The sequence below is a fragment of the Vitis vinifera genome, chromosome 13 (genome assembly GCF_030704535.1).
Source record: "Vitis vinifera cultivar Pinot Noir 40024 chromosome 13, ASM3070453v1".
Classification (NCBI taxonomy): domain Eukaryota; kingdom Viridiplantae; phylum Streptophyta; class Magnoliopsida; order Vitales; family Vitaceae; genus Vitis; species Vitis vinifera.
In genome coordinates, this window is record NC_081817.1 from 24,527,734 (window position 1) to 24,599,822 (window position 72,089).

The 72,089-nt window shown below is 32.6% G+C and overlaps 5 protein-coding genes across 6 annotated transcripts; 3 read left to right on the forward strand and 2 right to left on the reverse strand.

Moving 5' to 3' along the window:
* The first annotated feature begins 3,968 nt into the window (after nucleotides 1-3,968).
* On the forward strand, nucleotides 3,969-4,634 carry LOC104881288 (blue copper protein 1a-like). The gene is made up of 2 exons (XM_019224100.2): nucleotides 3,969-4,131; nucleotides 4,225-4,634. Exons 1-2 carry the CDS (start codon nucleotides 3,969-3,971, stop codon nucleotides 4,632-4,634), a joined length of 573 nt encoding a protein of 190 aa, XP_019079645.2.
* A 4,888-nt stretch (nucleotides 4,635-9,522) lies between these two features.
* LOC100266968 (annexin D4-like) lies at nucleotides 9,523-17,210 on the reverse strand. Its single transcript, XM_019224101.2, has 5 exons — nucleotides 17,087-17,210; nucleotides 13,810-13,988; nucleotides 11,305-11,532; nucleotides 9,823-9,891; nucleotides 9,523-9,732 (listed from the first exon to the last, which is right to left on the reverse strand). The coding sequence occupies exons 1-5, from the start codon at nucleotides 17,208-17,210 to the stop codon at nucleotides 9,523-9,525; spliced, it is 810 nt and encodes a 269-aa protein (XP_019079646.2).
* Nucleotides 17,211-22,971: 5,761 nt separating this feature from the next.
* On the reverse strand, nucleotides 22,972-27,258 carry LOC100256686 (annexin D4). Of its 2 annotated transcripts, XM_002270107.5 has the most exons (6): nucleotides 27,152-27,258; nucleotides 26,536-26,714; nucleotides 26,115-26,333; nucleotides 24,597-24,821; nucleotides 23,438-23,509; nucleotides 22,972-23,343 (listed from the first exon to the last, which is right to left on the reverse strand). In XM_002270107.5, exons 1-6 carry the CDS (start codon nucleotides 27,198-27,200, stop codon nucleotides 23,119-23,121), a joined length of 969 nt encoding a protein of 322 aa, XP_002270143.3. In that variant the 5' UTR covers nucleotides 27,201-27,258; the 3' UTR covers nucleotides 22,972-23,118. The 2 variants fall into 2 exon arrangements, with proteins under 2 accessions (XP_002270143.3, XP_010659178.1); XM_010660876.3 differs by lacking the exon at nucleotides 24,597-24,821.
* Nucleotides 27,259-42,374: 15,116 nt separating this feature from the next.
* Nucleotides 42,375-42,939, forward strand: LOC100853455 (blue copper protein 1a-like). The gene is made up of 2 exons (XM_019224102.2): nucleotides 42,375-42,534; nucleotides 42,640-42,939. The coding sequence occupies exons 1-2, from the start codon at nucleotides 42,375-42,377 to the stop codon at nucleotides 42,927-42,929; spliced, it is 450 nt and encodes a 149-aa protein (XP_019079647.2). The 3' UTR covers nucleotides 42,930-42,939.
* Nucleotides 42,940-52,172: 9,233 nt separating this feature from the next.
* On the forward strand, nucleotides 52,173-52,838 carry LOC132254928 (blue copper protein 1a-like). The gene is made up of 2 exons (XM_059741998.1): nucleotides 52,173-52,335; nucleotides 52,429-52,838. The coding sequence occupies exons 1-2, from the start codon at nucleotides 52,173-52,175 to the stop codon at nucleotides 52,836-52,838; spliced, it is 573 nt and encodes a 190-aa protein (XP_059597981.1).
* Nucleotides 52,839-72,089: the final 19,251 nt, after the last annotated feature.

Below are 72,089 nucleotides of genomic sequence, written 5' to 3' on the forward strand. Positions count from 1 at the left end.
AAACCATCATCACTGCTTGCGTGGTGCATCACCAAACTTGAGATATTTCAATGTTAAATCACTGCAAATATGCATGCCTGTATTAACTCTCCTACACCTTTTGCTTCCAACCCCTTTTCCTATCAAATAGAGTGAATATAGTATGCTATAAACACAACTTCCAAAGCTTAAGATTAATTCGGACAAGCGTTGATGGAACCATAATAATGTTGGTACCTTCAGACATAAGGGGAAGGCTTTGCATAATAAGTGGTTATGTACCATCACTTGGCATAAATGCATTAGATACTTGTGGGGATCACTAGTACTGCTAAACATGTTGAACTTCGAGAGAACAAACTCATTGTCGTGGCCTCCTAATGGAGAATGTCATGAGTAAATGGTGTTAAGACAATCTCTCACAAGACATGAAGACGATGAGCTCTACATTACCTTCATGTACCAATAGTGGAGTCTTATTTGGTCCACCCCAGTTGTCTATTAAGGCCTTCCTCTAAGACAACAAGGTCATGCACCTCAGAAAATGTTTTGATCACTTAGAATCAACAAACCATTTTCTTGATCATTTTCTCTGTAATGTTACTTTTTTTTCTTTATTTATTTATTTATTTTGCATGCAACCCTTTGAATTTCACATTTTCTTGAGCTAACACCCTTGTTTCTTTTCACTAGCTCATCTATTATTGGCAAGGTTTCCTTGTTTTCTTTCCTCATCCTCTTTTCCATTGTGGTTATCTACTCTTAGAGTTGTAGGAAAGCTGAAAGGTCCTCATGCAGTCACTTGCCACTTGAGTAAGTTTGCATTATGACTATCATTTAGGTTTTTCTACCATTTACCATAGACAACATCAATGTGTTTCACCCTCTTTAAAATGTAGCAACTCTATCCTTGAATATGACCTATCTTTGTGATATATAAGAAGATAGAGTGGGGATTTGATTGACCCTCTTTGATGGTCAGGTCAGTCCTCGATCATTAATAAAAGGACAAACAAATAGGAATAGAGTATATGAGGGAATAAAGACTAGGACAGTTTATGTGTACCCTGTCTTGGTCTAGCCTTAGGGTTTTATACTACCTTAGTTTAGCCATTAATTTTAGAAAGTGTTATGATAAAACCCTTAAAAACATGACATGATGTAATAATAATAATAATGGATTTATTATTCATTAATGAGATTCCAATTTCCTCAATTTATATGTCCTATCAATGCATTATCCTATTAAAGCATTTAAGTTTGATATCTTTTGCATTGCACATGATTTAGGTGTACTAGGAGTTGTACAGAAGATCGAAGTCATAAGTTTTTTGTAAGTATTTAATTTGTCATAGCTAATTCATGAATTTAGACAATTTATTTGAGGTTGTAATGCACTACCTCCTCATTAAAAGGATAACTTGTCTTGGTTATCGAGATACATTTCCTATGGTGAGTGTACTAGTGTGTATGGTAAGTTATGACATTAACTATCAAGTAGTTATGAGCTCTTAGCCTTGAGAGGACACTAAGCTTGTGCTAAAGTCATTAATGACTTTGCCTTATAGGTGAGACCTTAAGGTGGTCAAATATTTCTCATAAATTAGGTCATTGTTAATGAAGATTAGTGGCAAAAGGTATAGTCAAGATAGGCACCATGACATCTCATGGGTTTGAAAAAACATGTCCCTTTGGGTGATCCTAAGGACATGTGATCAAGAAATATATAGTTGTAGTAATTCCTTAATTAGAATTTGATATATGTTCTTTGTGAGTTAGAGTATGCTAGTTGATAACATAATAGGAAGATTTAAGAGTACTTAAAGATTGTAAAGACAATTTTGAGAGATTGATAGCATATACCTAATTAGATTATACACACCAATTCATGGGGAACCTACATATGGTGAATAGTAAATCACATACCTGAGTTATTGTATCTTATTGTAATATCATAAGATACTAGAGTGTAGTTGACTCTCTGTAATGAGATTTTGAGTTAACTTCAAATTTGGATTCTAAGGAAGCCAATAATTTTTCTATGGGTCCTAGTAGTCTTTGCTCAAACTCGTATTTCTTGATAACATGTTTACTGAGGGTTATTTGGATTCTTTATTCATATGTGTATATAAGAGCCTTTTAGTTAATGTGCAAGGTTGCACAAGAGCTTGTGAATGGTCTCTATGGATTGGGTTAATTGATTAATTGAAACTTAATAAGATTAATTAATCAATTAGTTACTTAATAGATTAAGTACCTAAGCCCAAGATGGGCTCAAGTCGTTTAAGCTCACTAGAAGCTCTCTTAGGGGTTTAGGGTTTTACTCTTGCTATTACTGTCTTCCCATTCACTTTAGAGAGGAGAGCCTTAGGCTTTGCTTGATAACTATTTTTAAAAATAATGTTCTATTCTTTAGGCAAAAAGAAGGAAAATATGTTTGAAAGCCAAAAAACAGAAAATATGATATTTTTAGAGATCATCTTTTAGTTATTTTCAATTTTTTCGAAGGGTTATTTTAAAAAGTAATTATACAAATATGAAGAATGATTAAAAATAAAATACTATGAATAAAATTTAATTTCAAGATATAGAAAATAGATTAATAACATTTCAAGATCCAAAACAAATTTTTGTACTACAAAACATCAATGAATAATTTTTAAAAATTATTTTTTAGAACTGTTTTGAAAACATTTCCCTAGTAGAGCCTTAGCCACCACCCCTCTGTGAGGCTACTACCACCTCAAGTGCTAGGAACCAAGGAAAAGCTAGCAATCAAGTGGAAGCTCTCTCAGTTTATGAGACTCTTCATTGATTGGAAATGATTTGGCAACATCCATATCTCAGTTAATGCACTATGAAGTTGTTGATCTAAGGTTTTAATATGCATATGCTTCCGCTTGTTAGATTTAGGGTCTTACAATGTTTTTGCATACACCCTATCGCCCAGGGAAGGGAATGGAGATATCTAGGTAACCCAAACAAAAAGTTTGATTATATCGGTTGTTGAATAGCTTTGTTACTTTGTATCACATACCTCATTAATGCATCATCAGGTAATGATAGTGAGATCCTTGATTTAGGGATAAGGCTGCATGCACTGTGTATTATGTGTGAAGTTAATTGCTTTTAAAGCCTATCTTATCATAACCTTGGGAAAATCCGATCCCATTTTGATACATGCTTTTTAGTATATAGCTAGGCTTCTACTAAAGATGGTATAGTTGCTAATACATCAGGCTGACATGCAAACGTGATAGGAAAATCCTTAAAAGCTTTTGCATTACATGCCTCCTTAAATTTATTTTAAATTTTTTAGGACGTTGAAACTAATTAAAGTAGTATTGCTTCCAATTTTGCATTTGACATGCCGTTACATAATTAATTTCCATTCAAATTTTCTGTAACATGCGTGATCTAACCATGACATGTGTTTTTAAGAATAAAACGCATATCTGAGTCATGGATCATAAAGTGGTAGAGATTGCTTCATGAACAACTTAGATTAATTAAAAGGTCGTCCAAATTTTTGTGGTCCCATTTTTTCTATTTGCCTTTTTCCAGCCTAGTCTCCAAGCCGGCAAGAGTCACCCTCTTAAGGGAGTTCCATTTGTACTTCTAAAGTTAACAATTAGCCATTGTTTAATAATTTATGCCAAAATCATGACTCCGGTTCAAAAAAATTATCGTTCTTTATTTGATAGTATGTTTGGACAAAGGAAATCGCTTAAAGAAGAAAATTCTTTGTTTTGTAACTATTGTCCAACATTAGCCATGGCATAACTTCGTTCGAACCAGAGTTTGACCTGGCAACACGCTGTGGCCTGCGGACCCAGCCTGTTTCTCATGGTTGTTGAGGCTTTCGATGAAACTCCGAGCTAAAAAAGTTGCTATAAATAGACCCTTAAATGGACATCAGTGCAAGTCGGAGAAACACATTGAAGCTGGTATAAAGAAACTTTACCACTAATCAACTTCAATCAGCTCTAATGGCTTCTAAACATTTAGCTGCCCTTGCAATCTTCACAATTCTTCTTCCTGCTGTGGCCATGGCAACTGAGTTTACTGTTGGAGATGATCAAGGTTGGACCATTAATTTCGACTATGTAGCCTGGGCCAAGGACAAAGTCTTTCATGTTGGCGATAAACTAGGTAATGTAGCTCAAACTATCACTTTCTTTTCCCTTTATGACTTCTTTTAATTCAACAAGCTAAAGATATTGTCGTCAATTCTCATACATGCAGTCTTCAAATACACGGCGGGAAGGCACAATGTCTTCAAAGTTAACGGTACTGCCTTCACGAACTGCACTATACCACCAGCAAATGAGGCTCTTACCACTGGAAATGATGTGATTATACTGGCCACCCCTGGAAGGAAGTGGTATATTTGTGGTGTGAACGACCATTGTGCCAACTATGGACAGAAGCTTGCCATCACAGTGCTGGAAGCGTGGGTGTCTCCTGCATCAGCCCCCTCCACCCCCGCAGCATCAGCTCCCTCCACCCCCACAGCGCCAGCTCCCTCCACCCCCACAGCGCCAGCCCCCTCCACCCCCGCAGCAACAGCACCCAGTTCTGCTTATGGGATCTCGGTGTCTGGGTATCAGCTGCTGATGGCAGCCATGGTTGCTGTTGCTTTCCTAGTCGTTTGATCTGCTTTTTCTCCGGGAGTACCTTTGATCATCTAGTTTTCAAGAGATTTCTTTGTTTCATTGTTCTTTTATTCAATTATTTTTTGGACTGAAAAATGCGATGTGAGATGAAGTTTGAGTGGAAATGAAACATCCAATTTTTTTTGTTTCTATCGTTCTAATTTATTTCTTTGATTTTTCTTTTCATTCTTTTTATCTAATTTAATTCTTTGACTTTTCACACTATCTTTCTAATAATTTATAAGGCATACTTATTTGTTTGCGATTTTTTTCCTTCATATTTACTGCAAAGAGCATCAGAATTGGACATGTGTCTGCACTTCTTTACTGAACTTTTCGAAAATAATGAAGCTTAACATGGACTGAGTTCGGATCAGTACATACTTTCCTTATGTTCCCTTTGAAATATTAAATGGTACAAACTTTTGCATGTTGGTCACAAAACATAGTGCAGGTTGCTGTGTATGCCCATTTGAGTTTCAACACTCTGCACATCTCTCTATCTTCTTTTAATGCTAGAACCACTCCACGAATTCTGTCAAACATCCATCAATTGGGTAACAGAATCATCTTTTTGCATTGTCATTTTAGAGTGTGATCTGCTACCTTCTTTCTGTTACTTGTTTCCAGATTGATGCCACTTGTATGTGATTGAAGGAGACTTGAACGAGCATGACAGAATTGTTGGTGAACTGTGTGCGTGAGACAATGAGGGACTATCTGAATTTGATTGATTTAGGTCTCAAAAATAAGCATGCAAGAAGGTAGGACATGGTAGTGGCAGTTAGAATTTTTTGCTAGTTCTTGGTTTTACATTACCAAGTTGTAATTGAAATGATGAGCATTTCATTCTTATTTTACCGTCTGGTTTGTATGGAAGAGATTGATGCTCATCACTTAGAGAAAGGATTTGGTGAAAATGACAACACTCCCTTAAGTCTGTTATTGATTTTGATATATATATATATATATATATATATTTATAACTATTACTTATTGATTTTGATATATATAGCTATTACAAGAAGGATTAGTTAGTTACTTATAGTCTAAGTTGGCATAACAAACTCTTAACAAACTTCCTAATAGGTATAAGCTTAATTTAACTGTATCACTAATATACCCCTCGCATGCTAAACGATGGTACTAAGTGAAAGCTTGTTACACAGGAAAAGAAAACGAGAAATAGACAAAGGCTTAGAAAAGACATTAATTGTTTGCTCTTTATATGGAATATAACAAACATCCACTTCATTGTTGAGCACTTTCTCAAGCATGAATTGAATATCAATCTCGATATGTTTAGTTTTGGCATGAAAAATAGGATTTGAAGTAACACAATAACACTAATGTTATCACACCACCACATGAGGGTTTTTCAAGAGAAAGACCCAACTCATGAAATAGAGATTGAATCCAAATCAATTTTGTAGTGGTAGAAGTTGAAGCACAATATAGGAACCAAGACTTTTTTTATTGAAGAATTGACTGACACACTTTGACAACTAGATTGAGAAACACTAGGCTCTTGTAGCAGAGAAAGCAAGGCCTTGAACATAGAAGATGACTTGGACTATGAAGATTGTGATTGTGTGAGATCAAGTTGATAGAGACCATTCCTAAGAGCTCGTTCCACCATAATTTTCTTTGAAGCTTTGTCCTTGCTTAGACAGTAGTCATGACAGAATTCAATTAAAACATTATTATATTTTTTAAATTGAGAAATACTGAAAAGATTTTTGGTTATGTGTGGAACATGTAAGATGTTATTAAGGAGAAGAGGTTAGAAGAATTTTTGTAGGGTAAAAAGGAATTTCCAAATTGAGAAATAGCAAGTTTAAAACCATTACCAATGTAATCTACATTGATAGTCAGATTGTTCATATCGACAGTGGTGTGGTTTGTCGCGCTACTATTGACATACCACTCGTGATCTGCAAAGTTAGAGGTGAAAGCAATATTTGCCTGATAACTAGTCAAATCAACACTTGAAAAGCTAATATCAAACCTTTTGTAGCATTTAACAACCACATGACCAATCTTGCCACAAAGTTGACAGATTGGCTTGTTGCCATGACTAGAACCACCATTGTCAAGGCCATGATGACCACGGAAATGAGAGTTACCACCATGATTGGCATTACTCAATACAACAAGAAAAGATTTGCGATAAGCAACATTAGTAGAGGGAGAATTTTGCAAATCAGTTGGCAAAAAGACCAATTGATGTTGAATCATCATTTCATGAGTCTATATGACAAATTGAACCTCTTGAAGAGTGAGAGCATCGTTTCTTGAAGTAAGATTAACAATGATTTACTCATATTCAGGATAAAATCCAATAAGAATATAAAGAATAAGATCTTTATCAATAATGACCTAACCAATAGAGTTAAGATTGTCAGTCAAACCTCACATCTTAAGAATATACTCCTCTACACTAAGAGCTCATTTCTTCAATGTCTATAACATCATACAAAGTTGCATCACTTTGGCCTTCGATTGAGACCAAAAAAGTTATTCACGTATGGACCAAAGTTCAATAGTAGTAGCACAATGATTGACATGATTGAGCCTTGATTCACTCATCAATAAAAGAATCTAGCTTAAGTTTGATCTTGACCTCTTCTTGAAGTTCAATCAAGAAGAAAATGAGTTTTCACCCAAAACCTAAATAGATAAGAAATTGAAAGATGAATGGAATAGAAGAATCAACCCATTTTTTTTTAAGGAAATCTATTGGAATATAGTTTGGAAATCAAGATGAAAAGGGAATTTTCTTAACAACCAAACACCCTTAATTAGATAAGGACAGAGAGACCTCACGAGAGAAGGAGAATGGCTATAGGTATCTCTTCCCCAAAATAGGAAGCAATTTTAGGTTGTAAATGGAAAGAAGCCCTTGATCTCGTGGTTAAGAAAAAAATAAAAAATAAAACCAACTTGAATTGATTTGATCAAAACCTGGATCGATCTTGGAACATGACATTTAAACACTTAGACAAAAATAGTTGTCCCGGTTTCCTCAACTCTTTTTAGAAACAAATAGTTCTAGAAGAAACATTTTGAAAAAATTTGGTTGATTCCATCTCATCCATCTACAACCTCAACTATATACCTTGGTCTCTTAGTAAATTCAATATCTTTATCTTCATTAGGCTAGTAGTTCGAGGAAGGATTTGGAAAAATTGAGTTAGGAAATACTTAGGAAATTTTTCTGGAATTGCTGATCTAGCTAAACACTCATAAAAACATAAATACTTGTATTACTTTATCATAAAGTTTCCCTTATTGTTTTTGAGTCTTTACAAAATCATCAAAAAATATCCAGCTGGGTGTGGACAATGTGTAGCTGGATGTTGTCAATGCCAATGCAGTTGTGCTTGTAGAGACAAGTCTCAAGTAGAGAAGAAGCATTGCTAAAGAACAAGTGAGAATAATGTGCTCTCTATATGTCTTTTAAGTGTGTGTGTGTGCGTGTGTGTGTTTTTTTTTTTTTTTTTTTTATCTTTAAATATTTTCTCTGAAAACATAGTTTTGAGAAGACATAAAACAACCATGTGTTTTAAGTCACCATTTGTCAAACACGTTTTTTTAAGTGTTTTTTTTATTCTAACGAACAGAAACCACAATTCCCTACAAAGCCTTTATATTCCTCACAATGCTCTCCATGGATAGTTTATGCTATCATGAAGAAATAATTCGGATATTGATGAGTACAAGAAGCAACACATAGCTTATCACAACTTTTAATCTCTACAAAGATGAACATGATGCTTCCATCACTAAGGTACAGATGATAGTAATCACTTCATCTTCTTTAACTGAATCACAATTTTTTTGGTAGTTGAGTGTGAATTTCTAGTAGGGTTTTTGCATTGAAGCAACTTCAAGGAAGCATTAGTAGATCTTTAATTAGATTTACAAAAGTAGTACTTGTATGCAACATTCCAACTAGTCCTTTCTACACATTGTTAATGAGTAAAAAAATGCATGCAATTCATATTTGAGTCTTTATCTATTTTTAGGGAAACTTGATGAACTTCCAATCTATAGGCACTTGATGCTTGCATTGCATGAAACCTTTTGTTGCATCAAAAACCCTAAAAAATGCTTTGCAAATGTGAAATTTCCATAGCTAGTACTAGTAGAAACTAATGATTTCAAGAACCCGATTGAATTATGTTATTTACATATTTCACAACAAAAAGAGCAAATTCGATTAAGATATACTTACTTTGTGTGATTGCTATGAGACTTGAGAAGGACTAGAAGGTGATTAAAGAGCTATTCTACAAGAGGAACAATGTCTCTCTTGATGATGTGGTAGTCAAGACACTTCAAGCATTACAAGGATGGTATAAATATGTTTTTTTTTTCACATGCTTGTTAATGTATGGATTGAAGCAATTTAGGCTAGATTAGTTGGATTGACATCAACTTTAGAGCTTGAGCTGATTTGAGATATCACTCAATTAGATTAATTAATGTACAACCTAAACTTAAAGTAGGGTTAAAAGTTTATGATTTGGTTCCCAAAAGAAGTCGGCCAATTAACCTAATGCCCTAAAGGCCATTATGCTATGAAGATAGGTTTTTTGAAATTAAATGATACTGTCACACTCTCTCCTGAATCCAAATAGAATATTATTGTATAACCATGCTTTATAATATAATGATATTGTCCCACACTATCCTTAATCAATTAAAAGACATGCTTTGGAACTCAGTCATACTAGAATTAATGATTTATTAAAGTTTTACTTCATAGTAACACCACACTTATTATTACACTTTGCTCTTACAAACATGGGAAAATAAAGCATAAGTAGAGTTTGATTCAAAGAAAAAGAACAAGTTCATCAAGAGGCATTTTTAATCACTTCCATTAACTAGCTCTTTCGACCAACGTGACTAAGAAATCTTTATAATTTCCCAGAGCTACATCTTTGATCTTCTTGGTTAGAGGAGTTCCATATCGGTTGTTATATTCCTCAGCAATGACCTTTATATCAACATTGGCTCGGGTTACAATAACTCGAGTTAGGGCTTCTTTTTCATTCTTGTTTGCACTAGCTTTCATTGCCGAATCTAAAATCTAAGATTAAAAAAAAAATAGTCCAAGAAATGCTTCAACAAAAAAGTAAAAAGATCATTTTTGTAATGTGTTATAGTGAATTTATCTCACCTTACTGAAATACATCGGAGGAGCATACAAGCAATAAATCGTGTCCTTCAAACTTGGCTCATCAAGATCCTAAACAATGAGGAATTATATTAAAATTAATATTTTTGAAACCTAATTCGTCGAAAAATGAGTTCTAATAAATATTAAAAAGAAAAGAATTGTTCAAAGTAACACAAGAATGAGAATAGTTTTTTTTTTTATAAGAATTTATAAAAAAAAAGACTAGAGTTTATAAACAATATAATGAATAAGAATAAAAATAGAGTAAAAAAAGGCACATGAGTGGATCGCACAAATAATGTTCCATGATTCAAAACAATATGTTTTTCCTTATAATTGTTATGTTCATAATTTTACATGTTAAACTATTAGCAAAATATATATTTCAATTTAATTACTTCTTAGAATGTATTTAGTATGTGAAAATAGAATAAAAATAAAGATAAATCATAACATCATGTAAAAGAGAAAAATCAAAATCCAAAAAAAAAGAAAGAAAGAATTTTGCATCCACAAGATTGAAATTTTAATTTCATTTCTATATTTAATAAGTAATTTGGACTTAGAAATGAATAGGAAATGGAATAGGTTCCTTTTATTCCCATTCCCATGTTCTATTCTAGTGTTTCAAATATTACATAATTCTTTTTTAACTCTTTTGAAGTGAAAAAGTGATAAAAGTAGAGGAAAATGGAAGAGAAGGAAATACAAGAAAGAGGGAAAAGGAACAAAGAAAGAGAAAAGAAGAACACAAGATAACAAATACTAACTTTTAAGTCTAATACTAATTAACTTTCATTTTTTTTTTCTTTTTTCACTTTATTCATTTATTAATGTATAAGTAAAGAATAAAGAGTGCCTTTGATATGCATGAATTGAAATATGATAGGAATATTGGATGACATGTATTATGTAAAAAAAAAAAATCAGTTTTTTTTTGTAATAATTTTTTTTATTATTGTTATTTTTTATTTTTAAGAAAAAGTGTGTTTTTTATGCATTCACTCATGTAAAAATAAGGAAAAAGTGTGTTTTCATATACTTGTGTAAAAATAATTACAAAATAGGAATTTTGTAAAAATAATTCAAGTTTTATGCACTCATCCAGTCAAAGGTAGTACCTATAATGGTCAAAGGTAGCATTTATATAATTAAAATGTAGTATTTGAATTATCAAAGATGTAATTTGACCAAAAAGTGCATGAAATACTAATTTATTTTAGATAACTACTTGAAATTTGTATTTTATAAACTAGAGTTCCTATTTTGTGGTTTTTTTCATATAAATGTATGGAAACATGCTTTTTTTTTTTTACTTCTTATTTCCATTTTTGAAATAATTCAAATGTAATAATGATTGGAAAATAGAATGGATTTCCTATTCCTATTTCATATTCTAATGTTTCAAATAGGCCCTTCATATTCTAATGTTTCAAACAGGCCCTAAGAATCAACAAATATAATATCATGATTATGTTATACCTCTTCAATGTTCTTGTTAAAAGTCTCCTTGTAACATTTGAAGATGGCCTTGAGATGAGGCTTGCTTCTTGTTGCTAGAATCCTTACAGTCTCTTCATCTTTGAATAGCTTCTTCTTTTCACCATGTCTATTAATGGCTATACCAAGTTTTATAGCCTCTGATCTAACTGCCACATCATTAATTCGTGATCCTTCATATTTGTACGTACTTACAAGTGCTACCAAAAGCTGTTGATACAAGAAGAAATTTTTCATTACATTATTTCATGTTGATAATAATATTTGTTGCATGGTTTCTTTATGTGGTCATGAGTTTTTTAGTTATCATTAGAGAGAATGTGTTTGATTAAAGATCTCCAAAATCAAAGATGTGGGAGGGAAAGAACTATGTTTGGTTGGTGGGCAAAATGGGCTTTCAAGTTTTAAATTGCGATATGTAATGGGCTAGGTTCAGCAAGAAGAAGACTTAGAGGGTGTTTGTTTTTTTAGTTTTTGGCTGAAAATAATTTGCTTTCAGACTTTAAGTTGTTTGTTTTTCTACTTTTCGTCACTTATTATAAATTTTTGGCTGAATAGAAAAAACTAAAATTTGGCTGAATAGAAAAAGCCAAAATATTTGGCTTTTCTAAATGGAAAAAGTATTATGTTGTTTTTCATTATTTTTTAATGCTTAATAGAAATAAAATATTACAAAAACAAACAACCTAATACTTAATAATATTAAGCACTATTTAGTTTTAATCTATATTTAAAATTAAGCTAAAAAAACAAAAAACACCTTATGCCTTTTGGTCCATAAATGAACTTCAAATTGGATCCAACATATGATAAAGCTTGAAGTCCAATTTATTATGGTTGGGCTCAAGGGTTGTGGTACAGGTTCTTGGATGGAGTTTTTGAAGTGTTGGACCAAACTAAAATGAAATCTCAACTATTGAGTTGATATTTGATGATACTGATAGATAATTAAACTAAAGAGCCTATTTGACAGTGATTTTAGGAAGTGTTTCTAACATTTTTAACTCTTAAAAATTTATATCATTCAAGTGTTAGAAATACTAGAAATGTTTTCTAAAATCACTATCAAACGCACTCTTGATTATGTTTGACAATAGTTGTAGGAAGTGTTTTTAGCCTAAAAAGTGTTTTTGAAAAAAAAATTAGATGATTGGTAAAATTTAGGAAACACTTCTAAAAATATGAAAAATCACTTGTAGTATTGAAAAGTCACTTATAATATTTTTTAGAGAAACACTTGATAAATGATTTTTGTAAAAATACTTCCAAAGAAAACACTTCCACTAAAAATACTGAGTAAAAACACTGTCAAACACACTTTAAGAGCGTATTTAACAGTGTTTCTTCTTGAAGTGTTTTTAGTAAAAGTGTTTTATTTACAAGTGGTTTTAGATGATTTTTTAATTTTTTTGAAGTGTTTTCTAAATTTTTTCAAACAATTGATTTTTCTTCAAAAAAAAGTTTTATTTTTTCTTTTTATACTAAAAGTGCTTTATAGAAACATTATCAAACGAACTCTTAAGTCACCTTTCAAATATGACCAAGTTGCTTTGTAAATACAATCATCTTGCATAATTATGATCATGTAATTCTTGATAGGTTCATTAACATGACTATATATATTACCTCTCACAGTATACTAACCAACACTGCACCATATAAAACTCCATTATTGAGAAAAAGACACAATTATAGGACTTTCTAAGAGTCCAACTAATGGGGACAAAAAAAAAGTTCGACACTCCAATTGTAGAAGAGTAGGCTCAAAAGATCATTTGCAATTGCATATGCTTAGGCCCAACCATCATTTATGGAGAAAATATATGTTAGAAAGAAAGACAAACGCCATCTTTTTAAGAAATAATTAGTCAAAATGCTTCAATAAATTAATAAGATAGAAATGCTCTTTACTTGATAAAAAGTGCATAATATCTCACTAATCTAAGTCAAATTTTATTTTCAAATAAAACAACTAAAAATAATGCTCATGTACTACAAATATAGTTTGATGCAAAAAAGAAAAAAAAAAGAAGAAAAAAAACGTTACTAAAAGTAGTACTAAACTAGCGTTCGATGCCTTCAACTCGGGAAGCAACATCTTCCTCAATGGATTCACCGTAGAGGGACTGGTATGCTTTCCTAGCTCCTAAGAGCTCGTCTGATGATCTGGTGCATGCAAGTTAAATGAGTAAGCCATATGCTTGAGGGCGTCCGTCCAAAGCCTTCCTTGCCATGCGAGCATTTCTTTCCCAAGGATGCATGGTCCATTGCACCACAACATCCCGACCACAAAAATGTTAAAAAATTAATCATATTATTGCAAAAACCAATATTTAAGTCATCATTTGTCTCCCTATCTTTTGTAATTCGCTTGTAATTTTTGTTTTCTCATAAGAACTAATTTTTTTTTATGATAAAATAATATATAAATATCTTTAATTTTATGTTTTGCATAAATACCTAATTTTAGATTGGACATATAGATACCTGAAAACGCAGAAATTCCTCTACTAGAAATGCAATATGATAATCTTGCCATCTCTCAAACAAGAAGTATTTATCCTTAACAAAGATGGAAGACTTTTCATTCTTAAAAGCTGTCAAGTCTTCTGGATGCCATTTTACTAAGATCTCTAGCATTGATTTCTCGTCAACTCCAAGTATTCCTGGAAATATAAATCAAGATTATTTCAACCTTCTAATCAATATTAATAATGAAAGAACAAAGAAACAATTTGAAATCATATGGGACATGAGATCATATGAAATCATTCATATTGTCACAAAATTTCACTAGAATTATTAAGAAAATAACACGCCACAATAAGTACAACTAGAGTAAAAAATTTGAATGTAAAAGAATGCAATTGTTTGTGATTTAGAAAAAAATAAAGTCAAGGGAGAAGGAGAAAGAACCAGAGAAAGCCTTTGCGAGAGTGCTACTCTCATTTGGCAAAGACATAATTTTTTTCCCCTTTCTTCGTTTGTTTTCTTTTTCCTTCTTTTAATGGAGGCAACAAGAATGGTGGCCTTCTTTACCTCCATCATGGTATTAATTTTATAAGTAAGTTAAGGGGTATTTAGGGTAAGTAAGAAGACTAAAAAATGGAATGACTTGTGGGAGGGGGGAAAATGTCTTAATTGCATGTCAACATCATAGTGTACTTGCATTCATGTATGGGATTCTTAAGTTATTTTTGAAGTTTTATCCATTTTTTAGACTTGAATATTTTCAATTTGATTTTGGGCCAGACTTGAGAGTGGTTTTAGCTACTACAACTATTTTTATAGAGAATTATTTAGTGTCTATGTAAATAAAAAAGCAGTAATTTTGATAATATTCCTGGTAATATCAATTTTTTAGAAGAAGCATTTACCGATAGGACTAGTTTAAGAATCATTTCAAGAGATTCTTAAAAAATTTTAAAGTAATTTTTAAAATTTTATCAAATAACTAATTTTAATAAAATTTCCAAAATCATTCCACTTTTTTTTTTTTTTTTTGTACAAGTGTCCATTAAATAAAGTGATTTTAACTTAAACATCCTCTCATAATCAATTTTTTAAAACCTTTTCTTCTACACATTATTGTAAAAAATTAACTTAAAATATTATTATGTCCCCATAAAATTATTTAATGAGATATTATCAAGAGAAAGGTCATTAATGACATTAATAAATCATAGAAAAAAAAAGGATGAAACATGTGTTTGATTTTCTACTTTCTTTTATTGGATGGAAAAAATACTCAAAATATTTTATAGAAAAGGAGTTGGAAGAAGGAGAACATGGAATGCACAAAGAAAAATATTATTTTATTTTATCAACCTTAGTCCATTTTGTCTATTCCACAACGTCTTTGTTGAATTAAAAATCGAAGGTGAATCTTAATGATGAACTACACCTAGAGAGAGAACGGGGGGTGGGTGAATAGGTGATTTTATAAATACCTTTTGAATCTGTATAAAATCACTTATTCGCCCTTTCCAAGTCCCCCGATCCCCTAACATATATTATCATTCCCTTTGAATCGTCACAATTTATATTCCTTTCTTTTAACAACTATTTATTTATATTCCTTTCTTTTAACAGCTATTCAACAAAGGATAAAGAATGTCACAAGCAAGAATGAATGCAATAATACCCTCCCACAGTTTATAAATGCAAGTCACATGCAAATGTTTTAACACTCCCTAATTACATTAATTCATAAGAACAATTATCTTCCTAATACATTTCCAATTACCTCTTGATATTATTAACAATATGAATAAAAAATTATTCAAGAATATCCAAAAGGTAATTACACCCATTTCAGCTCATATTTCATCTTTTCAACATACATGCTTAAGTAACAAATGATATCTAACATTGGAAAGGAATTAAATAGTAGAATGAGAGCAAAATAGACAATGACACAAGATTTTACGTGGAAAATCTCCTTAGAGATTAAAAAAACTATGAATCTACCAATGATAAAAAATTCCACTATCAAGAGTAACCAATGCGTAGAAGGTTTTACTTAACTCAAGTTTGCTAATCTTTCATGGACTGTTTAATCAACACCTTCTCACTTCAGCTGCATGCCTTCATCTTTTGGAACATTCTTGGAGTCCTCACCAAGCTTGACCTCGACTTCTTCTTGAAGTTCAATAAAAAAGAAAATGAGTTTTCAGCCAAAACCTAAATAAATATGAAATTGAAAGATGGATGGAATAGAAGAATCAACCCATTCTTTAAGAAAATCTGATGGAAAACAATTTGGAAATCAAGATCAAAAAGATAATTTTCTTAACAATTAAACACCCTTAATTAGATAAGGATAGAGAGAGCTCAAGAGGGAAGGAGAACGGCTGCAGGTATCTCCTCCCAAAATAGGAATCAATTTTAGGTTTTAAATGGAATGAAGCCCTTGATCCAAAGGTTAAGGAAACATAAAGAAAAAAGCAATCTGAATCGATCTTACCAAAATCTAAATCGATATTGAAACAAGGCATTTAAACACTTAGACAAGAAAAGTTGTCCTGACCTCCTCAACTCTTTTAAGAAATAAATAGTTCTAGAATAACTAATTTGAAAAACTTGGTTGATTCATTTCATCCATCTACAACCTCAACTACATCCTTTAGTCACTTAGCAAATTCAGCATTTTGATCTTCATTAGGCAAGTAGTCCAAAGAAGGATTTGGAAAAATTGAGTTAAGAGGCACTTGGGAAATTTGTCCAAAATTATCAACCTAACTAAACACTTACAAAAACATAAATACTTGTATTACTTTATCATAAAGTTTTCCTTATTGTTTTTGGGTCTAGAAAAATCATCAAACAATTTTTGGACAAGGTGTAACTAGATGTTGCCAATGCCAATAGAGTTGTGCTTGTGGAGATGAGTCTCAAGTAGAGAAGAAGCATTGCTAAAGAACAAGTGAGAATGATGTGCTCTCCATATGTCTTTTAAGTGTTTTTGAAAGATATTAAGAGGAGTAATTGCTGAATTATTGATATATTTCAATTAAATACATTGAATGGGGTTTATATATCATAAACATCCCAAACGGTTACAAAAAAATATCCCACAAAATGTGGTCAAGTCAGTTACAATGAAAACAAACATTTGAATACATTTGAATACATCAGAAATAATCTGTTACAATAGAAAACTAACAACTAAAGAATAGCTCCTATGATTGGGCTTCAATATGCCCTTGTAAGATGGCAATTCCATCTAAAATGCCAATCTTGGAGCGAAGAAAAAAGAACCGACCTTTGGAGAGAGGTTTAGTAAGGACATCAGCCAATTGGGAGTGAGTGTTAATATGAGAAACTTTAAGAGAACCATCAACAACTTTTTCCTGAACAAAGTGGTAATCCAACGCGATGTGCTTCATTGGACTATGGAATAGCGAATTTACACAAAAATATGTGGCACTTAAATTATCACAATAAATAGTAGGAGATTGTTGATGAGTGATACTAAGCTCAGAAAGGAGATGAGAAACCTAAGTGACTTCAGCAGCGGTAGAAGCGACAGCCCGATACTCGGCCTCTGTTGAAGAACAAGCTACCGTCTTCTGTTTCTTTGAACACCAAGAGATTGGATTACCACCAAGGAAAAGAACAAAAGTAGTGGTAGACTTGTAAGAATCTTGGTTGCCAGCCCAATCGACTTCGGAATAAGCTCGAAGATCAGGAGGTGGAGTGACATCTGAATAATCTTGAAGATGGAGAGGTTGTGGTCATCGAAAAGTGAGACTAAGATGTATTGTATGTTTGAGGTAACATAACAACCTTTTAGCTGCAGTCCAATGAGTTTGAGTGGGGGCATGCATGAATTGGTCAAGTTTGTTGACGACGAAAGCAATATCAGGACAAGTGAGCTGGAGATATTGAAGTCCACCAACCAAGCTCCGAAATTGAGTAGCATTAGCTGGAGGAGAACCATCATTGAGAGTTAGATGACCAATTGAAGACATTGGGGTGGAAGAATCCTTTATGCCTTCCAAATGAAACTTTGCTAACAAGTCACGAACATATTTATGTTGAGATAAAAACATGCCATCAGAAGTGGAAATGACCTAAACTCCCAAGAAGTAGCTCAAATGACCAAGATCCTTTAGGGAAAAATGATGAGCAAGAGCATCAACAAACTTCCAAATGGACTGAGAACAATTTCTTGTTACAAGTAAATCATCCACATATACCAGAAAATAAATTGTGACTGACCGACATTGATAGATGAATAATGAAGTATCAAATTTAGAATTGATAAACCCAAAGTTGAGGATAAATGTCTTTAACTCCGTGTACCAAGCTCGAGGGGCTTGTTTCAAACCATAAAGAGCCTTTTGCAAGCGACAAACATTATTAGGATTATTCTGATCAACATACCTAGGTGGTTGAGCCATGTAAACATCCTCAGTTAAATTTCCATGAAGAAAAGCATTATTAACATCAAGTTGTGAAATAGGCCAACTGTTACTCAAGGCAATGGATAGAACAACTCGAATGGTGGTTGGCTTAACAATTGGGCTAAAAGTGTCATTATAATCGACCCTAGGGCGTTGATGGAATCCTTTTGCAACAAAACGGGCTTTGTATCGAGAAATAGAACCATCCAGATTTCGTTTGATATGAAACACCCATTTACACCCCACAATGTTATGGTTGGAAGGAGGAGGTACAAGAACCCATGTACGATTGCAAGCAAGAGTAGCAAGCTCATCATCCATGGCAGCACACCATTTGGGATCTTGAAGAGCTTGAGAGGCATTAGTAGGCTCAAGGGACGCAGGAAACGGATGTTTGGTGACATGAAAACTTGTCGTAAAGCCAAGAAACTGTTTGGGACAATGGAATTTTGAGAACGGGTTACAATTCGATGAGATGGCTCGGGTGAAGGATTGGACCCTTGGGTTTGGGTAAGTGGTGACAAGGACAAAGATGGAGAGGAAGTATTAGAGGAGTTAGAAGACAAAGAGAGAGAGAGAGGAAGATGAGAGATCATACCTTGGAGTAGCATCACACACCGAGAGAGGAGCTGAAGTCATAGTAGATGGACTGGAACTAGCAGGAGAACATGATGAGAGCAACTCCTGATTAGGCGGTGTGGTAGTGGAAGAAGATCCTTGGTACGGGAAAGATTCGGAGAGAGTGGGAACCACAAAAAAGAAGGTTGGATAGCAGCAAGAGCTGGGGAACACGAAGACCAAGTGGAAACAACTTGGTCAAGATCTGTAGGCGAAGTATTTGAGGCAAGAGGAAATTGATGTTCGATGAATTGGACATGACGAGAGATGTACACACGATTGGAAGACAAGTCTAAACACTTATAAGCATTGTGAGTGTTGGAATATCCTATAAAGACACAGGGCTTGGAGCGTTTATCAAGTTTATGATCAGAATAAGGACACAACCAAGGAAAACATAAGCACCCAAAAGCTCGTAACTTATCATAGTTTGGCAGCTGTTGAAAGAGAGACTCAAAAGATGTTTGATGTTTAAGAACTGGAGTGGGCAAACGATTGATTAAGTATGCAGCAGCAAGGAAAGCATGAGACCAATATTTTAAAGGTAGAGAAGCTTTGTGGAGCATGGCCAAACATGTTTCAACAATGTGACGATGTTTCCTTTCAACAGAGCCTACATGTTCGGGTGTGTAAGGGGGAGACACTTGATGTTGAATACCTTGTGATACAAAGTAGGACTTAAGACTTTTATATTCAGTGCCACCATCTGTGTAAAGAGTTACCAATGATGCTTTAAAGTATTTTTCGACCATAGACTTGAATTTGGGAAAAACTGTGTAAACATTAGACTTGTAAGCCATAGGAAATAACTAGACATATTTTTTAAAATAATTGATGAAAATAAGATAGTACCGAAAGCCATCAATTGATTCAATTGGGGAAGGCCCCCATACATCCGAATAAACTAAATCAAGAGGACCACAACTTTGAAGTGAAGAAACTCCAAAAGGCAACTTGTGGCTCTTATTACATAAACATCACTCACAAAAGAAACTGTGGAATGACTCAGTGGGATAAATTGGAAGATTATGTTTACAAATTAAAAACTGAAAAATACGAGATGATGGATGTCCTAAATAATGATGCCAATTGGCAAGTGATGTCTTAACACTAACACATGCTTGTTTAGGAGAGGTACCCACTGCGTTTCCCTCGTTAGGCCAAGGCCACTCATACACATCATCCTTTCTCTGCCCTTAAGTGAGACGTGCCCCCGTTTTGAGATCCTTGACAACAAAAGAAGAAAAAAAAAACTCAATAGAAGCATTGTTGGTTTTACACAACTTAGAGACAGAAATTAAGTTTTTCCTTATGGAGAGAACACATAACACATTAGACAAAAAAAAAAGACTTAGAAGGAGCAGGGAGTTTAGAAGAACCAGTGTGAGTAATTTCGAGGCCTGAACCATCACCCAAGAGAATGTCATCAAGACCTTCATAAGGCTGGTGGTGGGAAAGATTAGTTAAATCGCCAGTAACGTGATGGGAGGCATCAGAGTCCACAATCCAATTTGAAGACGATGAGTTCCCAAAAGAGGTGTGATGAACCTCTAGCTGTTGTTGTAGGAGCCTCTTGGCTGAATTGCATTGTCTGGCAGTATGCCCATTTTTCTGACAAAATTGACATACAACATTGGAGTGAAACTAATTGTTATGGTTACCATTGTTGTTGAACTTTCTTCCTTGGTGATTGCGGTTATTAAAGAACCTCTTCCCATTATAACTTTGTCCATTGCCATATCGAGGTTGGTGTTGCCAAGACTTGTGCGAGTATTATTGATAGTGACATATGAACCACCACGTGACTCTTCTCTTTTCAAGAAAGCTTCATGTTCTACCAGCTTGTCATGAAGTTCTTCAAATGAAACAGGAGTGTCTCGGGCTCTTATTGCAGTATAAATCTCCTTAAAGCCATTACCAAGGCCATTGAGAGCAAAAATAGTCAGATCATCATCACTTAAATGAGTGTCAATGAGAGCTAGATCATCAACAGTTCCTTTGATGGTTTGAAGATACTCTGCAATAGAACGAGTATTGCAAGTGATGTTGGTAAGCTTCTCCTTGAGATTCATTACTCGTGATTTGGATTTGTTAGCATAAAGCTTGTGAAAGAGATGCAAGGATTGCGTGAAGGAGCAACTTGTCTTGCCTAGTCCAAATAGCGAAATTTGAAGTTGAAATAGTTGTTCCATCTTCGACAATAATTTCCTTGGATGGGCATGTCTTAGTCCCATCAAGAAATCCCATGAGGTCATAACCATATAGTAGGGCGTCAAATTGTGCTTTCCAATAGGGAAAGTTGTTGTTGTTCAATTTGATGGGTAGTTGGGTAGTTGCATTAATGGAGATAATTCGATCAAAGCAAGAAGTAGAAGAGATGAGTGATACATTGGTTCTGCTGGTTGTGTTTTCGGCCATGGTGCAAGATATTTGCAAAGAGAGGTTTTGGATAAATAAAAAAAAAAAAAACTCGTTAGAGTCTTTACTGCTCTGATACCATGAAAGATATTAAGAGGAGTAATTGCTGAATTATTGATATATTTTAATTAAACACACTGAATGGGGTTTATATATCATAAACATCCCAAACGGTTACAAAAAAATATCCCACAAAACGTGGTCAAGTCAGTTACAATGAAAACAAACATTTGAATACATCAGAAATAATATGTTACAACAGAAAACTAACAGCCAAAGAATAGCTCCTATGATTGGCTTCAATAGTTTTTTTATCTTTAAATATGTTCTTTGAAAACATAGTTTTGAGAAGACATAAAACAACATTGTTTTTTAAGTCACCATTTGTCAAACATGTTTTTAAGTGGTTTTTATTCAAAAGAATGGAAACCACACTTCCCAACATAGCCTTTATATTCCTCATAATGCTTTCCATGGATAGTTTATGCTATCATGAAGAAATAATTTGGATATTGATGAGTACAAGAAGCAACACATCGCTTATCACAACTTCCAACCTCTACAAAGATGAACATAGTGCTGCCATCACTAAGGTGCGGATGATGGAAATTACTCCATCTTCTTTAATTGGGCCACAATTTTTTTTTTTTTTTGGTAGTTGAGTTAGAATTTCTGGTAGGGTTTTTGCATTGAAGCAACTTCAAGGAAGTAATAGATCTTTAATTAGATTTATGGAAGTAGTACTTGTGCGCAACATTCCAACTAGTCCTTTATACACATTGTTAATGAGTAAAAAGTGCATGCAATTCATACATGACTCTTTACCTATTTTCAAGAACTTGATCAGGGACTTCCAATCTATTTTTTAGGAACTTGACCAGGGACTTCCAATCTATAGGCACTTGATACCTACATTGCATGCAGCCATTTGGTGCATCAAAAACCCTAAAAAATAATTTGCAAAGGTGAAGTTTCCGTAGCCAGTACTTGTTGAAACTAGATTGTCTTGATTACTAGTAAAATTCTAATGATTTCAAGAGCACCCAATCCAATTGTGTTATTTGAGTATTGCATAACAAAAAGAGAAAATTTGATTTAGTTATACTTACTTTGTGTGATTGTTATGAGACTTGAAGGTGATCAAAAAGCCATTTTCTGATTAATTAAATTTTATGGCTAAAAATAATTGCTCATAGACTTAGAGCAACAAACTCGCCAAAAAAAAAAAAAAAACAATTATGGAAAAAAAAATCTTCTATCACAAGATACTAATTTTTAATCACAAATTAGTTTATGACAAAACCTCATATTTGTTGTAGTGGCATTACAACGATGGAATAAGTAAGTTTCTTTTTTTTGCATGCTTGTGAATGCATCGATCGACATGATTAAGGTTGACTTAGTTGGATCGACATCAACCTTAGAGCTTGAGTTGATTTAAAATATCACTTAATTCAATTGATTAACGTACAATTCAAACTTAAAGTAGGGTTCAGAGTTTATGATTTGGTTTGGAGAATAAGTTGGCCAATTAACCTAATGCCCAAAAGGCCATTTTTAAAAAAAAAAAAAGAAAAAGAAAATGCTATGAAGATAGGTTTTTTGAAATTAAATGATATTGTCACACACTATCCTTAATCCAAATAGAATATTATTATATAACCATGCTTCAATCAATTAAAAGACATGCTTTGGAACTCAATCATACTAGAATTAATGATTTATTAAAGTTTCACTTCATAGGAACACCACACTTTTTATTATTACACATTGCTCTTGCAAACATAGGAAAATAAAGCATTAGTAGAGTTTGATTCAAAGAAAAAGAACAAGTTCATCAAGAGAGGCATTTTTAATCACTTCCTTTAGGCAGAGCTCTTTGGACCAACGTGACCAAGAAATCTTTATAATTTCCAAGAGCTACATCTTCAATCTTCTGGGTTAGAGGAGTTTTATATTGTCTATCATATTCCTCAGCAATGTCCTTCATATCAACATTGGCTCGGGTTACAATAACTCGAGTTAGGGCTTCTTTTTCATTCTTGTTTGCATTAGCTTTCATTGCTGAATCTAAAATCTAAGATTAAAAAGAAAAAAAAAGTTTAAGAAATGCTTTAACAAACAAAAATAAAAAGATCATTTTTGTAATGTGTATAGTGAATTTATCTCACCTTACTGAAATACTGTGGAGGAGCACACAAGCAATAAATTGTGTCCTTCAAACTTGATTCCTCATCAAGATCCTAAATAAATTAAATACGGAGGAATTACATTAAAATGAATATTTATGAAAGCTAATTCGAGGAAAAATGACTTCTAATAAATATTGGAATGAAAAGAATTGTTCCAAGTAACATGAGAATGAGAATTGTTGTCCTAATTATTTATTTATTTTTTAAAAAAGAGAATTTATAAAACAAAAAATAATAAAAATAGAGGAAAAAAATTGCACAAATAATGTTCCATGATTTGAAATAATATGTTTTTCCATATAATTTGTATGTTCATGATTGTACATGTTAAACTATTGGCAAAGTATATATTTCAATCTAATTACTTCTTAGAATGTATTTGGTATCTGAAAATAAGAATAAAATAAAGATAAATCATAACATCATGTAAAAGAGGAAAACCAAAATTTGAACAAGATAGAATTTTGCATTTGCAAGATTGAAATTTTACTTTCATTCCAAGTAATTCGGACTTAGAAATGAATAGGAAATGGAATGGTTTTTTATTTTATTTTTTATTTTTTATTTATTTTTCATTCCCATTTTCTATTCTAGTGTTTCAATTATTACACAATTTTTCTTTAATTTTTTCTAAGTAAAAAAGTGATAATAGCAGAGGAAATGAGACAATAGCAGAGGAAATGAGACAATAGGGACATATTCTCTCAGAGAAAAAAGTGATAATAGTAGAGAAAATGGGACAATAGGGACATATAAGAAAGAGGAAAAAAGAACATAGGATAACAAAGAAGGTAACAAATACTAACTTTAAGTCTAATGCTAATTAACTTTCACTTTTTTTTTCTTTATTTCACTTTATTCATTTATTAATATATAAGTAAAGAATAAAAAGTGCCTTTGATATGCAGGAATTAAAATATGATAGGAATGTTGGATCACATGTATTATCTTAAAAAAAAAGGGAATTCAAAATTTTTTTGGTAATAATTTATTTTTTTACTTCTTATTTCTATTTTTGAAATTATCCAAATGTAATAGCGAATGAAAAATGGAATAGATTTCTCATCCCCATTTCATAGTCTAATATTTCAAACAGGCTCTAAGAAGTAACAAATATAATATCATAATTATGTTATACCTCTATAATGTTCTTGTTAAAAGTCTCTTGGTAACATTTGATGACAGCCATGAGATGAATCTTGCTTCTTGTTGTTAGAATCCTTACGATCTCTTCATCTTTGATTAGCTGCTTCTTGTCACCAATACTAATGGCTTTTTCAAGTTTTTGAGCGTCCAATTTAATTGCCCGATCATTAGTTTTTGATCCATCATATCTGTATGAACTTACAAGTGCTACCAAAAGCTGTTGATACAAGAAGCAATTTTTCATTACATTATTTCATGTTGATAATAATATTTGTTGCATGGTTTCTTTATGTGGCTATAAGGTTTTAGTTATCATTAGAGAGAATGTGTTTGATTAAAGCTCTCCAAAATCAAAGATGCAGGATGGAAAAAACTATGGAAAGGGTTGGACCAAACTAAAATGAAATATCGACTATTGATTTGATATTTGATGATACTAACAAATAATTAGACTAAGAGTGCGTTTGATAGTGATTTAGAAAACGTTTATAGTATTTCTAACACTTAAATGATACAAATTTTAAAGTATTAAAAAGTTTGGAAACACTTCCTAAAATCACTGTAAAATGGGCTTTAATCTATTTAACAGTAATTTTAGGAAGTGTTTTTAACGTAAAAAGTGTTTTTGGAAAAAAATTTTGACGTTTGAAAAAATTTAGGAAATATTTTTAAAGATTTGAAAAATCACATATATATATATATATATATATATATATATTTTTGAAGAAACACTTGATAGACGATTCGTCTAAAAACACTTTAATTAAAAATACTTTGAGTAAAAACGCTACTAAATGCACTTGAAAATGTATTTGGCAATGTTTCTATTTGAAATACTTTTAATAGAAGTGTTTTGTTTACAAGTATTTTTAGGTAATTTTTTAATTTTTGAAAAGTATATTCTAAATTTTTCCAAACAGTTGATTTTTCTTCACAAATGGTTTTTATATATATATATATGTACAAGTGCTTTTTAGAAGCACTATCCAACAGACTCTAAGTTACCTTTCAAATATGACCAAGTTACTTTCTAAATATGATCATCTTGCGTAATTATGATCACATTAATTCTCGATTGGTTCCTTAATATGACTATATATATTACCAGTCATACTAACCTAACCAAGACTGCACCACATAAAACTCCTTTATTGAGAAAAGACACAATTATAGGACTTTCTAAGAGTCCAACTAATGGGGTTTTAAGGCTCAAAATAGGTGGCTTAAACCCAAAAAAAAGTTCCAAACTCCAATCGTACAAGAATAGGCTCAAAAGATTATTTGCAATTGCATATCCTTGAGCCCAACCATCATTTATGGAAAAAAATATATGTTAGAAAGGAATATGAATGCCATTTTTCTTAAGAAATAATTGGTCAAAATGCTTCAAGAAATTTATAAACAGAAATGCTCTTCACTTTATAAAAAAATTGCATAATATCTCACTAATCCAGGTCATTTTTTTTTTCAAATATAACAACTAAAAATATGATCATATACTTGTACTAACCTGGCGTTCGATGCCGTCAACTCGGGAAGCAACGTCTTCCTCGATGGATTCGCTGTAGAGGGACTGGTATGCTCTCCTAGCTCCCAAGAGCTCGTCTGATGATCGAGTGCATGCAAGTTCAATGAGTAGGCCATATGCTTGTCTGCCTCTTTTCAAAGCCTTCCTTGCCATGCGAGCATCTCTTTCCCAAGGATGCATGGTCCATTGCACCACAGCATCCTGACCACAAAAATGTTAAAAAAACTAGTCATATTATTGCAAAAACCAATCTTAAGTCATCTTTAGTCTCCCTGTTTTTTGTACTTCCATTGTAATTTTTATTTTCTTATAAGAATTAATTTTTTTTATGACAATTAATATATAAATATCTTTAATTTAATGTTAACATAAATATCTAATTTTGTATTTGATATATAGATACCTTAAAACGCTTAAATTCCCTTTTTAGAAATTTAAGAAGAAATTCTTCACATTTCTCAAACGGGAAGCGTTCATCCTTCAAAAAGATGCCAGAAGTTTCATTCCTAAAAGTTGACAACTGTTCTGGTTGCCATTTTACTAAGATCTCCAGCATTGATTTCTCGTCAACTCCAAATATTCCTGGAAATGTAAATCAAGATTATTTCAACCTTCTAATAAATATCAATAATGAAAGAACAAACAAACAAACTGAAAAATGTTTGAATATGGGAGTTATGTAACATTTACTCTCCAGATCTGATATTGTATCTAAATTCAAAATTGTTATATTAATTTGTAGACTGTATTCATTAACCAGTGGGGAGAAAAAACCATAGTGTAAATTGCAAAAAAAAAAAAAAAAAAAAAAAAAAAGGAAGAAAAGAGAAAGAAAGAAAAAAAAGAAAAAAGTTTCATATGGGACATGAGATCATATATATGTAATCATCCTTACTGTCACAAATTTTCACTAGAATTATTAAGAAAATAATAGATGAATGAGTAGAAAGTATATTGTAAAAGAAGGCAATTGTTTGTGATTTAGAAAAAAACAAAGTTAAGAGAGAAGGAGAAATTACCAGAGTGAGAAACAGAGAAAGACTTTGCAAGAGCATCTGACGAAGACATAATTGTTTTCCCTTCTTTGTTTGTTTGTTTTTTCCTTCTTTTGATGGAGGTAACAAGAATGGTGTCCTTCTTTACCTCCATCATGGCATTAATTTTATAAGTAAGCTAAAGGAGTATATAGGGTAAGCAAGACCATGAGACTAAAAGATGGAATGACTTGTGGGAGGGGGGAAATGTCTTAATTGTATGTCGTCATCATAATGTACTTGCATTCATTTATGGGATTCTTATGTTATTTTTTAAGTTTTATCCACTTTTAAGACTTGAATCTTTTCAATTTGATTTTGAGCTAGACTTGAGGGTGGTTTTAGCTTATGAAAAATTTTAAAAATATTAGGGCTCCTTTGAAGTGAATTTGATAAGGAGCCTTTTGGTCTATATCATTTTTTATAATAGTACTTCTAGCTACTACACCTATTTTTATAGAGAACTATTTAGTGTCTATGTAAATTAAAAAGCAGTAATTTTTATATTATTTTTAATAATATCAATTTTTTAGAAGAAGCATTTACCGATAGTACTAATTTAAGAATCATTTCAAGTGATTCTTCAAAAAATTTAGAATAGACAACAATGGAAATACTATGTATTGCTAATTTAGATTGTGAAATAGCAAGAGAAGTTTTGACAATCATAAATGTTGACTTCTCTAAATGCATTCCTGGAAGTTAAAGTTTAGAATAGACAATATTTATATATAGAATTCTCAAATTAGAAGGATAATTTTTTTTATAATTATTAAAAAATAGAAAATATATGCATAAGATAACAATGAGATATATACTCCAACAAAGAATCTTGTAAAGAGGTTTCAAAATTTTGAATTATTTGCTTATTAAAGGAGCTCCTTATGAGGAATATTCAAAAGAGGTTCCAAAATTTAAGACTTTTAACATGTTCAATGAAATCTATATTTATGCCAAACTTGCTCTTGGAGAAGGATACATTATCTAGCTTGGTTAATTAGAAGTGAGAAGAGGTTCCAAAGTTTAGAATTCTTCTCATATTATAGAAACCATATTTTATTTTATAATTTCTTCGAGAAACATTTCCATCGAAAGGTGCAAGAAAGTATTCGACAGAAGGGTCTTTGCACCACTTTTTCTTTTTAAAAAATAAAGATTCGAGAAAAATGCAAATGTATTGTTTACATGTTATCATTTTTTTGACATAAAAAAGTAGAACAACCTTCAAAACTAAGTAATTTCATTATCAAAACATTAATGAAATTATTGTAGATTTCATTTAAGGGACTAGAGGTTTAGAGTATTTTTGGAACATTGAAATAGAAATTAAGAATGAAAATTTATTTTATTTTCTATTTACTACTGTATTTGCATTACTATAGAAATAAGAGTAAAGGAATAAAATATTTGTTCTCACTGAAACTAAAATCCATTCTAGCCAGGATTTTAATTCCTTTTATTCTACATAGTATTTTAATTTTTCTTTATCCTCATTCTTATTCCTATTCCTATGTAACTAACTTACCCTTACTTTTCTTAAATAGTAAGAGAAGGTTAATTTTTTTAAAAAAAATATTCTCATTTCAAAGTCAATAGGCTAACTACTCTTTGTTTCTTGGCTAGAAGGAAAAAAATCTTTTGAGTTACATATTATGTATCCTTAGCCATTTTTCTTCCTTGTGAAGCAACTATATAACTTTGACATAAGACTTCGATTCAATGGTGAAGAAAAGATATGTGCTTCTATGTTCATGAAAAAGGATACCCATTTGTGCCTCTCTTTGTCTCTGTCTCTACTAAAATGAATAAAGTAGATCTAATACAATTACAATGGATGACGTTGAGGATTCACATAAGAATGACGTATTGGCATAATGATCAAAGAACAAAATAAAGTTACTAATCTGTAAATATGAAAAAGAAGCAATAAATTATGAGAGTCATCTACACTTCAACTTTAATTGCATATTTTGCTTTAGATAAGATATGTGGGTCCTTAAATGATCTTCCAAGTTAAATGAAACATCGCTTTCAACATTAGAAAAAAAAACAAAAAGAAGAAAAAAAACTAAAGAAAAAATCACAATTTTTATGCTTATTATTTATATTTTTTAGTTAATATAACATATTGGTTAAGCAATTTTTAGTAAATACATGATAAAATATGATCAAATTAGCTAGAATATTAAAATCATAATTTGATTTTTAGGTAGGTAAATGTTTTGATGGTTAAATTATTATTATTATTATTATTATTATTATTATTATTATTATTATTTTATAAAGATTAGGCAAAATTTTTTCTTATTATGGGTTATGTCACAACCAAAGATTCGAGAACATGACTTAATCTATACTCAAGATCCTACCATGATTCCACACTTCAAATTATGATTAAGAAGAAGAAATAATCACGTTCATGTGCATAAACCACTAGATGTAAAATAGACAATTTTACATCTCATCACATTGAACATCAAATGGGAGAGCTTGAGAATAACATAGAATAGAGCTCAAGTAATAATTAACTTGTCACACACCAAAGTTTAATCCATGGTACATCATGATAATATAAATAAGTACTTTGGATCTGATACCCAAAGACACGTCTATACCTCCTATCACATCCACATGGGATCTTCTTAAGTTAGTTTTCACCTGTTTTAGAATCCCAATGTCCTCTCTTTTAAGGCTTTCACCCTCACCTTTGCCACCATTAATTAAAGAGCAGGAACCTACCTTTATTGGTACTAACAACCAATGGTTTCCAACATCTCCAAGGCAAAAACTTTATCAATTCCAAAAATTCAAACCTTCATAACCAAAGAGATACCTACCTATTTAGTTCCTCAAGGAACCGTCCCTGCTCAAGGTTCAAGTAGTAGCCCTACAACAAACCATGAGCTGACAAGTGTAGCTTTACATTAATCCATTATAGTATGCTTGAGCTCAAATACAACGGTTACATGCATGAAATATGCTAAAACAATACATACTTAATAGAAATCCATGAAACCAAATTTTGGAAAGGTAACCAACGGATGCATAATCTTAAAAACAGAAGCTACCCTACCAATGGTGAAAATCACCAAAAATCAGTGACTAAATTAGTTTCTTTTTCTGGCGATTCAATTGATTTAGGTGTTGCAGGTAAGTAAATTCATGGAGAAGAAAATGCAATGGAGAAAGATGAGGAGTGTTGGTGAACTAAATTAGCTTGTTTAATTGAAGTTTAAAATTTTGTTTCCAAACATTACCAGATCCACTCTACATACTTCATTGAGACTATATTGGTCATTGAAGATTGAGTTCATCAATTTATGTATGCTGTATACAGTTGAGTATGAAATGAAAGTGGTTAGTAAGCTTAATGGTAAATAAAAAGGCATAGGATGGTTTTATGGAAAAAGTGGGCTAAAACACTGCCAAGTTGTGAAAACATTTCATGGAGTGCTCAAGAACCCAAGGTGCTCAACTGCCCTTGATAAGCGCTTAAGCACTCAAGCCATTTTTTTTTATAATAAATTTGTGGTAAAAAAAAAAGGATTCCTTTGTCATACCCAACTTATTAGGATTTTGTTATATAGATATGCCTTCTAGAGTTTAAAAACGCTTCATGTGCCCTAATATGATATATATATTTTGCATCCTTACCCAGTTTTCTTTTTTGTGAAGCAACCATATAACTTTGACAAAGACTTTGATTCAATGGCATGAAGACAAGATATGTGCTCCTATGTTCATGGAAAATGACTCACTTGTGCCTCTCTCTCTACTAAAGTTAATAAAGTTGATCTAATATGATTATAATGGATTACGTTGATTCACATAAGAATGACATATTGGCATAATAAAAAAAAGAAATAAAGTTACAAATCTATAATTATGAAAAAGAAGCAACAAATTGTGAGAATCATGTTACACCTAAAATTTAAGTACACATTTTGCTTTAGATTAGATAGATATGTGGGTCCTTAAATGGTCTTCCAGGTTAAATGACATATCACTCTCAACAATAAATAAATAAAAGAAAAAAGAAAAAAACTAAAGAAAAAACCACAATTTTTATGCTTATTATTTATATTTCTTAGTTAATATAACATATTGGTTGGGGAATTTTTAGGTAAATATATGACAAGATTGGCTGAAATCTTAGATTGACCTTTTGATAGGAAAATTGACAAAATTGATTGAATAGCAAGTGGAAAAATATTTCCCTAACCAATATGTTATACTAACTAAGAAATATAACATAGACATGGACATGATTCTATTAGCTCGAAATGGCATGTACATAATTATTGCCACCAGAAGGTGGTTGCCCTCTACTTTGGATATAGAGGACATGTGGAAAGCAAATTTTTTGCTTGGAGTTAAGATCATAAGGGATCACTCAAGAAGACTTCTTGGTTTGTTTCAAGAGACTTATATTAAGAAAATTCTAGAACAATTTTGGATGCAAAATTGCAAACCTATTGACACACTTATCGAGAAAAGTTACACCTTGAGTCTTGATCAGTGCCCTAAGAATGATGAGGAAAGGAAATAACTGGCAAGAGTTCTTTATGCGAGTGCAATTGGAAGCTTGATATATGCTATGTTGTGTACTTGACTTGACATATGTTTTGTAGTTGGATTGATTAGTCGTTACCAAAGTAACCTAGGCCCTATTCAATGGTGAGCAACTAAGAAGATTTTTCTTTACCTCAAAGGGACTAGAGATTTTGTCTTTTGCTATCAAGATGGGGACTTAGAGATTAAGAAGATATTGTAATGCAGATTGGACTAGTGATAGAGATGAGCACAAATCCACTATAAGATATGCTTTCTTACTCAATGACACTACTATTACTTGGCGTGGTAAGAATCAATCCTACATTGCTTTATCCATCATGGAGTCATAATATGTCACTTGTTTAGTGACAATATAGGAGGCTGTTTGGTTGGGGAGATTATTCCAAAACCTGAAAGTCATGGATTTAGCCAAAGAGCCTATCACTATTTTTAGTGATAACATAGCTGCTCTAGCATATAGTTAGGATCTGTGAAGCTTGGTTGAAGCTTCAAGTATAGTGGATACCTCACTCGGTTAGGAGTTTGAAGAGATTGAACGTAGGCAAGGGGTGCTTAATCACTATAAAATCTGAGTTTGCTTTCTCTAATTTTATCTCTTTATATTTTTGTGCTTCTTTTCCTTGAATTTATTGTGTTTGAAAAAGAATTTTTAAAACCCAATTCACCCCCCTCTTGGGTGTTTTCCTTATTAAGATTAGCCTTTATTTTCTCAATATGTATTTAATTTTTAGTCTCCTACCTAAGTTAATAGATAAAAGTCAGATGTGAAGTTATTCCACAAATTCATATAGCATGAACAAAGCCAAATGTGAGACCTTAGGTAGGTGCTTGATAAATGATTGTGCTAAGAAACTCAAGTTAGGCACTTAGGGAGGTGACTAGGCTAAGATTCCGATGACATTAGAGAGTGACACACCCACTCTTGTGGGAGCTCCATCTTGACATACATATCATAATACTATATGTGCTATCAAAAACTATAAGACGAAGTGGTTAGATGGATCCCTGCCCCAACATTGTGTGAACTCTTATAGACTAGTTACTATAAAGTTTACTCTATACCCTTGAACCTAGGACTATGTCATGAAGCAAGGGTAAAATGTCACTACTTTAACATGTAATCCAAGGATCATGAATGATACGGTCGAATGGAATATGTTAGGAAAATAGTCAAACCAAAATGAATTGACATAAGTGGTTGGGGAAGATTGCTAATAACACACCACTATTTGTAGCTCATATATCAACTTTGTGTTCGATATAATTATGAGTACAAATATGTATATGAGTTAAGGTTAAACATTTCTAATTGACATATGACTCATTGAGGGGTTTTTTTAAAAGGTGCTTGCATTGGTATGATTAACAAGTCTGGGCTATAAATGAGATATTTTATTTCGGATGATTTACGCTAGTGAGATGGACACTTAGTATAAACACTCCTACTTTATAGCTTCTCATCATGCTGCACATTTCTTTTTCTATATGAAGAAAAGTGACTTGATGCAAGATTAAGAGAAAAAAGACAGATTTTAGCCAATGTTTATGAGTGAGAGATGTTAGAATTTGAATTTTGTTTTTTAAATTCATTGTCCACATGTGGGTTAAATAAAAGGAGGATTAATAAGTAGATGCGATTCCATGAAACTCAAAATTTGTTTTTGAATTAAAACAGTTAAAAAATAGAATGAAGATCATTATCAATTTAGTTTGGAATCCTTATCTTTCACTAATAGGGTTACTTATAAATAGTAGGCTCATTGACGAGTCCAACAATCTTTTCTCCAAAGGTTTGAGCTTCTTCATCTCTCTTTTATTTTCTCCTAATCAAGTTTTTGTTGGTGTTCATTTACACTTAGAATTTGGAGACTGGAATAATAAAAAACTCTAGTAGTTTCTTTGAAGAAGGAAGTTACCAACATTAGAGATTATAATTCAAGTTACAAATTAAGATCTTCCATGTATAGATATTTATTTGGACTATAGTTTTATTCTTTTCTTAAGCTATCTTTATTCCTACATTCAAGGCCCTGTGTCCCTAGTGCTATAAGGTCTTTTTTGTTTAGGTCATGTGCATAGTTGTCTTCGATGAGTATAGGTTTTGAATTTAGGGATAGTGTTTCGGTTTTTCTTTAGAGTGATGTCATAATTTTAGGTCTAGGATTATTCATTTAAAAGGAGAGTTTATCTAGGATCCTAGGATCAACTTCATGTTTATCATTTGATTGATTCTCTAATTATCGTTTTTGATAAAGGTTTGAGTGGTATCAAAATAGTTAATTTTCAGTTAAAAGTCTGGTTTTCTATTTTCTATCCTTTCAATCACTTGAATTCTTTATCAAAACTTAGTAACAAAGTAAAAAAGGAATTTGATATAATGCCAAACACATAAGGTTAAATGTTGTATCGTTGTCTATGAAATCTTCTTAAGTTTAATTTTTGTATGAAGTTACTATTCAAGCAAATTATGAAAATCATGCCCGTTCATTTTGTATTTTGAAAACTCATGTTTGGTTTAGTTCAAAAGTTAAAATTTCTTAAAGTGAAAAGGCTACCTTAATTGTGTAGTAAATTGTATTTTTAAACTAAGAGTCAAAGCCATCATTTGTAATAGTACGAATTACCCATAAGTTGAATAGACCCCTGCATGGAATAGGATAATATCTTATGTTTGAAAGGTGGTTTTCGACAATTAAGGATCATAACTCCACATTAAGTACTATAATTAAAAAAAGACTAAAAAAAACCTATGTTATGTCATAGAAGGAATATTGTCTTTGTGCTTGAATGATCAATGAATTGTTATGTTATAAAAAATTGGTCAAACTGCAATTCAATCGAATGAGTTAGTATAATGTAATGGATCCGACATGATTTAAACGGAGGACTTGAGCTAGTTAAATGATTCATTTTAGTTCAATAGCAAGTTGGTCACTTATGCAATAGTTTTAGTTATTTGATTTTATAATTATCATATCCCTTTCACTCTTGAAATGCTCTGACTTCAGGTTCACAATTAATCTAATTGTTTGGATAATTTAGTGAAGTGGTTATATGATTGAGATCAATTGTTTATGAATTGCCCATGATTTTTATGATTACCATAATTGCTCCAGTATTAGTGAGATGAAAGCTTGCAATTTGAGTATTGGTCATTCATGTATGTGTAATAATATGTTTCTTAGTGGTGCATAGTGTTTTTGGACACTTTTTTAAGAGCCCAATGCATAGCTCAAGCATTTGGATCACTAGAGCGGCTGCTTGAAAATTGAAGAGTGTTTATTTGTAAATTTTCTAGTTGTTTTCAAATATAATTCCATATTCTTTCATGCATTTTTTTTTTTTCATTTTTTCTATCAGATGTCCTTCCATCAAATTTATTGGAGAGTTTTTCCTTTTTCATTTTTAATCTTAGGTGGTGTTTGTTTTTTGATTGAATAGAAAAAGTCAAAATATTTATTTTTTTCTATTTAGCTAAAAGTAATATGTTAATATCAACCGATATATATTAACATGTTCACTTTGGCTTATACTAAACCTATTAAAAACAAATTCACTTTACTTATACGGGTTGATATTAACATGTTCACTTTCTACATCTCCCTTATCAACCGTACCAAATCAGCTTGGGTTTTTGCCATGTTCTAGAAATACACATTCTATCCCTCTTCTCATCATATCTAGTTCTAAAGAGCAGCTGCCAAATTTATCAACTGTGTCTTCATTAGGCTCTTATCGATGCAGCCCATATGATTCTGGATATTATAGGGTCTTATGGCGACCCCTCATGCTTTGGGAGTCTTTTGTTCCTTATCCAATCATAAGCTTCGTGCTAGATGCTAGCCAGTTTTGACTTTTAGCATGACCTATCAATGCTTGCAATTGGCTTCCATTGACGATAGCTCCTAGTCCAAGCCTGTGAGCCACACGCAAGGACAGTTGGTTGACCTTGTTTTGATTGTTGAGGAGGTAGAGATACAAGATATCAAAGGGCTTATTGCATGTGGACCCGAATTAGGGTGTTAGGTGACCTAGTGAGAAGATATGAATGAATTAATAGATTGATAAATTCATGCCAAAATTTTTTTTTTTTTTCCTCTTAAGTAAAAGAAAAAGAATATATAGACAATTAAATAAAGATAATAAAAAATAATATATAGAAGAAAAAGAAAATGTCTTACTCTCACTCAAATTAAATTCATCTCGTACATATTGAGCTTCATTTATTTCTTCCATCTCTCACAACTTCAATCTACCATTTTCTTTACGTATGAAATATAATTTAAACAAAAACCATTAGACCAAATGAAATTAGCTAGATGATCGAAGGCAATCCTCTAAGAACAGATTAAACAAGAAGGAAAGCAACAGCAGCCGTGGTTGCCATCAGAAGCTAATGCCCAGACACCGAGATCCCATAAGCAGAACTGGGTGGACATGCACAACGACAAAGTGCTGTTGTGCCAAGCCCAACTCAATTTTCATTACCCTAGCCTAAGGTCCAACCTATCAGGGTTGAGGAGCGTTTTTTTGTTCTTAGCTCAGTTTTTTGTGCCCATTATCATGGGCTACAGCTGGCCCTGTCTTTGGACTAATATTAATTGAAAGCTTATATTCTTGATCACGGTATTACCTAGGATATCTTAAATTAATAACTTTTAGACTTATTTCTGATTGATTAAATTAAGTTTATTTTCCCGTTTTGATTGATCAAGTGCATTTTGATAACAATCATGAATATTCAGTCACATATGGAAAATCACCTATAGAGATTGTCTCAATGCTAAACATATGGAAAACCACTAACTAGTCAGTTGATTGCAGTAAAATTTCACTAAATATAAAATACTAGTACACAATTTTATAAAATTGACCGGTGTGGAATTTTTTTTTTATTATTATAAAAATTAGTTAATTAAATTGTTTCATTTTTTTTTCTTTTTGAACATTTATAAAATACAAATGTAAGTTTGGCTTTTCACTAAAAATTTATAATTTGATACCATCCCTACCTAATAGTCCTTAGGATGGTACGTGGACTTAGCAAATAAGAGAAATAAATAAGTAGTGAGGTTTGAACTTATAACCTTTGATAAAATAATATACTTTGATTGAAGAGAATTGAAACAACATAGGATCACATGTTAACATTTAAGCATGCATTTAATAGCAAAAATTCATCCAGTTACCTTGGTTCATGCCATGGGAAGCCATTTCTTCTCCCTCTGATATCCAATAAGTTGCTTTCCGGGTGCGTGATGGTCTAAGAATGAGGGATCAATGAGCTCTTCCCTTGCCTCCCAAAATTCAGTCCAAAGTGCAAGTGTGTGTGTGTTTGCCGGGAGTGCTCTCCAAAGAGAAGAAAAGAGAGTGCTCTCCAAAATGCACACACATCTATATATATATATATATAGATATATATATTACACATTACACACTTTATTTGGACGACTTGACTTAATGGGCCAGTCAAGTGAATTAGGGTGAGCCCATAAAAAATCAAGCAACAATATGTGTCCAGTCCCATTATGGACCACAATGCAAAAAATAAATTAACACTGATTTATGATATTATCAAATTGATTATGTAAGTCCACACATAAAAATTCCAACATTGATATCATATTAAATTTGTCAATTAAAGCTTTGTTAGGTACAAGGATTAAAATATCGAAAAATACAGAAATATTGATGGTTGAATTTGACGAAAATATCAGATCAAAATTTGAATGAAAAGTATCAATAGAATAGAAGTAAATCAAAACTTATAGAAATATCGATAAAACTACAAGAAATGATAAAACAATGAAAGTTATTTTTTAAAGACCATATTACCAATATTGAACTTTGGATAATGATATATAATACTTGAAAACACATTTAATATTAAATAAATTATTTATCTAGTTTATACATATTTAAAGACATAAAAGAAATTATGACATATAACATTATTTTTGTTTAAAAATATTTATCATTTTATTTATAAATTTATGCTTCATTTATATTTGATGATTATAATGAGATAGAAAAAAAATTATTAAAAGGATTTTTCAAATTTTATATTTTAAATAATCAATTTATTCAAATATAATTTAAAAACAAAATAATTAAAATTAGCTTATTTACTAAATTAAACTTATTATAATTTAATTTTAATATTAGTTACCTTATTGGTAGTTGAAACAACATTATATATAGAATTTTGGGTCAAGTCAGCCTTTGATCCAAATAAAATATTAGCTTAATTTGAGCTTCTTTTGAAACTATTGTTCAAATTTGTAATTTTGGTTTTGTTTTTTTGTTTTTTGTTTTTTAATTTCCATGAAACTGTAATTTGAAAGTAAGGTTTCAATATAAATTTATAGACACAATTTTAATACTAAAACCATATTTTGAAACCTTATTTTCGAAATGTGATTTTAAATTTATACTGAAACCACATTTTCAAAATGTAGTTTCAATTTTTTTTATTTAATAAAAGATAAAGGATGAAAGAGAAAGAGGTCATTTTGAACAAAAGTTTCAAATGAGGGTCAAAATGCATATTTGTTTGGCCAATGGGGTTGTTTTTAACCCAAACTCTCATATATATAAACATACACAAGTTGTGTGTACATTTTTCGCCACTTCTAAGCATTACTAATACAATCTCTCATTTACTTATATATATATATATATGTATAAAATCTATACATACTCAAGGATGAAAATATCAATAAATATAGATATATTGATACTTGAATCTTACAGATATATTGAAAATTATATCTATGGATATTTTGACAAAAGTATCAATGAACTGAAAATTGTTCAAAATTCATAAAAATGCTTGGAAAAACTTCAAAAAAAAAATGATAAAATAAATAAGAATACACATGTTAAAGTTATTTTGTAAGTGCAATTGATATAGGTATGTATTATTATTATTTTTAATTAACTTATTTATTTATTATTGTTTTATTGCTTTCTATTTGTGTATATCAATTGGGGGATTGGTGGAACTCCTACATAAAAATCACTTTTCAAAAACCTTCTTTTGATCAACTTATTCAATTTATTGCACACTTGAAAATAAAATTTGATTTGACCTATTTATGATGTTTTAAAATTTTTTTTTAGTGATTGTATGATATTTTAGACATTTTGAATATGAATTTAGAACTTTGTTTGAATTAAAAAGCAATTCTAAAATAGAAGATATAAATGAGTCTTTTAGGGATTCTGTTTTCACCCGATTTTGGACATTCAAAATATTTTTGTAAAAATAAATTATTAGGTGACCTTGTAAATTTTATTTGATATTCTTACTTGATTCTAGACTTCTTGAAATTGACTTTACACACATAAAATATTGAAAATAGTTTCCCTAATCAAAAGATATATTTTTTTTCCTTGTTGCATTCATTGTGCTTCCCTAATTTTGAACAGAAGAGTTGTTTGATTGTTTTTAAATTGATCTGTGTGCCTTTTGATCACCTTGTCTTTATTTTTCTTGCAAAGTAGACATTCTAAACATGTTGCGTGATTTTTTTTGTATGATTTTGTGGCACTTCTATGTTAGTTAAAAAAAAAATCAGTTTATGCATACTATTGAATTTTGTCCTGGTCTAGACCTTTAGAGATGTTTTTGTAAACTGGAATCAATCAAAGCTTTACTAAATTGCTTGGCCTTTTGGTTGATAATCTAGACATATAGAAGAGGCCTCCAAATTTTTTTGTACTTAAAATCCACTTCTAGATATTTTTTTAGGATTTATTCTTTAAAGGTTCTTGTTGTGATTGCATGTTGGGATTTTTATACAATGTTTAACTTACCTTTTAACTTGGAGTTAATTGATATGTCTTTACTTGATCTTGGCTTTGGTATTGTAATATAGACATAATGAGGATGTCATATGATTCCTCCCATGTTGAAATGATGTCTTGAGATATTTGTTTAGGATTTTTCAAGTGAGTGAAACTGCTCTACCCATTTACTGCATATTTTTGTCTTAGCTACTTTGATACTTATGGCTACCTAAAGTATTAGTTTAAATTTAATAATGAGCTTATATGTATGTCTTAAGTGATAGATGATATTCCTTTGGAATCTTGCCTTTTTTTAGCTGTACAAATGTTATATATATTAGTGTTTTTTTTATCATAGTTATTTATTATCATGAATTGTTCTAACCCTATTTCATCACGTGTAAGCACACCGTAAGTTATGCATACTATCCATGTATGTCTCTCACGCCTTTTATCCCTATAATTATGCAAATATGCAAACTTTGAGTGTGCAAATTCAGATATATGTTGTTGGTTTGTATGCTTTGTTTGTTACTTGATTATTTGAATGGGATGAATTGCATGTTGTGTGCTATATTTGTTAAACTAACTTCAATATTTTTATGAAAGCACTTTGGGATGTAGCTCAGGTACACCAATCCCTTCTTCCTGCATAAGTGTTTATTGTGGTATGATTGTTTGGTTATGAATATTATGTTGTTTACTCTTAAGCTTGATCACCTTTGCTTCCTTTGCACAATCAATCAATCAATTAATTGTCATACTTCCCTGAACCTAGCCAATAGAGACCTTTTTAGGGCTTAGAGGGGTGTTACCTTTTAAGGTATCTTTCCAATAGGTAACTTGATCCCTGGACCTAGACTCGAGTTTTTCAAATACACGTTTTTTCAAAAGTTTAAGGAGTCATTTTTTTTAGGGTTTTAGTTTCTTATTTTATTTTCCCTTAAATAAAATAATAAAAATAAGTGGCGAATTCAGTTTTTTATAAATTACAATTTTTCACCCAACACAAACGAGTCTTGCCTATTGAGTGGGGACGCATGTGAAAAATATGGGTCCACAGTATGGTTAATGATGAAAATATCAGTTAATACAAATATATCAATATTTGGATTTTAAGGATACAAAATATGAATTTTGGAAGTGCACACTTAGAATTAGGATAATAAATATTTGGTTTCATTCAATGAGAACAATTTATACATATTATATGGCAATAGTACTTTAGTACCAAAATGAATATCACCGTGGTTTCATCGCATTATTAGACAAAGGGATCCCATTTTGTTGAAAGGATTGATAATATTGATTGTGAGTTTGAACATGTCATGCATAAATTTATGATATTAATAATAATATGTATAACTTGAAAATATATTTAATATTAAAACTATAATCTATTTAATTCAAATCTATTTAATGATGTAAAATAAATTATGATACATGTATGTTTTTTTTAATATTTATATTATTTATATTTAATTATCATATAAATGATATAAAAAAAAGACTTACTAAGAAAATTATAATGATGGTTGGTAATCAATTAAATTAAATTTAAAATAAAATAATTAGAATTAATTTGCATATTAAAATATTCTTTTAATATTAAAATTATAATATATTTAATATAGTAATGTTTGTTTGTATACAACAAAGTGCAAAGTTGGCCCAACGACTACCAAGGGTTCAATTTGAGCTTTTTAACTTTGGTTTGAGTTGGCCAAGTAAGATCGCAAGAGGAGCTTGAAAATATTGATAGAAATATTGGAAATTTTTTGGAAATATCGTTGATATATCGGCCAATGATAATCAGTGATCGATTGCATATTTACCCCTCCCTTTCGTCGCTGTGCATACTTGATGGTTAAAGTGCCCATGACTCCATTCCTACCTTTTTAAAACGCCTCAATTCTTTGCTTAGTGCCCCACCAATTGAAAAGTTTGTGATAAAATCGTTGGTCTGTCTTTCCTTATCATATTTGGTATCCGTGGAGCCCGATAACTAATATTGCAGCAAACCCCATTGAAACTTTAATCCTTGCTTAGATCATGATGGTCAATACTATATATTAAGCTAGGCTACAAAGTTACAATGCCATATTTGGCATTTCATCACATAATGAAACTTTATTGTTCCACATGAATTTGATTCATAAAATTTTCCATTTAAAAAAAGTTCAGGATCACTTTAGTCAATCATAAAGCCGTAGATGTTCTTTATCAACCATGGGAACTCAGGTGGAGTCGTTGATTAAAAGTTTGACATTGCTTGCTTCTTGCTAAATGTTCTAAGAGACTCCCAACATAATCAGCCTAGGTTAAGGTCATGTAAATTGAGTTCGGATTGGGACTTTTGTTGTTCCACTTTCTAGTTGTGTAAGAATGGCCTAGTGTCCAAGCCGGCCAGAATAACTTCTTCAAGGGACTTCCATTTGTGGTACTTTCGAAGTTAAACGTAATCATTATTTAATTTATACCTAAAACATACTAGTGATTGCTCAGAAAAATTATCATTCGATATTTGTGTATATATGTGTAGGCCAAAGGAAACCGCCAAAACATACATGTTTTTATAATTGTCATACAACATTAGGCATGGCTTAACTGCTTACCAACCAAAGTTTTCTCCGGCAACACCCCGTGGCCGGCAATCCGGCCTGTTCCTCATTCTTTTTTTTTTTTTTTTTTTTAAGGCTTTCAATGAGATTCTACAGGTCAAAACATTTCGCTATAAATAAACTTTTAATTTAGACCCCAAGATGAAAATCACCGGTTCAAGTAACCATTGAAGCTGATCATTAGAAGAAACTTGGTGACTACTCAACTTCAATAAGCTCCAATGGCTTCTAAGCGGTTTGTTGTAGCAATCTTAGCATTTGTTCTTCCAGCTGTGGCCATGGCAACAGAGTTTACTGTTGGAGATGACCAAGGATGGACCATCAATTTCGACTATGAAGCCTGGTCCAAAGACAAAGTATTTCAAGTTGGAGATGAACTATGTAATGTAGCTTAAGCCTTAAGCTAAGCTAGGAATTCATGTTCCTTTTATCACTTCCTTTGATTCAAGCTGCTAAAATTATTACGGTCGATTCTTATACATGCAGTCTTCAAATACAGGGCGGGACGACACAATGTCTTCAAAGTGAATGGTACGACCTTCACTAACTGCACTATGCCACCAGCAAATGAAGCTCTTACCACTGGAAATGATGTAATTACACTGGCCATCCCTGGAAGGAAGTGGTACATTTGTGGTGTAAACGACCATTGCGCCAACTATGGACAGAAGCTTGCCATCACTGTATTGGAAGCGTCGGCATCTCCTGCACCGGCCCCCTCCATCCCCACAGCACCAGCATCTAGCTCTGCTCATGGGATCTCTGGGTCCGGGTAGCATCTTCAGATGGCAGCCATGGTTGCTATTGCATTCCTAGCTGTTTGACCTGTTTTTACTCCAAAAGAACCTTAGATCACCTAGTCTTAAGAAATTTATTATGTTTTATGGTTTTTTTATTCAATTATTTTTTGTATGAGTGAAAGAAAATTGTATGTTGGAAATATGAAAGATGGAAGAGAGAAATGAAGATGAATCTATTGTGAAATGAATTTAGTCACAATCTCACATTTTATAATGCTATTATTCTATTATAATTTCAAACTTCAAATATATATGCTTACTTGAGTTTCAAATTTTGTGTCTTTAACTTGAACTTGCTGGTATACAATTCAAATTTGTGTCTTGAACTAGTAATCTTTAGAGCAGAATTACCAACCTAAACTAATACATTAGTATTACTAATTAGAATAAATTACAAAAACCACTCATGTAATTCACTCTTACCTTAATTTTGTCTCTGAATTTTTTTTTTCCAGGTAATGTCAACCTTAAAATATGCTCAAATGTCAAATAAGTTTTTCTATTAATTTTTTTTAATAAATAATGGATGGAGAAACCCCTCTGACAAGTATACAAATTAAACATATCCAAACATATTATATACAAACTCACGTTAATGTTTATATGCTTGTCACATGGGTTTCTTCATCCATTTTTTTTTTTTTTTTTATGAAAAATCTTAAGGAAAGAGCTTATTTGATATTTAAGCATAGTTTAAGAGTGATTTTCATTACAAAACAAAATTTAAGGGTTAAATTGAGAGATGGGTAAAAGTATAAGGCTGGTTTTATAATTTACTATAATAATTACTCAAGATTGCTATTTTATAAGACTTTATATAGTTGTGTTCTAAGTAATTGTGAGTGGTATTCATGTTTCTTTTATTATATTAGAGGCAAGTGCCTAGTTTTTCCTAAGCTTTTGCAGTGTGTTGTATATTTGTGTGTAGGAATGAAGTCAGAGGGAAAGCGTGTGTTGAAAAGTATTGTTTAAAGCACAAAATGATCCACAATGAAGATTTACTCACCTCACTTGGCAAGTTTAGGCAGCAAATGGACCACATTCAACGTAGCAAACTCACCTAAACTACACCTAGGGTAGAGTAGGGGTGGGGTAAAGTACCCCAACACCTATTATGTTTCCTTAGAATTTCTCAAAACCTATATTTTTTTCTTCAAATAATTTTCAACAATAAATAAAAATCATATAAATACAAGTCACATGCAAATGCTTCAATACTCTCCAACACAAATTTATAAAAACAAATTCTTTCTTCATATATTTCTAATTACTTGATATCTTTATCAAATTGAGCATAAAATTATTTAAGAATATCCAAAAGATAATTACACCAATTTCAACTTATATTTCATCCATTCAACATACATGCTCCAATAATATATGATATCAATAATTGAAAATAAATCAAAAAGTAGAATGAGAGAATGAGAGACAATGACACAAGATTTTAGGTGGAAAATCTCTTAAGAAATAAAAGTCCATGGGTATACAAGTGATCAAAAATATCCACTATGAAGAACAAAAACTGAATAATACAAGGTTTTATTTAACTCAGGCCACCAATCATTTCCGAACCACTTAATTAATACCTTTCTATTTTAACTTCACACCTTCTTTCGAAGCACACTTGAAGTCCACACCAAACTTAATATTGGTATCTTCTTGAATCCACACAAGAAGAAAATGAGTTTTTGGAAGTATTAAGTAGTATATTTGAATGTCCTATTTATTTATTCTCGATAAATAACAAGTATGAAGCCAAATTTCAATTCCTAACTTCTAATTTCATATCAGCCTAAAATTTTGAATTTTCATAGTTTATCATAGATTTGAACTTTATTAGCCAAAGGACATCTTTAAATCCACAAATTGGGTGGAAAATATGTTCTTTTTACCGTTCTGAAGCTATGATTATTTATTTATTTTAAATATTATTAAAATATGAAGACCTTTTCAATAAAAATTATCACTTGAACCCATCTCTTAAAAAAAAATGAATTTACTTTAAATTACTAAGCATGTGACCATTGATCTTGTATTTTTGTTCAACATAAAAAATAAAATCTTTTTTATACAAAACTCATAACATGGATTTCATCAGGCATAAAATTACTGTAGTTTTAGAAATGTTTTTTTTTATTTAATTTTTTTTTTTTACTTTTTTATTTTTATCAGAGAATGATATTTTAAAAAATAAAAACCACGGTACTTGTGCAGAATGATCTTTCAAGTTAAATGATTTACTGTGAAGCAAGCAAAGCAATGCACGACCAGAATTTCTAAGTGTCTGCCTGTGTCTTGTCTATCACTTTTTTTTTTTTTTTTTTAATTGAAACATATGCTAATAAATTTGCATGTAGACATTACAAATATACTGGTGTTTGACTCTTGTTCTTAATTTCCTGATGTAGGTAGAGATGCCGAGGAGGCATACATTCAAACTACTCCACTGGTCTCAAATATGTATTGAAACAGCATTATGAAAATCCGATTTCCTTTTTTTTAAAAGAACAATAAAAAGTAAAGGATGAAAGAGAAAGAGAAAGAGATTATTTTGAACAAAAGTTTAAAAAGAAAAGCTAAAATGCAAATTAGTTTGGTGAAAAAGGTTGTTTATAACCCAAAAATGGTTGAAAAATTGGTGATGAAATCATTGGACTTTCTTGCCTTGTATTTGTATTGAAGGAATTTGATACCCGATGTTTGAAGGCATTACATTGAAACTTTAATCCTTGGTTAGATCATGATGTCCAATACTATATACTAAGCTAGGGTACAAAGTTACAATGTCATATTTAGCATTTCATCACATAATGAAGCTTCAAAATATTGTTCCACATGAATTTGATTCATAAAATTTTCCATTTAAAAAAAGTCGTAGATGCTCATTATCAACCATGGAAACTCAGGTGGAGTCGTTGATTAAAAGTTTGATATTGCTAGCTTGCTAAATGTTCTAAGAGACTCCCAATATAATCAGCCCAGGTTAAGGTCACGTAAATTGAGTTTGAATTGGGACTTTTGTTGTTTCACTTTCTAGTTGTGTAAGTATGGCCTAGTGTCCAAGCCGGCCAGAATAACTTCTTCAAAAGACTTCCATTTGTACTACTTTCAAAGTTAATCACTATTTAATTCATACCTAAAACACACTAGTGATTGCTCAAAGAAATTATGATTCAATATTTGTGTATATATGTCTAGGCCAAAGGAAACCTTCAAAAGAAATATGTTTTTATAATTGTCATACAACATTAGGCATGTGGTGTAAACGACCATTGCGCCAACTATGGACAGAAGCTTGTCATCACTGTATTGGAAGAGTCGGTGTCTCCTGCACCGGCCCCCTCCAATCCCACAACACCAGCACCCAACTCTGCTCATGGGATCTCTGGGTCTGGTTATCAACTTCTGATGGCAGCCATGGTTGCTCTTGCCTTCCTAGCTGTTTGATGATCTGTTTTTATTCCAGGAGTACCTTTGATCATCTAGTTTTCAAGAATTTTCTTCTGGTTTATGGTTTTTTTTATTCAATTATTTTTTATATGATTGAAAGAAAATGGTATCTTCGAAATATGAAAGATGGAAAAGAGAAATGAGGATGAATACTTGTTGTGACAGTCTTACAATTTTTATTTTTTTTGAATTTTATTGATGTTTTTATACCTTGCTGTTTTATTTTTATTTAATCAATATAATATAAAGTTAATGTCGCAATATGAAGAAATAATGTGAGCCTATATATAGAAGCCTTTAGATTATTGAAGAATGATGAGTTATACTTTCAAAGACCACTCAAAGAATGGGAGGATATTTTTAATTTGCTTTCCACTTATAGAGACTTATGCTTTGTTTGGATTATGAAAATAGTTAGGAAATAATTTTTTTTTTTTTTTTTTTAAAAAAGGGAAGAAATCTCACATTCTCTTATTAGGTTTAATGTAAGAAAATTAGAAGGAAAATCAAATTCAATAAAATTTATTTGGTTTCAAATCCTTCACTATAAGATGAAATTCCTCCCTTAGTTTAGTGTGATAACAAAAGTGCAGCTGCCCTAGCTGGCAATCCGATCTTCCATGCCCGCTCAAAACACATTGATATAGATCTTCATTTTATTCTTGATAAAGTTCTTCATAAAACCCTTAATACGTATATTCCCTCATCTGGTCAGGTCACCGATATCTTCACCAAGCATCTTCCAAGCTGACAGTTCTCCACTTTTTATATCAAACTCTCTATTGTCCCATGCCCTATAACTGAACAACATAACATTACTAGGAGTAGTAACTGAACCTCAAGACTTGCAACAACAAGAACAGACTACCAGAAGCAGCAACCGCACCTCAAGACCTGCAACAATATGAACAGACTATTGTTAATGATTAATTAGATTATTATCAAGAACTGCTAAAGCAACAATTGCAGTTAGAAAGATTTGTATATATATATATATATATATATATATATATATATATATATATGTATATGTAGTAGGCTTCAGAACAAAGTAATCAATAATAAATATCCCTATGATTGTTTTTTTGCTAAAACAAAAAAATCATTCCCTGATAACTCGTAACCTACTATGAATAGTGGCAATGATTGTCGAGGGTGGCCCTAGAGGTAGAAGGAGGAGTCTTTCTTTGTTATCTTATTCTTCTTCTTGCAAATCCCCTTCTTATCCATGAACTCCTTTAACTTCCCACTTTTTACAAACTCTTTTATATGTCATTTTGGACTTCAATACTTGTCGGTCTGATTCCCTCGATCCTCATCGTAGTCGCAATACTTATGAGGGTTTGGATGGTCAAAATCCTTTCAGTGACTTAATCTCTTAGAGGATGTGTTAGTAGGACACTTTCTGCAGCATATAGTTGGTTTGGAACAATTTTCTAGATGAAGGTTAATATTTTCTCTACATCGCTTCTTCTCTTCCCTTTCAATTTGAGAGACATCTTTCCTATTACTTCCCGACTAGTTACGAATTTGACCGAATGATGCTTCAATAAGGAGGGCACCATATGAGGTAGCTTTCTTTATCACTGAGACTTCAGGTCTTCTCTGGCATGGCCTGTTTCCTTGCTTTAGCAAATAATCCCTATATGGTTGTCCGTGTTGAATTAGAGAGTGAGTTAATGAGGTTTGAACCCTTTGGAAGTCCTTTGAAAGCCATCATCACTGCTCGCGTGGTGCATCACCAAACTTGAGATATTTCAATGTTAAATCACTACAAATATGCATGCCTGTATTAACTCTCCTACACCTTTTGCTTCCAACCCCTTTTCCTATCAAATAGAGTGAATATAGTATGCTATAAACACAACTTCCAAAGCTCAAGATTAATTCGGACAAGCGTTGATGGAACCATAATAATGTTGGTACCTTCAGACATAAGGGGAAGACTTTGCATAATAAGTGGTTATGTACCATCATTTGGCATAAATGCATTAGATACTTGTGGAGATTAGTACTAGTACTGCTAAACATGTTGAACTTCGAGAGAACAAACTCATTGTCGTAGCCTCCTCATGGAGAATGCCATGAGTAAATGGTGTTAAGACAATCTCTCACAAGACATGAAGACGATGAGCTCTACATTACTTTCTTGTGCCAATAGTGGAGTCTTATTTGGTCCACCCCAATTGCCTATTAAGGCCTTCCTCTAAGACAACAAGGTCATGCACCTCAGATAATGTTTTGATCACTTAGAATCAACAAATCCATTTCTTGATCATTTTTTGTGTAATGTTACTTTTTTTTTTTTTTTTGCATGCAACCCTTTGAATTTCACATTTTCTTGAGCTAACACCCTTGTTTCTTTTCACTAGCTCATCTATTCTTGGCAAGGTTTCCTTGTTTTCTTTCCTCATCCTCTTTTCCATTGTGGTTATCTACTCTTAGAGTTGTAGGAAAGCTGAAAGGTCCTCATGCAGTCACTTGCCACTTGAGTAAGTTTGCATTATGACTATCATTTAGGTTTTTCTACCATTTACCATAGACATAATCAATGTGTTTCACCCTCTTTAAAATGTAGCAACTCTATCCTTGAATATGACCTATCTTTGTGATATATAAGAAGATAGAGTGGGGATTTGATTGACCCTCTTTGATGGTCAGCTCAGTCCTCGATCATTAATAAAAGGACAAACAAATAGGAATAGAGTATATGAGGCAATAAAGACTAGGATAGTTTATGTGTACCCTGTCTTGGTCTAGCCTTAGAGTTTTATACTACCTTAGTTTAGCCATCAATTTTAGAAAGTGTTATGATAAAACCCTTAAAAAACATGACATGATGTAATAATAATAATAATGGATTTATTATTCATTAACAAGATTCCAATTTCCTCGATTTATTTGTCCTATCAATGCATTATACTATTAAAGCATTTAAGTCTGATATCTTTTGCATTGTACATGATTTAGGTGTATTAGGAGTTGTACAGAAGATCCAAGTCATAAGTTTTCTGTAAGTATTTAATTTGTCATAGCTAATTCATGAATTTATACAATTTATTTGAGGTTGTAATACACTACCTCCTCATTAAGAGGATAACTTGTCTTGGTTATCGAGATGAGTTTCCTATGGTGAGTGTACTAGTGTGTATGGTAAGTTATGACATTAACTATCAAGTAGTTATGGGCTCTTAGCCTTGAGAGGACACTAAGCTTGTGCTAAAGTCATTAATGACTTTGACTTATAGGTGAGACCTTAAGGTGGTCAAATATTTCTCATGCATTAGGTCATTCTTAATGAAGATTGGTGGCAAAAGGTATAGTCAAGATAGGCACCATGACATCTCATGGGTTTGAGAAAACATGTCCCTTTAGGTGATCCTAAGGACATGTGATCAAGAAATATATAGTTGTAGTAATTCCTTAATTGGTATTTGATATATGTTCTTTGTGAGTTAGAGTATGCTAGTTGATAACATAATAGGAAGATTTAAGAGTACTTAAAGATTGTAAAGACAATTTTGAGAGATTGATAGCATATACCTAATTAGATTATACACACCAATTCATGGGGAACCTACATATGGTGAATAGTAGATCACATACCTAAGTTCTTGTATCTTATTGTAATATCATAAGATATTAGAGTGTAGTTGACTCTCTGTAATGAGATTTTGAGTTAACTTCAAATTTGGATTCTAAGGAAGCCAATAATTTTTCTATGGGTCCTAGTAGTCTTTGCATAAACTCGTATTTCTTGATAGCATGTTTACTGAGGGTTATTTGGATTCTTTATTCATATGTGTATATAAGAGCCTTTTAGTCAATGTGCAAGGTTGCACAAGAGCTTATGAATGGTCTCTATGGATTGGGTTAATTGATTAATTGAAGCTTAATAAGGTTAATTAATCAATTAGTTACTTAATAGATTAAGTACCTAAGCCCAAGATGGGCTCAAGTTGTTTAAGCTCACTAGAAGCTCTCTTAGGGGTTTAGGGTTTTACTCTTGCCATTACTGTCTTCCCATTCACTTTAGAGAGGAGAGCCTTAGGCTTTGCTTGATAACTATTTTTAAAAATAATGTTCTATTCTTTAGGCAAAAAGAAGGAAAATATGTTTGAAAACCAAAAAACAGAAAATATGATATTTTTATAGATCATCTTTTAGTTATTTTCAATTGTTTTCTAAGGGTTATTTTAAAAAGTAATTATACAAATATGAGGAATGATTAAAAATAAAATACTATGAATAAAAGTTAATTTCAAGATATAGAAAATAGATTAATAACATTTCAAGATCCAAAACAAATTTTTGTACTACAAAACATCAATGAATAATTTTTAAAAATTATTTTAAAAATTATTTTTTAGAACTGTTTTGAAAACATTTCCCCAACAAAGCCTTAGCCACCACCCCTCTATGAGGCTACTACCACCTCAAGTGCTAGGAACCAAGGAAAAGCTAGCAATCAAGTGGAAGCTCTCTCAGTTTATGAGACTCTTCATTGATTGGAAATGATTTGGCAACATCCATATCTCAGTTAATGCACTATGAAGTTGTTGATCTAAGGTTTTAATATGCATATGCTTCCGCTTGTTAGATTTAGGGTCTTACAATGTTTTTGCATACACCCTATCGCCCAGGGAAGGGAATGGAGATATCTAGGTAACCCAAACAAAAAGTTTGATTATATCGGTTGTTGAATAGCTTTGTTACTTTGTATCACATACCTCATTAATGCATCATCAGGTAATGATAGTGAGATCCTTGATTTAGGGATAAGGCTGCATGCACTGTGTATTATGTGTGAAGTTAATTGCTTTTAAAGCCTATCTTATCATAACCTTGGGACGGAACAGAAACTCCATAGGCTTCGATTTCAAACAACCCGATCCCATTTTGATACATGCTTTTTAGTATGCCATGTGTCACTTGATTTGAACGACTCACATGTATATAGCTATGCTTCTACTAAAGATGGTATAGTTGCTAATACATCAGGCTGACATACAAACGTGATAGGAAAATCCTTAAAAGCTTTTGCATTACATGCCTCCTTAAATTTCTTTTAAACTTTTTAGGACGTTGAAACTAATTAAAGTAGTATTGCTTCCAATTTTGCATTTGACGTGCCGTTACATAATTAATTTCCATTCAAATTTTCTGTAACATGCGTGATCCAACCATGACATGTGTTTAAGAATAAAACGCATATCTGAGTCATGGATCATAAAGTGGTAGAGATTGCTTCATGAACAACTTAGATTAATTAAAAGGTCGTCCAAATTGGGTTTGGATTGGCATTTTTGTGGTCCCACTTTTTCTATTTGCCTTTTTCCAGCCTAGTCTCCAAGCCGGCAAGAGTCACCCTCTTAAGGGAGTTCCATTTGTACTTCTAAAGTTAACAATTAGCCATTGTTTAATAATTTATGCCAAAATCATGACTCCAGTTCAAAAAAATTATCGTTCTTTATTGGATAGTATGTTTGGACAAAGGAAATCGCTTAAAGAAGAAAATTCTTTGTTTTGTAACTATTGTCCAACATTAGCCATGGCATAACTTCGTTCTAACCAGAGTTTGACCTGGCAACACGCTGTGGCCTGCAGACCCAGCCTGTTTCTCATGGTTGTTGAGGCTTTCGACGAAACTCCGAGCTAAAAAAGTTGCTATAAATAGACCCTTAAATGGACATCAGTGCAAGTCGGAGAAACACATTGAAGCTGGTATAAAGAAACTTTACCACTAATCAACTTCAATCAGCTCTAATGGCTTCTAAACATTTAGCTGCCCTTGCAATCTTCGCAATTCTTCTTCCTGCTGTGGCCATGGCAACTGAGTTTACTGTTGGAGATGATCAAGGTTGGACCATTAATTTCGACTATGTAGCCTGGGCCAAGGACAAAGTCTTTCATGTTGGCGATAAACTAGGTAATGTAGCTCAAACTATCACTTTCTTTTCCCTTTATGACTTCTTTTAATTCAAGCTGCTAAAGATATTGTCGTCAATTCTCATACATGCAGTCTTCAAATACACGGCGGGAAGGCACAATGTCTTCAAAGTTAACGGTACTGCCTTCATGAACTGCACTATACCACCAGCAAATGAGGCTCTTACCACTGGAAATGATGTGATTACACTGGCCACCCCTGGAAGGAAGTGGTATATTTGTGGTGTGAACGACCATTGTGCCAACTATGGACAGAAGCTTGCCATCACAGTGCTGGAAGCGTGGGTGTCTCCTGCATCAGCCCCCTCCACCCCCGCAGCGCCAGCCCCCTCCACCCCCGCAGCACCAGCCCCCTCCACCCCCGCAGCACCAGCCCCCTCAACCCCCGCAGCACCAGCACCCAGTTCTGCTTATGGGATCTCGGTGTCTGGGTGTCAGCTGCTGATGGCAGCCATGGTTGCTGTTGCTTTCCCAGTCGTTTGATCTGCTTTTTCTCCGGGAGTACCTTTGATCATCTAGTTTTCAAGAGATTTCTTTGTTTCATTGTTCTTTTATTCAATTATTTTTTGGACTGAAAAATGCGATGTGAGATGAAGTTTGAGTGGAAATGAAACATCCAATTTTTTTTGTTTCTATCGTTCTAATTTAATTCTTTGATTTTTCTTTTCATTCTTTTTATCTAATTTAATTCTTTGACTTTTCACACTATCTTTCTAATAATTTATAAGGCATACTTATTTGTTTGCGATTTTTTTCCTTCATATTTACTGCAAAGAGCATCAGAATTGGACATGTGTCTGCACTTCTTTACTGAACTTTTCGAAAATAATGAAGCTTAACATGGACTGAGTTCGGATCAGTACATACTTTCCTTATGTTCCCTTTGAAATATTAAATGGTACAAACTTTTGCATGTTGGTCACAAAACATAGTGCAGGTTGCTGTGTATGCCCATTTGAGTCTCAACATTCTTTCTGTCACTTGTTTCCAGATTGATGCCACTTGTATGTGATTGAAGGAGAGTTGAACGAGCATGACAGAATTGTTGGTGAACTGTGTGCGCGAGACAATGAGGGACTATCTGAATTTGATTGATTTAGGTCTCAAAAATAAGCATGCAAGAAGGTAGGACATGGTAGTGGCAGTTAGAATTTTTTGCTAGTTCTTGGTTTTACATTACCAAGTTGTAATTGAAATGATGAGCATTTCATTCTTATTTTACCGTCTGGTTTGTATGGAAGAGATTGATGCTCATCACTTAGAGAAAGGATTTGGTGAAAATGACAACACTCCCTTAAGTCTGTTATTGATTTTGATATATATATATATATATATATATATATATATTTATAACTATTACTTATTGATTTTGATATATATAGCTATTACAAGAAGGATTAGTTAGTTACTTATAGTCTAAGTTGGCATAACAAACTCTTAACAAACTTCCTAATAGGTATAAGCTTAATTTAACTGTATCACTAATATACCCCTCGCATGCTAAACGATGGTACTAAGTGAAAGCTTGTTACACAGGAAAAGAAAACGAGAAATAGACAAAGGCTTAGAAAAGACATTAATTGTTTGCTCTTTATATGGAATATAACAAACATCCACTTCATTGTTGAGCACTTTCTCAAGCATGAATTGAATATCAATCTCGATATGTTTAGTTTTGGCATGAAAAATAGGATTTGAAGTAACACAATAACACTAATGTTATCACACCACCACATGAGGGTTTTTCAAGAGAAAGACCCAACTCATGAAATAGAGATTGAATCCAAATCAATTTTGTAGTGGTAGAAGTTGAAGCACAATATAGGAACCAAGACTTTTTTTATTGAAGAATTGACTGACACACTTTGACAACTAGATTGAGAAACACTAGGCTCTTGTAGCAGAGAAAGCAAGGCCTTGAACATAGAAGATGACTTGGACTATGAAGATTGTGATTGTGTGAGATCAAGTTGATAGAGACCATTCCTAAGAGCTTGTTCCACCATAATTTTCTTTGAAGCTTTGTCCTTGCTTAGACAGTAGTCATGACAGAATTCAATTAAAACATTATTATATTTTGTAAATTGAGAAATACTGAAAAGATTTTTGGTTATGTGTGGAACATGTAAGATGTTATTAAGGAGAAGAGGTTAGAAGAATTTTTGTAAGGTAAAAAGGAATTTCCAAATTGAGAAATAGCAAGTTTAAAACCATTACCAACCATAAGCTTCTCATTGCCCATGTAATCTACATTGATAGTCAGATTGTTCATATCGACAGTGGTGTGGTTTGTCGCGCTACTATTGACATACCACTCGTGATCTGCAAAGTTAGAGGTGAAAGCAATATTTGCCTGATAACTAGTCAAATCAACACTTGAAAAGCTAATATCAAACCTTTTGTAGCATTTAACAACCACATGACCAATCTTGCCACAAAGTTGACAGATTGGCTTGTTGCCATGACTAGAACCACCATTGTCAAGGCCATGATGACCACGGAAATGAGAGTTACCACCATGATTGGCATTACTCAATACAACAAGAAAAGATTTGCGATAAGCAACATTAGTAGAGGGAGAATTTTGCAAATCAGTTGGCAAAAAGACCAATTGATGTTGAATCATCATTTCATGAGTCTATATGACAAATTGAACCTCTTGAAGAGTGAGAGCATCGTTTCTTGAAGTAAGATTAACAATGATTGACTCATATTCAGGATAAAATCCAATAAGAATATAAAGAATAAGATCTTTATCAATAATGACCTGACCAATAGAGTTAAGATTGTCAGTCAAACCTCACATCTTAAGAATATACTCCTCTACACTAAGACCTCATTTCTTCAATGTCTATAGCATCATACAAAGTTGCATCACTTTGGCCTTCGATTGAGACCAAAAAAGGTATACACATATGGACCAAAGTTCAATAGTAGTAGCACAATGATTGACATGATTCACTTATCAATAAAAGAATCTAGCTTAAGTTTGATCTTGACCTCTTCTTGAAGTTCAATCAAGAAGAAAATGAGTTTTCACCCAAAACCTAAATAGATAAGAAATTGAAAGATGAATGGAATAGAAGAATCAACCCATTTTTTTTAAGGAAATCTATTGGAATATAGTTTGGAAATCAAGATGAAAAGGGAATTTTCTTAACAACCAAACACCCTTAATTAGATAAGGATAGAGAGACCTCACGAGAGAAGGAGAATGGCTATAGGTATCTCTTCCCCAAAATAGGAAGCAATTTTAGGTTTTAAATGGAAAGAAGCCCTTGATCTCGTGGTTAAGAAAAAAATAAAAAATAAAACCAACTTGAATTGATTTGACCAAAACCTGGATCGATCTTGGAACATGACATTTAAACACTTAGACAAAAATAGTTGTCCCGGTTTCCTCAACTCTTTTTAGAAACAAATAGTTCTAGAAGAAACATTTTGAAAAAATTTGGTTGATTCCATCTCATCCATCTACAACCTCAACTATATACCTTGGTCTCTTAGTAAATTCAATATCTTTATCTTCATTAGGCTAGTAGTTCGAGGAAGGATTTGGAAAAATTGAGTTAGGAAATACTTAGGAAATTTTTCTAGAATTGCTGATCTAGCTAAACACTCATAAAAACATAAATACTTGTATTACTTTATCATAAAGTTTCCCTTATTGTCTTTGAGTCTTTACAAAATCATCAAAAAATATCCAGCTGGGTGTGGACAATGTGTAGCTGGATGTTGTCAATGCCAATGCAGTTGTGCTTGTAGAGACAAGTCTCAAGTAGAGAAGAAGCATTGCTAAAGAACAAGTGAGAACAATGTGCTCTATATATGTCTTTTAAGTGTGTGTGTGTGCGTGTGTGTTTTTTTTTTTTTTTTTATCTTTAAATATTTTCTCTGAAAACATAGTTTTGAGAAAACATAAAACAACCATGTGTTTTAAGTCACCATTTGTCAAACACGTTTTTTTAAGTGTTTTTTTTATTCTAACGAACAGAAACCACAATTCCCTACAAAGCCTTTATATTCCTCACAATGCTCTCCATGGATAGTTTATGCTATCATGAAGAAATAATTCGGATATTGATGAGTACAAGAAGCAACACATAGCTTATCACAACTTTTAATCTCTACAAAGATGAACATGATGCTTTCATCACTAAGGTACAGATGATAGTAATCACTTCATCTTCTTTAACTGAATCACAATTTTTTTGGTAGTTGAGTGTGAATTTCTAGTAGGGTTTTTGCATTGAAGCAACTTCAAGGAAGCATTAGTAGATCTTTAATTAGATTTACAAAAGTAGTACTTGTATGCAACATTCCAACTAGTCCTTTCTACACATTGTTAATGAGTAAAAAAATGCATGCAATTCATATTTGAGTCTTTATCTATTTTTAGGGAAACTTGATGAACTTCCAATCTATAGGCACTTGATGCTTGCATTGCATGAAACCTTTTGTTGCATCAAAAACCCTAAAAAATGCTTTGCAAATGTGAAATTTCCATAGCTAGTACTAGTAGAAACTAATGATTTCAAGAACCCGATTGAATTATGTTATTTACATATTTCACAACAAAAAGAGCAAATTCGATTAAGATATACTTACTTTGTGTGATTGCTATGAGACTTGAGAAGGACTAGAAGGTGATTAAAGAGCTATTCTACAAGAGGAACAATGTCTCTCTTGATGATGTGGTAGTCAAGACACTTCAAGCATTACAAGGATGGTATAAATATGTTTTTTTTTTTCACATGCTTGTTAATGTATGGATTGAAGCAATTTAGGCTAGATTAGTTGGATTGACATCAACTTTAGGGCTTGAGCTGATTTGAGATATCACTCAATTAGATTAATTAATGTACAACCTAAACTTAAAGTAGGGTTAAAAGTTTATGATTTGGTTCCCAAAAGAAGTCGGCCAATTAACCTAATGCCCTAAAGGCCCTTATGCTATGAAGATAGGTTTTTTGAAATTAAATGATACTGTCACACTCTCTCCTGAATCCAAATAGAATATTATTGAATAACCATGCTTTATAATATAATGATATTGTCCTACACTATCCTTAATCAATTAAAAGACATGCTTTGGAACTCAGTCATACTAGAATTAATAATTTATTAAAGTTTTACTTCATAGTAACACCACACTTATTATTACACTTTGCTCTTACAAACATGGGAAAATAAAGCATAAGTAGAGTTTGATTCAAAGAAAAAGAACAAGTTCATCAAGAGGCATTTTTAATCACTTCCATTAACCAGCTCTTTCGACCAACGTGACTAAGAAATCTTTATAATTTTCAAGAGCTACATCTTCGATCTTCTTGGTTAGAGGAGTTCCATATCGGTTATTATATTCCTCAGCAATGACCTTTATATCAACATTGGCTCGGGTTACAATAACTCGAGTTAAGGCTTCTTTTTCATTCTCGTTTGCATTAGCTTTCATTGCCGAATCTAAAATCTAAGATTAAAAAAAAAAATAGTCCAAGAAATGCTTCAACAAAAAAGTAAAAAGATCATTTTTGTAATGTGTTATAGTGAATTTATCTCACCTTACTGAAATACATCGGAGGAGCATACAAGCAATAAATCGTGTCCTTCAAACTTGGCTCATCAAGATCCTAAACAATGAGGAATTATATTAAAATTAATATTTTTGAAAGCTAATTCGTGGAAAAATGAGTTCTAATAAATATTAAAAAGAAAAGAATTGTTCAAAGTAACACAAGAATGAGAATAGTTTTTTTTTTTTATAAGAATTTATAAAAAAAAAGACTAGAGTTTATAAACAATATAATGAATAAGAATAAAAATAGAGTAAAAAAAAGGCACATGAGTGGATCGCACAAATAATGTTCCATGATTCAAAACAATATGTTTTTCCTTATAATTGTTATGTTCATAATTTTACATGTTAAACTATTAGCAAAATATATATTTCAATTTAATTACTTCTTAGAATGTATTTAGTATGTGAAAATAGAATAAAAATAAAGATAAATCATAACATCATGTAAAAGAGAAAAATCAAAATCCAAAAAAAAAGAAAGAAAGAATTTTGCATCCACAAGATTGAAATTTTAATTTCATTCCTATATTTAATAAATAATTTGGACTTAGAAATGAATAGGAAATGGAATAGGTTCCTTTTATTCCCATTCCCATGTTCTATTCTAGTGTTTCAAATATTACATAATTCTTTTTTAACTCTTTTGAAGTGAAAAAGTGATAAAAGTAGAGGAAAATGGAAGAGAAGGAAATACAAGAAAGAGGAAAAAGGAACAAAGAAAGAGAAAAGAAGAACACAAGATAACAAATACTAACTTTTAAGTCTAATACTAATTAACTTTCATTTTTTTTTTCTTTTTTCACTTTATTCATTTATTAATGTATAAGTAAAGAATAAAAAGTGCCTTTGATATGCATGAATTGAAATATGATAGGAATATTGGATGACATGTATTATGTTAAAAAAAAAAATCAGTTTTTTTTTGTAATAATTTTTTTTATTATTGTTATTTTTTATTTTTAAGAAAAAGTGTGTTTTTTATGCATTCACTCATGTAAAAATAAGGAAAAAGTGTGTTTTCATATACTTGTGTAAAAATAATTACAAAATAGGAACTTTGTAAAAATAATTCAAGTTTTATGTACTCATCCAGTCAAAGGTAGTACCTAGAATGGTCAAAGGTAGCATTTATATAATTAAAATGTAGTATTTGAATTATCAAAGATGTAATTTGACCAAAAAGTGCATGAAATACTAATTATTTTTAGATAACTACTTGAAATTTGTATTTTATAAACTAGAGTTCCTATTTTGTGGTTTTTTCATATAAATGTATGGAAACATGCTTTTTTTTTTTTTTTTTTTTACTTCTTATTTCCATTTTTGAAATAATTCAAATGTAATAATGATTGGAAAATAGAATGGATTTCCTATTCCTATTTCATATTCTAATGTTTCAAATAGGCCCTTCATATTCTAATGTTTCAAACAGGCCCTAAGAATCAACAAATATAATATCATGATTATGTTATACCTCTTCAATGTTCTTGTTAAAAGTCTCCTTGTAACATTTGAAGACGGCCTTGAGATGAGGCTTGCTTCTTGTTGCTAGAATCCTTACAGTCTCTTCATCTTTGAATAGCTTCTTCTTTTCAACATGTCTATTAATGGCTATACCAAGTTTTATAGCCTCTGATCTAACTGCCACATCATTAATTCGTGATCCTTCATATTTGTACGTACTTACAAGTGCTACCAAAAGCTGTTGATACAAGAAGAAATTTTTCATTACATTATTTCATGTTGATAATAATATTTGTTGCATGGTTTCTTTATGTGGTCATGAGTTTTTTAGTTATCATTAGAGAGAATGTGTTTGATTAAAGATCTCCAAAATCAAAGAAGTGGGAGGGAAAGAACTATGTTTGGTTGGTGGGCAAAATGGGCTTTCAAGTTTTAAATTGCGATATGTAATGGGCTAGGTTCGGCAAGAAGAAGACTTAGAGGGTGTTTGTCTTTTTAGTTTTTGGCTGAAAAAAATTTGCTTTCAGACTTTAAGTTGTTTGTTTTTCTACTTTTCGTCACTTATTATAAATTTTTGGCTGAATAGAAAAAGCTAAAATTTGGCTGAATAGAAAAAGCCAAAATATTTGGCTTTTCTAAATGGAAAAAGTACTATGTTGTTTTTCATTATTTTTTAATGCTTAATAGAAATAAAATATTACAAAAACAAACAACCTAATACTTAATAATATTAAACACTATTTAGTTTTAATCTATATTTAAAATTAAGCTAAAAAAACAAAAAACACCTTATGCCTTTTGGTCCATAAATGAACTTCAAATTGGATCCAACATATGATAAAGCTTGAAGTCCAATTTATTATGGTTGGGCTCAAGGGTTGTGGTACAGGTTCTTGGATGGAGTTTTTGAAGTGTTGGACCAAACTAAAATGAAATCTCAACTATTGAGTTGATATTTGATGATATTGATAGATAATTAAACTAAAGAGCCTGTTTGACAGTGATTTTAGGAAGTGCTTCTAACATTTTTAACTCTTAAAAATTTATATCATTCAAGTGTTAGAAATACTAGAAACGTTTTCTAAAATCACTATCAAACGCACTCTTGATTATGTTTGACAATAGTTGTAGGAGTGTTTTTAGCCTAAAAAGTGTTTTTGAAAAAAAAATTAGATGATTGGTAAAATTTAGGAAACACTTCTAAAAATATGAAAAATCACTTGTAGTATTGAAAAGTCACTTATAATATTTTTTAGAGAAACACTTGATAAATGATTTTTGTAAAAATACTTCCAAAGAAAACACTTCCACTAAAAATATTGAGTAAAAACACTGTCAAACACACTTTAAGAGCGTATTTAACAGTGTTTCTTCTTGAAGTGTTTTTAGTAAAAGTGTTTTATTTACAAGTGGTTTTAGATGATTTTTTAATTTTTTTGAAGTGTTTTCTAAATTTTTTCAAACAATTGATTTTTCTTCAAAAAAAAGTTTTATTTTTTCTTTTTATACTAAAAGTGCTTTATAGAAACATTATCAAACGAACTTTTAAGTCACCTTTCAAATATGACCAAGTTGCTTTGTAAATACAATCATCTTGCATAATTATGATCATGTAATTCTTGATAGGTTCATTAACATGACTATATATATTACCTCTCACAGTATACTAACCAACACTGCACCATATAAAACTCCATTATTGAGAAAAAGACACAATTATAGGACTTTCTAAGAGTCCAACTAATGGGGACAAAAAAAAAGTTCGACACTCCAATTGTAGAAGAGTAGGCTCAAAAGATCATTTTCAATTGCATATGCTTAGGCCCAACCATCATTTATGGAGAAAATATAGGTTAGAAAGAAAGACAAATGCCATCTTTTTAAGAAATAATTAGTCAAAATGCTTCAATAAATTAATAAGATAGAAATGCTCTTTACTTGATAAAAGTGCATAATATCTCACTAATCTAAGTCAATTTTTATTTTCAAATAAAACAACTAAAAATAATGCTCATGTACTTCAAATATAGTTTGATGCAAAAAAGAAAAAAAAAAGAAGAAAAAAAACGTTACTAAAAGTTGTACTAACCTAGCGTTCGATGCCTTCAACTCGGGAAGCAACATCTTCCTCGATGGATTCACCGTAGAGGGACTGGTATGCTTTCCTAGCTCCTAAGAGCTCGTCTGATGATCTGGTGCATGCAAGTTAAATGAGTAAGCCATATGCTTGAGGGCGTCCGTCCAAAGCCTTCCTTGCCATGCAAGCATTTCTTTCCCAAGGATGCATGGTCCATTGCACCACAACATCCCGACCACAAAAATGTTAAAAAATTAATCATATTATTGCAAAAACCAATATTTAAGTCATCATTTGTCTCCCTGTCTTTTGTAATTCGCTTGTAATTTTTGTTTTCTCATAAGAACTAATTTTTTTTTATGATAAAATAATATATAAATATCTTTAATTTTATGTTTTGCATAAATACCTAATTTTAGATTGGACATATAGATACCTGAAAACGCAGAAATTCCTCTACTAGAAATGCAATATGATAATCTTGCCATCTCTCAAACAAGAAGTATTTATCCTTAACAAAGATGGAAGACTTTTCATTCTTAAAAGCTGTCAAGTCTTCTGGATGCCATTTTACTAAGATCTCTAGCATTGATTTCTCGTCAACTCCAAGTATTCCTGGAAATATAAATCAAGATTATTTCAACCTTCTAATCAATATTAATAATGAAAGAACAAAGAAACAATTTGAAATCATATGGGACATGAGATCATATGAAATCATCCATATTGTCACAAAATTTCACTAGAATTATTAAGAAAATAACACGCCACAATAAGTACAACTAGAGTAAAAAATTTGAATGTAAAAGAATGCAATTGTTTGTGATTTAGAAAAAAATAAAGTCAAGGGAGAAGGAGAAAGAACCAGAGAAAGCCTTTGCGAGAGTGCTACTCTCATTTGGCAAAGACATAATTTTTTTCCCCTTTCTTCGTTTGTTTTCTTTTTCCTTCTTTTGATGGAGGCAACAAGAATGGTGGCCTTCTTTACCTCCATCATGGCATTAATTTTATAAGTAAGTTAAGGGGTATTTAGGGTAAGTAAGAAGACTAAAAAATGGAATGACTTGTGGGAGGGGGGAAAATGTCTTAATTGCATGTCAACATCATAGTGTACTTGCATTCATGTATGGGATTCTTAAGTTATTTTTGAAGTTTTATCCATTTTTTAGACTTGAATATTTTCAATTTGATTTTGGGCCAGACTTGAGAGTGGTTTTAGCTACTACAACTATTTTTATAGAGAATTATTTAGTGTCTATGTAAATAAAAAAGCAGTAATTTTGATAATATTCCTGGTAATATCAATTTTTTAGAAGAAGCATTTACCGATAGGACTAGTTTAAGAATCATTTCAAGAGATTCTTAAAAAATTTTAAAGTAATTTTTAAAATTTTATCAAATAACTAATTTTAATAAAATTTCCAAAATCATTCCACTTTTTTTTTTTGTACAAGTGTCCATTAAATAAAGTGATTTTAACTTAAACATCCTCTCATAATCAATTTTTTAAAACCTTTTCTTCTACACATTATTGTAAAAAATTAACTTAAAATATTATTATGTCCCCATAAAATTATTTAATGAGGAATTATCAAGAGAAAGGTCATTAATGACATTAATAAATCATAGAAAAAAAAAAGGATGAAACATGTGTTTGATTTTCTACTTTCTTTTATTAGATGGAAAAAATACTCAAAATATTTTATAGAAAAGGAGTTGGAAGAAGGAGAACATGGAATGCACAAAGAAAAATATTATTTTATTTTATCAACCTTAGTCCATTTTGTCTATTCCACAACTTCTTTGTTGAATTAAAAATCGAAGGTGAATCTCAATGATGAACTACACCTAGAGAGAGAACGGGGGGTGGGTGAATAGGTGATTTTATAAATACCTTTTGAATCTGTATAAAATCACTTATTCGCCCTTCCCAAGTCCCCCGATCCCCTAACATATATTATCATTCCCTTTGAATCGTCACAATTTATATTCCTTTCTTTTAACAACTATTTATTTATATTCCTTTCTTTTAACAACTATTTATTTATATTCCTTTCTTTTAACAGCTATTCAACAAAGGATAAAGAATGTCACAAGCAAGAATGAATGCAATAATACCCTCCCACAGTTTATAAATGCAAGTCACATGCAAATGTTTTAACACTCCCTAATTACATTAATTCATAAGAACAATTATCTTCCTAATACATTTCCAATTACCTCTTGATATTATTAACAATATGAATAAAAAATTATTCAAGAATATCCAAAAGGTAATTACACCCATTTCAGCTCATATTTCATCCTTTCAACATACATGCTTAAGTAACAAATGATATCTAACATTGGAAAGGAATTAAATAGTAGAATGAGAGCAAAATAGACAATGACACAAGATTTTACGTGGAAAATCTCCTTAGAGATTAAAAAAACTATGAATCTACCAATGATAAAAAATTCCACTATCAAGAGTAACCAATGCGTAGAAGGTTTTACTTAACTCAAGTTTGCTAATCTTTCATGGACTGTTTAATCAACACCTTCTCACTTCAGCTGCATGCCTTCTGATTCGTCCCTAGCAGCTGAAGTGGCAATGGCACCATTTGATTCGGGGTTCGATTCCCGGCAACGGCGCCATTTGATTCGTGCCCAATTGGTGTCTCAGCTGATTCGTGTCCAGCTGGTGCTCCTTGATTGAGGGAGTAATCAACAAAATTTATAACCTATTACACCATATACTAGGGTAGCAAAGACAAAGCTACTATAGTATAGTGGCTCTAGGATCGTTCACTGGGATGGGTTTTCACTTTGCAAATGATATTAATTCAAAGCTGAATTGGTGCCTTTTCATTCCAAGGTTAGCTTTAAAAGAAAACATAAACTTGTTTAAATGGAAAAAGTTGGTTTTAAGCTAACCAAAAATAGTAACTGATTTTAACTACAAAGAAAAGTGTTTCTTGGAGTTTAGATCACTAGGCTCAAATTCCTCATACAAAAAGGGAGTTCCGGTCACTTGTTTATTTTCCTCGCATTAGAGAATTAACATATAGTTCCTTCTCCAACCGGTGTTGTACAGATGCTTCCCATTAATGGGTTCAAACACTAAATCCCTCTCACTAATGCACTTTGCAATGGCTCATACCTCTCACCTAGCACTTGCCATTCAAGGTGATCTTTAACCTTGGATTACCCGTCAAAAGCTCGCAAGAGATAACTAATGGATGTCTCCTTGGAGTCCAAAAGCTTACCAAGTGTTGGCTATTCTAGAAAATCCTACCTTGAAGTCACCTCCCAAAGGCTCGCAAGGGGTAAACTAGTGCATTTCCATGGTTGGAAATCACTTGCCTTACCAAGTGTTGGCCCAGGTGATTTAAAGGCGTTTTAAGTTAACTAAAAACATAGAAATCACTAACGGGTTACACTTTCTCTTCATTAAAAACTAAAACAACAAAACTTCCAATTTATGCATGTGGAAACTTACCCGGCTTTCCTCACTCCAAGAGACAAAAAGCTTAGCCTCTCATCCTCTGTGGAAAAATCCTCAGAGTTTGGTTGGCTAAAAAGAAAAATAAATGAAAAATAAAAGAGAAGGAAAAACAGAGCAAGGCTCTGTATATTCTATATATGATATATATATATTTTACATACTTCTCTCAGCGTTCTTTTACAGTGGATGCAAGAGAGTTTATATATAGAGGAGTTTTTCCAACCTTCCTAGCTAAGAAATCTTGTGGTTGGTGGCTTACAAGGAGAAGAATGGAAATTTATACAAAAATATCTGAAGAAAAGATCTAAAAGAGTCGGTGCACAAATATCAGGAAGCACTAAGGACATTTCGCAGGTAAAAATGGTGTCTGCGAGATTTCGCAGACACTCAAGAGGGCTGCGAAATATTTTCGCAACAACAAGTTAAACTCGCAGGGCTGCGAAATTGGCTTCCACCTTGAGGTTCTCAGAGTTCCAGCTTGCGGCATGTATCGGGTAGCTTCAGGAGGAATTCCATAGCACTGTACAAAAAGGCTGCGAAATTCTCGCAACAAAAGGCTGATTTCGCAACACTTTGGAGTGATCTGCTTGTAATGGCTGTAACTCCTTCGTTTCAACTCCGAATCGCGTACCGTTTGAAGCATTGGATTCTTGACTTCCTGAGCTTTGAAATGGTATATAGAATGTAGAAAATGGACTTCGGGAAGTGCTCCAAAAGTGCGCATGAAGACTGCAGCTGCTTGTCCTCTGTTTTCTTCACTCTGTTTTTCCTTTCTCCTTGCTTCTCTCCTTGCATACTTTGAACGACTTTGGCAAAGGGCTATGGAGCTCCAAAGCTTGGTTCTTCATGAATTTGAGCTTCCAAAAGCTTTGCCATGGATTCCAAATAACTCTCCTCAATCTTGGATTGTTTTGGTGATCAAATTACTAACAAAAACACCAAAACTTACACAATTTGATTAGAAATGATTGCAAGGGTCCTTAACATGTTAATTGAGTTAAAAGGCAATAACTACTACTCAAAAGTGTTTAAAAGAGTTAATTATAAGCTATGAAATTGCACTTTTTGAGTAGTAATCACTCCCCCCAACCGACATATTGCTAGTCCCTTAGCAATGAAGGAGAGAAAAATAAAAATAAACATTACTATAATTTACAACATCATGCTGATCACTTCAAAAAATGTTTAAGTGGCATGACTGATCAAACTCTCACATGGAACATTAAAGAAATAAAACTCAAACTTCAACAAGAGTTATCAAATAACTTGTCTAATCACAATTCTTAAAGAGAAGGCATTATGCAAATTTAAGCTTTAAAATCATTTCCACTTCCAAAGGATCAAACCTTACTCTTCCACAAAAATCTAAGTGTTATTTATTAGCTTCCGAATATAGTATGTTGAACTAATCTCTCCCCCCAACCTAGTTCTTTTTCAAAGCTTAGCAAACTAATCAACCTCCAATAGGCTAAGAACGCACCTCTTTTTTTCACAATTTTTTTTCATTGTAGGAGTACAAGGCTTATGGGTATTCTTTTTTTAAATTGTCCATGTAACGGGGGTCCATCGATGACTCCCAACCAATCAAGGTTTAGGGCATCAAGCTTTAAGGATTTTTCAACCACTAACTCCTCGGATTTTACCCCGGACTTTTGAGAATGAATTTTAATACCCAAGCACCTACAGTATGTTAAACTCCACCTATTCACCCTTGTAACGAGCATTGAGGTCGGTGACTCCCAACCAATGAAGGCTTAGGGCACCAGGTTTTAAAGATTTTCACCATATACCCCTCAGACCTTGCTCGGGTTTCAAGGCAAGCAAACATTTTTTCTTTCTTTCTTTTTTCTCTTCAAAGACTCATTGGCCTTTTATAAGGTGTCTCAACACTATTAAATGAGGTCAAAGGTACCAAGTCTAAAATTTTCCTAAGTCAAGAGGGAAATAGTTTTTCATCTTATACTTGGAACCTATTGTGCACAGTGTGTGGATAGCTTAAAGTGGAAGAACTAAGGTTGAATTCAAAAGAAGTTCAACAATTCATCAACTTTAGTAAGCATAATACAAACTCTAAGTCAAGTAAAAAGACAAAAATTCAATTTCTCCCATTTCATTTTGAAAATTTTTCCTTAATAACCATGGAGAGTAGAATAAAAACTTTAAAAAATTTTAAAATTAAGCAAAAAGCAACTAAATTACCAAAATAACTTAGCATTATTAACAATACTTACTTCCTCAACTCTCCCCCCAACCGAGCTGAACATTGTCCTCAATGTGACAAAAGCGATTAAAAAATAGGGAGGAAGTGGTACCTCATGAGTAACATGGAGTCTAAGTCATATAGGAGAAACCACATGTTTCAAAAAAAACATAAGAGTTAGTGAGTAGAAGAAATAGAAAAATGCCAAGTTTAAACAAACATGATGTCTACATTTGATGTATCATCAGTAATACATCCAATTCTAGAATATAAGACATCAAAACAAGGAGCTATGTATACTAATATAATATGTAAAGACCAAAAAATAAAGAGATGATCAAGTAATGGTAAGGTCCTGTGGAGCTGATGTGTCTGTGATGGCCTCTTGAGTGGGTTGGATCAGGACTTTGGCCTCTGTTCAGGTAATCTCCTTAGGTGGCATAGTCTCCTCAGCTGGAGCTATGGGCTCTGATGGTTTAAGGAGGTCAGAAATGGAGTGAGAGGCTTGGTGTGTGTGATCCCAGGGTGTATGAGGCTCTCTTCTTCAGATGCATGGTTGTGAGGCTTTGTTGGCATTTTAGCAACTTCTCTTGGCTTTGCAAAATGTTTTTGCAAACCTTCCTCCATCTCGCAAATCAATTTTGCAATTTGAAAGTCATTCCTAAGCTTGGATGTGATTTCGCAGCCATTTCAAAGCTTGGAGATCATTTCGCAGAAAAGTGGCATGTTCACAGACCATTTTTGAAGCTTGGAGCATTTTCGCAGCAGGTGGTGGATTTCGTAGAGGAGGGGAATTCTCGCAACCCATTTCGTAGCTTAAAAGTGATTTCGCAGCTCATAGGTGATTTCGTAGCCATATCGAAGCTTAGAGATCATTTCATAGCCATTTCAAAGCTCAAAAGTGATTTCGCAGGTGTATCGCAGCTTCAAAATGAAGGGAACTATGCTGCAAATGGCACTCGTGTGCCAAAAATTGGTTTGCAGCTGCGAAACACCCTTCCAAATGGTGTTTCGGTTGCGAAATTCTCGCTCAGCTTTGCACTCTTGTCTTCAAACGACCATAACTTCTTCATTTCAAATCCAAATCGAGTACCGTTTGAAGCTATGGACTCCTGACTTCCCAAGCTTTGAAACGAGATATCATATGCATAATTTGAGCTCCAGAAAGTGCTTCAAAAATGTGTCCAACAGTAGCAAAATGGAGGTACGACATTTCCGTTCATGGTTTGCACAGTCATCTTCAAACGGCCATAACTTTTCCGTTTCAAATCGAAATCGAGCACCGTTTGAAGCTGTGGACTCGTGACTTCCCAAGCTTTCCAACGAGATATTTCATGCATAATTTGAACTTCAGGAAGTGATTGAAATGTGTCCAACAATTGCCGAAATGGGGGTGCGGCTGTGAAATTGGGAATTTTCACTGTTTGGGACTTCGCAGCCATTTCGCAGCCATTTCGCAGCTGCGAAATGAGGGTCACTGTGCTGCGAAATGGCACTCGTGTGCCAAAAGTGCTTTCGCAGCCGCGAAATACCCTGCGGAATGGGACTTTTGGTGCGAAATCAGGTTTTACCACTTCGCAATGCGTTTCGCAGCTGCCAAATGGATGCTACTGTACTGCGAAGTGGCACTCGTGTGCCAAAAATGGTTTCGCAGCTGCCAAATACCCTGCCAAATGGAGCTTTCCCTGCGAAATGGAGGATTTCGTGCTTTGGTGGTTCGCAGCCGCTTTCGCAGTTGCGAAATGGGGGCTCCTGTGCTGCGAAGTGGCACTCGTGTGCCAAATTTGGTTTCGCAGCTGCGAAATGCCCTCGCAGAGACTTCTACAGTGTTGCGGAATGGTTTGGCAACAAAATGCCGATTTCGCAGAGGCTGCGAAATCTCGCAGACCCCTGTTTTTCCCCTGTTTTTCCCCTGTTTTCGCTCCGTTTGACTCCAATTTTGCTCCGATTTTGCTCCGATTTTTTTTCTTCAATTTCTTTGCAATTCCTCTTGATTTTGATCATCCAAAAACCTATATTACATCAAAACAAACAGAATTAAAGCATTGAAATCAAAATTAAAGCATTGAAATTAAAATTAAAACAACTAAAAAAAACAAAACAAAAGGATATGGACTAGCTAGTCTTTAAAAAGACTAAGTCCATCAAAAAATTTGATCCTGATTTAGCTTGCCCGGATCCCATATGAAGTTTGCATCTCCCACTTGGGACTTTCTCTGTATGATCTTGCCATACAAAGCTTGGAGAAAAGGTGGAGGCATGTGTTTTTTCATCAATTCTTCCTTGATGACTATCCTCTGTGGTTCTCCATCTATATCAAAATCATAGTCATCTTTCTCTATACTTTTCCCCTTTTTCTTTCCTTTGATTTCCTCCCTCTTTTCTTTCTCTGTTTCACTCTCTACCTTATGCTCTAGCTTGCATGTGGGCAGATCAACCTCTTTACCACTCCTCAGAGTGATCACTTCTTTGGCTTCCCTCTTTTGTGAAGGTTCTCCCTCCTTAGCCTCCATTTCATGGATACTCATGGAATTTTGATAAGGTTGAGAAGGAGAGTTTTCTTTCTCTTGCACTGTGTTGAGGTTGGCAAGCCTTGAGATTGAATCTTGGAGAATATCTAACTTCTGAGATAGATCATTTTGCATTTCATCCATCCTTTTATTCAAAGTACTCTCCATTCTGTCAATTCTTTGATCGACCTGAGCATTGGTGGCTTCTTGCTTTCTAACAAAGTCTCCCACGAACTTGCAAAGATTCACCATAGCTTGTTCAAGGTTTGAGGCTTGCTGTGGTGTTTGAGTAGGTTGCTGATACTGAGGTGGCTGTGGTTTCCAAGAGAAATTTGGATGGTCCCTCCAATTGGAATTGTAGGTGTTGCAATCACCAAACATTTCCCTCTCGGCTGGAATGGTAGAACACTCATCCACCAAGTGCTCATATGATAGACAAATGGCACAAGGCATAGCTTGCAATGGTGTTTGAGAGATGGCTTGCACTGGTTGCATATTCGTCATTTCTAGCTTTTCCAATCTCCTTTCCATAGCTGCAATTTCTGCCTTCATGTTCATACCATCATTCAAAATATACATCTCACCCTTAGCTTTAGGTTGAGATGTCATTCTTCCCATATCTCTAGCATTTGGTTCATCCCATCCTCTTGAAACTTCAACCACATAACTCATGAAGTTCATGGCTTCCTCTGCTATGGTATTCAATATGGCATGCACAACTAGCAATTTGTGAATTAAAAACAGAGAACACAAAAGAAAACAAAAGAAAAACAATTCAAAGAAAGAAAATTAAGGTAAACTAAAAACTAAATAAAAAGTATACTAAAATATGAACAATAAAGAAATAAAAAGAGTTAGTAAAAGGAACAGAAAAGTCACCAAACTTGTGATGAAGATCACAAGTACTCTGAAAAGGTGATATCACTGTAAAGTGGCACCATCCCCGGCAACGGCGCCATTTGATTCGTCCCTAGCAGCGGCATTGGCAACGGCACCATTTGATTCGGGGTTTGATCCCCGGCAACGGCGCCATTTGATTCGTCCCTAGCAGCTGAAGTGGCAATGGCACCATTTGATTCGGGGTTCGATTCCCGGCAACGGCGCCATTTGATTCGTGCCCAATTGGTGTCTCAGCTGATTCGTGTCCAGCTGGTGCTCCTTGATTGAGGGAGTAATCAACAAAATTTATAACCTATTACACCATATACTAGGGTAGCAAAGACAAAGCTACTATAGTATAGTGGCTCTAGGATCGTTCACTGGGATGGGTTTTCACTTTGCAAATGATATTAATTCAAAGCTGAATTGGTGCCTTTTCATTCCAAGGTTAGCTTTAAAAGAAAACATAAACTTGTTTAAATGGAAAAAGTTGGTTTTAAGCTAACCAAAAATAGTAACTGATTTTAACTACAAAGAAAAGTGTTTCTTGGAGTTTAGATCACTAGGCTCAAATTCCTCATACAAAAAGGGAGTTCCGGTCACTTGTTTATTTTCCTCGCATTAGAGAATTAACATATAGTTCCTTCTCCAACCGGTGTTGTACAGATGCTTCCCATTAATGGGTTCAAACACTAAATCCCTCTCACTAATGCACTTTGCAATGGCTCATACCTCTCACCTAGCACTTGCCATTCAAGGTGATCTTTAACCTTGGATTACCCGTCAAAAGCTCGCAAGAGATAACTAATGGATGTCTCCTTGGAGTCCAAAAGCTTACCAAGTGTTGGCTATTCTAGAAAATCCTACCTTGAAGTCACCTCCCAAAGGCTCGCAAGGGGTAAACTAGTGCATTTCCATGGTTGGAAATCACTTGCCTTACCAAGTGTTGGCCCAGGTGATTTAAAGGCGTTTTAAGTTAACTAAAAACATAGAAATCACTAACGGGTTACACTTTCTCTTCATTAAAAACTAAAACAACAAAACTTCCAATTTATGCATGTGGAAACTTACCCGGCTTTCCTCACTCCAAGAGACAAAAAGCTTAGCCTCTCATCCTCTGTGGAAAAATCCTCAGAGTTTGGTTGGCTAGAAAGAAAAATAAATGAAAAATAAAAGAGAAGGAAAAACAGAGCAAGGCTCTGTATATTCTATATATGATATATATATATTTTACATACTTCTCTCAGCGTTCTTTTACAGTGGATGCAAGAGAGTTTATATATAGAGGAGTTTTTCCAACCTTCCTAGCTAAGAAATCTTGTGGTTGGTGGCTTACAAGGAGAAGAATGGAAATTTATACAAAAATATCTGAAGAAAAGATCTAAAAGAGTCGGTGCACAAATATCAGGAAGCACTAAGGACATTTCGCAGGTAAAAATGGTGTCTGCGAGATTTCGCAGACACTCAAGAGGGCTGCGAAATATTTTCGCAACAACAAGTTAAACTCGCAGGGCTGCGAAATTGGCTTCCACCTTGAGG

Bases quoted from the DNA above. Each gene is read 5' to 3' on its own strand.
- LOC104881288 (XM_019224100.2), top strand. From the start codon at position 3,969: ATGGCTTCTAAACATTTAGCTGCCCTTGCAATCTTCACAATTCTTCTT. The intron at 4,132-4,224 runs GTAATGTAGCTC...TCATACATGCAG, and splicing joins TCATGTTGGCGATAAACTAG to TCTTCAAATACACGGCGGGA.
- LOC100266968 (XM_019224101.2), bottom strand. From the start codon at position 17,210: ATGAAGCACATCGCGTTGGATTACCACTTTGTTCAGGAAAAAGTTGTT. The intron at 13,989-17,086 runs GTCGGTTCTTTT...TTATATTTCCAG, and splicing joins TACTAAACCTCTCTCCAAAG to GAATACTTGGAGTTGACGAG. The intron at 9,733-9,822 runs GTGAGATAAATT...TTTTAATCTTAG, and splicing joins CTCCGATGTATTTCAGTAAG to ATTTTAGATTCGGCAATGAA.
- LOC100256686 (XM_002270107.5), bottom strand. From the start codon at position 27,200: ATGTCTTCGTCAGATGCTCTTGCAAAGTCTTTCTCTGTTTCTCACTCT. The intron at 23,510-24,596 runs GTATAACATAAT...TAATTTATTTAG, and splicing joins TTAACAAGAACATTATAGAG to GATCTTGATGAGGAATCAAG. The intron at 23,344-23,437 runs GTGAGATAAATT...TTTTAATCTTAG, and splicing joins CTCCACAGTATTTCAGTAAG to ATTTTAGATTCAGCAATGAA.
- LOC100853455 (XM_019224102.2), top strand. From the start codon at position 42,375: ATGGCTTCTAAGCGGTTTGTTGTAGCAATCTTAGCATTTGTTCTTCCA. The intron at 42,535-42,639 runs GTAATGTAGCTT...TTATACATGCAG, and splicing joins TCAAGTTGGAGATGAACTAT to TCTTCAAATACAGGGCGGGA.
- LOC132254928 (XM_059741998.1), top strand. From the start codon at position 52,173: ATGGCTTCTAAACATTTAGCTGCCCTTGCAATCTTCGCAATTCTTCTT. The intron at 52,336-52,428 runs GTAATGTAGCTC...TCATACATGCAG, and splicing joins TCATGTTGGCGATAAACTAG to TCTTCAAATACACGGCGGGA.